The sequence below is a fragment of the Podarcis cretensis genome, assembly GCF_951804945.1.
Source record: "Podarcis cretensis genome assembly, chromosome: 7".
NCBI lineage: Eukaryota > Metazoa > Chordata > Lepidosauria > Squamata > Lacertidae > Podarcis > Podarcis cretensis.
This window is the reverse complement of record NC_137176.1, coordinates 1,025,521-1,097,609: the sequence shown is the minus strand read 5'-3', so window position 1 is coordinate 1,097,609 and position 72,089 is coordinate 1,025,521. Positions and strand designations below refer to the sequence as shown.

The 72,089-nt window shown below is 43.9% G+C and overlaps 1 protein-coding gene across 2 annotated transcripts; it reads right to left on the bottom strand.

The window, feature by feature from the left end:
- Positions 1 to 29,770: 29,770 nt before the first annotated feature.
- Positions 29,771 to 70,174, bottom strand: TENT4A (terminal nucleotidyltransferase 4A). Of its 2 annotated transcripts, none has more exons than XM_079983564.1 (12): positions 69,443 to 70,174; positions 63,417 to 63,540; positions 62,309 to 62,355; positions 60,501 to 60,621; positions 49,535 to 49,642; positions 38,004 to 38,132; positions 36,703 to 36,916; positions 34,990 to 35,116; positions 34,553 to 34,653; positions 34,176 to 34,342; positions 32,754 to 32,912; positions 29,771 to 32,473 (listed from the first exon to the last, which is right to left on the bottom strand). In XM_079983564.1, the coding sequence occupies exons 1-12, from the start codon at positions 70,123 to 70,125 to the stop codon at positions 32,291 to 32,293; spliced, it is 2,163 nt and encodes a 720-aa protein (XP_079839690.1). In that variant the 5' UTR covers positions 70,126 to 70,174; the 3' UTR covers positions 29,771 to 32,290. The 2 variants fall into 2 exon arrangements, with proteins under 2 accessions (XP_079839690.1, XP_079839689.1); XM_079983563.1 differs by having other exon boundaries at positions 29,771 to 32,476; positions 69,443 to 70,173.
- Between the last annotated feature and the right edge of the window lie 1,915 nt (positions 70,175 to 72,089).

The window sequence follows — 72,089 nt, the reverse complement described above, 5'->3', positions numbered from 1 at the left end:
CGCTAGAAGAGGGCAATGGCTGAGGGCGTCGGCATGGCCCATCGATTTCCCCGGGCGATGGACGAGCCGGTAGTGGTAGGCAGCCAGGAAAACAGTCCATTGCAGCATGCGCGGCGAGAGGAGTTGGTCGATCACCAGCGAGGAGGCCCAGGAGCGGCTTGTGGTCAGTGATGAGGTCGAAAGTCCTGCCGTATAGGTATTCATGGAACCTCTTCACTCCAGCCACAAGTGCCAGTGCCCCCTTGTCGAGCTGGCTGTAATTCTGTTCAGTCAGAGATAGCATCCTGGAAAAGTAGGCGAGAGGTGCTTCTCTTCCGTCTGGAAAATGGTGACTAAGGACAGCGCCGATGCCAAAAGGTGAGGCGTCGCAGGCAAGGACCAACAGCCTGGCTTCACTGTACTGTACCAGCACACTGTCTGATGAAAGGAGAGCCTTGACAGCGTTGAAGGCGGCCGTCTCCCGATGACCCCAGGACCAAGGTGTCTTCGTGCTGAGAAGTCAGTGAAGAGGCTCAGCCACCGTGGCTTTGTGGGGCAGGAACACGTTATAAAAGTTCAGCAGCCCGTCTTGTTCTTCGGGATGGGGGACTGCTGGATAGCGCGGATCTTGGATGTGGTCAGGTGAAGGCCGGAGGCATCGATAAATAGCCCAGGAACTCCACCTGTGGAATGGCGATCTGGCACTTCTCCCTCTTTACCTTGAGCCCGGCCTCCTGGAACCTGGTCAGCACGGCGCGGAGGCGCTCGAACAGCTGCTGGTATGAGTCTGCGGACACCAAGACGTCATCAAAATACGGTACCACACCCAGAAGCCCTTGCAGGAGATGCTCCATAAGGCTTTGGAAGATGCCAGGAGCCACACTCACCCCGAACTGCAACCGACGGCAACGGAATGCCCCTCGGTGGGTGACAATCGTCTGGGCTTCAGCAGTGGCATCATCGACGGGCAGTTGTTGATAGGCTTGGGCAAGGTCCAGCATAGCAAAGACCTTACCCTCACCCAAGGAATGCAGCAGGTGTTGGACAACAGGAACTGGATAAGTGTGCTGCTGAAGTGCCTTGTTGAACGTGCACTTGTAGTCAGCGCAGATTCTCACTGACCCGTCTGGCTTGACAGGCATGACGATGGGGGTTTCCCACTTGGCGTGGTCAACAGGCTCCAAAATTCCTTGGGCGATCAGCTTGTCCAGTTGTTCGTCCACCTTAGCCTTGAGAGCAAAGGGAACCCGGCGTAGCTTTAGCTTGATGGGGGCGACTTGTGGATCAAGGCTAAAGGAGATGGGCGTACCTATATATTGCCCCAAAGTGCCGTCAAAAACCTCGGCAAAGTCTTTGACCAGACCCTCAGTCTCTGCGTTAGAGATGCAGTTGATACCGGTGACTTCCAGGCCGAGGGCATCAAACCAGTCTAGCCCTAGGAGGCTTGGCCGCTGATCTTGGACCACCACCAGTCGGAGCAGGCCTGAAAAATCCTTGAAGGCGATCCAGAACCGGCCCACGCCTACCACGGGAATGTTGTTTCCCTGGTAGTCTCTCAGGTGTACATGGTGAGAGTCGAGTTGCCTTTTGGACACTCTGGGTGCCAGTCTTTTGATGGTGCTCCAAGACACGATGGACACTGCAGACCCGGTGTCGATCTCCATGTCACATGGAGCTCCTTCAATGAGCACCGTGACATTCAGCTTGCGTCGCGTAGGCGAGTCAGTTTGGCCAATCGTGGTTCCAGACGGGCAGCAGCAGTTGGTGAGAGCGAAACAGCTTTCCTTGGCAGACTGGAGTGAAGACTTGGACTTGTGAGTCGGTGAAGGGGGGGTGTCAGACGGAGCCGATCGGCAGACCTTAGCAATGTGGCCCCTTCTGGAACACGTCCGACAGATGGCGTCTCTGAATCAACACTTGGCACAGGAATGGTTGCCTCCGCAGCTGGCACATTCCGGTTGGCCCTGGGACTTCTGTTGGAACTTCCTGTGCTCCCGCTTTGTCTGGTGCACATCATCGTCTTCACTGGAGGATGCCTCATCACTGCTGGCCTCTTCGTGATGCACTGGAACTGGCTTCCTAGCAAGACATGGGCTGCTGGCCTTGCGGATCTCCTGGGCAGCTTCTCAGGCCACAGCCTCCTCAATGGCTTTCTGCAGCGTGAGGTCTGGCTTGGTGAGGAGACGCCATTGCAGATGGATGTCCCGGACCCCGCAGACAATTCGATCCATCAGGGCATCGTCTAAGTCTCGGAACTCGCAGTGCATTGCAGCCTGTCGCAGGGCGGTGGTGTAGTTGTTGATTGACTCCCCCTCTGCCTGGTTCCGGTGGTAGAACGCATGGCGGGCAGCAATCTTGGACGACTTTGGTGCATAGTGGTTGCGGAGCTTCTCTTGGATCGTGTCCCATGGTGTTGCCTGGACTGCTTCAGGAGCAACCAATGCTCAGGCCGTCTCAAACACCTCAGGCCCACAGAGGCTGAGGAATAGGCCCCGCTTCCATTCCTTTGATACTGCTGTCAGCTCGTTGGCTTGGAGGTAGCAGTCAAACCGAGCGAGGTAGGAGTCCCATGGTTCAGAGGCTGGCGCAAACGGCGGTAGAGGCACAAGTGAAGCCATGATTCCGATGCCGGCATGAAGGGCGATGGGTGGAACACTGTGCTCTAGCCAGAACAGTCAGCTCTGAATTGGTTCTGTTCAGTGATTTCGCTCTGTGATTCAGCTCAGTGATTCAGCTCCGTTCAGAGGATGGCCGCATGTGGCTGTGCTCTGATGTTCATCAATCCCACCTTCGTTGCCAGTGTTAAGTTGTGGGCGAACATATCAGACGACACAGCGATTCTTCCAAAGCAGCTCTTTATTTGTAAGCTGGAACAGAACTAACTGAGGAGCTCAGTGAGCCTGCTTATATAGAGCTCCAGAACAATGTAACTGTTGCCATTTTCTAAAACTATCCAATCACTGAACGTCACTTCCGATCCTTCATTTGCATACAAACTATCCAATCACTGAACGTCACTTTCGATCCTTCATTTGCATAACTATCTACAGTATCCCCCTGCTGGCCCAGGGTGAGAACTTCAGTACATAACAGTGGTGGTGATGATGGAAAATGGCATGGAAGAAGAGGATCCATATAGAGAGAGAAATTCCCTAGAGCCATGGTTCCAGACAAAGAGAGGGGAGAGAAAGAGAGAAAGCCCGGCTGGAGTCATACAGGAAGCTTCATAGATGTCTGGGGATTTGAACCTGGATTTCTCTGCTCTGAGACTTCCCACTGGAAGGTTTAAGTCTTCCCTCTCCAGCTATGTGAAAACATGCCCCACCCCTTGCTAGTGTAGCAGTTTGTATGAGGAACAACACCAATCTGCTAAGAGCTTCCCAGTTAAACTGTGAAGGGGTTAGGTAAGCCTCAAACTAAGTAAAAGGCACGGAAAAAAAGAAATGGCCTGTGTCTCTCACTGGCTGCTAGAGAGGCAACCCTTTCACACCCAGCAGGTGTGTCAATCAGGAACAGGCCTAGGCAAACTTGGCCCTCCAGATGTTTTGGGACTACAACTCTCATGATCCCTAGCTAACAGGACCAGTGGTCAGGGCTGATGGGAGTCATAGTCCCAAAACATCTGGAGGGCCGAGTTTGCCCAGGCCTGATCAGGATAAAAGGAACAAGGTCCAGGCCTCGCATCTCTCTCATGGGTATGCTGCCTTTACTAACAACCAGGCCCTAAAACATTAGAGAGCACTCAAGTAAAGGCAATCCATTAAAATGTATTTTCTTTGCATAAACCAGTAGCTGCTGACTCATGCCCTGAGGGAGGAGAAATTGTATTATTAATTTGTATTGTACCCCTTCTTCTCTAAATATGAATGACTAGCAATTCATGTTAAACCATGATCGCAGAAGAGACCTTTTGCCCTGTGTGTCACCTGGGCCTCAGAATGTGTGCATGGCAAAGCTGAGCTTTGTTTTTAAAATTATGAAGAAAGAAAGCAAGACATAACTGTGAAACTTGGGGGCGTACATGGTCTATGAAATAATAACTGTGCTATCATTTGTAGGCTATGTAGCATCCTAAGCTTGCTTACCAAAGCTCCAGTGGTACACAGTGGTCTGGGTTGCAACCTCATTTGTACAAGATGTTAGTGCAGCACCCTGCTTGTCGTTAACGCTTAGCTGGAATGAAATATTCAACGCAGCAATAGAGAAATTAAAATAATAATTTGTCAGACAAATAAATATGAGGCACAGTGGTATATGGTTACCAAGCTCTGGCCTGGCCTCCTGCCATTCTGGCCAGCACTTATATTTCCTTAATCCAGCCCCCTTGCTCCTCCTGTGGCTGCCTCTGTCCAATCAGCCTGGTTGAAATTCCTATTGGCTGTTTGCTAGAACCAATCACAAAAGATACACCCATTTCCTCATGCCCTTTTATGGGAAACAAAAAGATATATATTCTTCTATCTATAAATGACAAATAAGTAGTAATATATCTTACATGTGTCTCAACAAGGAACCTTAATTACCAGCTCACCTCGCCCTATTGCCCTCCAAAACAGATGGTTAATCTTAAATTTTTATCTTAAACAGATGTCAAGGATCATCATTGAAAGATCTCCTTCTCTTGAAGGTCTTTTAAACAAAGGCCTGACAACCAGTGCTCTAATGATGTTTCCTGCTTGGCAGGGGGGGCTAGGCTGGTGGCTGATGGCCCCTGTGATCTCTTCCAACTATATGAAATAAGAATCTAGCATAAGGATTTAACATTTCTTAGCTTCTAATTCCTTTGCATAATTACATTTAAGCCAATATATTTAATACATAACATAGATAGCTTTTCAGAAGAATAAACCTTTTCAAAGTAAGGAACAGTTTCCAGCCTCAAAAATAGAAAGAAAACCTCTCTTCTCCAGCCAAGCCAGTTGCCTTTTTCACTGCTCTTGACCTTTCAACCTTAGGAAAATATGGCTCAAGTTGAATGGGAGGCACATGGTTTTATTTTACTATTTACCCACTCTTAATTATGTTTTTCTCTGCTTTTTTATCTTCTGTAATATGTAGGGTCAGTGTAACCTTGGCTGTCAGCCTGTAATTCCCTTTGACTTTGAGAATTGTTTTCTGCTATAAATCAGGGGGCCCCCTTATCCAGGAGAATAAACATCTTGCCAAGGTTCTTAGGCAGCTGCTCTTCTGCCTGGCATGAAACATTTGAAGATCTTTAAGCTCATTTTAAAATACAGGCCCTGATCAAGCCTCAATAAAAATGCAGGCTTATGATTAGATGCCTCATTAGAAACGCAGAAAGTTTTCTACAATGATTGAAGAATTAATTTTGCATTCAGATCCTAAACTCAGCAACCTGGTTTCTTGGCAATTTTCTCCCCTGAAGTTTTCATCTTCAGGAGTCCGCTATCCTGCATTCTGGTGAACAGCCAGCTTTTCTTTGGGGCTCTTTGGAGAATTCTCTCACTTTCTGAGCAAGGTTAAGAAGAACAGGTTGAGAGCAAATAATAAAATGATTGAAGAAACCGCAATATGTATTAGCAGGTCTATTAATCCTTTAGTAAGAGGTGAAGCTCCAACTGCCCTTACATTTCCATGAGCCCCAAAATGGATGGAAATCTTCAGGATATCCACATTCATGCAAGAAACTAAGTAGCTTGGGAATTGCCTTTTATTCATACAGGCTGAAATGAAATATAAGCAGGAGCTCATTAATACAAATAGCCCAAGGAAACGTTTGAACCATTTAGAGAAACACTTTCTGTTTACACAGAAAGTTAGTTTACACCGCAGTTAGTTACTTAGAACTAACTGTAGAACACAGCAACAAATATGGAAAGTTCTACTGGGAATAGGTTTATGGAGGACCTAAAGACTATAATAACATCAATGCAACCAGTGGTGCCGCAACGGGGGTGCGGGGGGTGCGCTGCGCCCTGGGTGCCATGCTGCGGGGTGACAAGAAGGCACTCCGCAGGGGCTCGCCCCACCGCAATGGCGTGAGCAGCCATCGCGCCGCCACAGCTGCATGTGGAGGATCCTCCGTTCGTGCCTGCAGGCACAAGCAGAGGACCCCGGCACCATCTGTATGGCACTGGAGCAGCACCGCCAGCAAACCGCTATGTACAGCACATGTGTAGCGTCACTAAGTACGGCGCATGCATTGTACGTATCGACGCTGCACATGCACCCTACATAGTGACACCCCACCCCAGGTATCACGATGCCTTTGTTCGCCCCTGAATGCAACACGACAATTAAATCTGATCTACCAACCAAATCATGGTTAGCACATAAACTAATAAAAAGGGTATATCAAAATTAATTTGGGTATGTTTGTGGAGGACCCCTCACTGCTAGTGCTGGACTTATTTGGGTTCAGATTTATCTCACCAAGTTAGATGGTTCACAGCTGAATCCTTCATAGAATCACAGAATTGCAGAGTTGGAAGGGATCCTGAGGATCATCTAGTCCAACCCTCTCCAATGCAGGAACATGCAGTTGTCCCATACAAGGATTAAACCTGCAACCTTGGCATTATCTGCACCAAGCTCTAACCAACTGAGCTATTCATCTCTTTCCAAGGAGACCCCGGCAGAAGATAAAGGAAGATGCTTGGGGTGAGGATGATGCTGTGCCCCCCAGGCTCCAGCTCTAGTGCTGTTCTTGCTCCCAGATTGGCTGTCTTCTTTGAGGATGGGCAACTTGTTGCTGAGGAAAGCCACCTTGGCCCCTAGCACATCTACTAGCCAGAGAGCAGGTAACAATGAGCAGAAGAACACTCCTGATTCTACACCATCCTAACTAGGCCCAAACAGACCCTCCTAGTCGTCTTGAGGAGGATCTCAAGCCCCAGTTGCCTCTAACATTACCTCGGCTGTGCTGCAGGTTGACTATTCAGTTAAATGAACTCAGTCTTTAACAATAAAGAAAAATAAAGAACAGCAGCAGCAAAAGAGATGGTATTCATCTCAGGTAAACTGAAATATTCCTGTAAGAAGTCTTTTCATTTCCTCTTAAGGTTTTTATTATTGAAAACTCACACAATTTCTGGGGATGATAGTCAAATCAGTTGATACAGAACTTGACAAGGCAATGGGTAAGTGTTGTTCTGTGACAGCCTGCATTCTATCAGCTCCAGACCTTTTCACTTTCCTTTATGGTGACAATGACAGCACTGGCGGAGGAAGAGGAGGGCGGTTGGAGCGCACCTCCCCCACGCTGGGTGCCACAGCCCCGCAGGTGGTGTGCCACACCCCCAGGACGCACACCAGCTATACCCCCGCCTGCTCTCTGCCCCCCCCCCTGCTGCCGGAGCATGAAGCTCTGCTACTGAATGACAGCTGTGCAGGGGGAGCTGGGGGTGGAACCTTATTCACAGTGATTCAGGAGCCTATGAAGTAATTACGCAAGTGATATGATTTATTGGACACAGTAAATTAATAAAAGTGCACTCTGGAGCAAACTCAGATTCTTTTCTTATGGCATCAACACTGAAAAACAGTGATGCTCTGAAAATGAGGCTCATCATAAATCCTCTGGGGGAATTTAAACAATCGTTATGTCAAAGGGGATTCAAAACGTCTGCTCAGAAAACCTCACAAGGTGCAGCCCACCAATGGCAAATCACACTGAAATGAATGAGCTCAGCAGGCAAGACACTCCTTGGAGGGGGAAATCATTCTGGAGGTGGGGAGTTGCCACAGAAAAGCCTAATAAAGCTGGTTGCTAAAAGGACGACCCTCTGGCAAGATTTGCTGGAATTAGCATTTTTGGATGTAGCAGATCTCCAGTTCAGCCAGCTGATTACAGACTCAGCCAGACTCAGCTGGCATTAAGCTCCCCACTCTGGTTCAGCCAAGGATTGTTGTTGTTGTTTAGTCGTTTAGTCATGTCCGACTCTTTGTGACCCCATGGACCAGAGCACGCCAGGCACTTCTGTCTTCCACTGCTTCCCGCAGTTTGGTCAAACTCATGCTGGTAGCTTCGAGAACACTGTCCCACCATCTCGTCCTCTGTTGTCCCCTTCTCCTTTTGCCCTCAATCCTTCCCAACATCAGGGTCTTTTCCAGGTGGCCAAAGTCTTGGAGCCTCAGCTTCAGGATCTGTCCTTCCAGTGAGCACTCAGGGCTGATTTCCTTCAGAATGGATAGGTTTGATCTTCTTGCAGTCCATGGGACTCTCAAGAGTCTCCTCCAGCACCAGAATTCTAAAGCATCAATTCTTCAGCGATCAGCTCTCACTTCCATACATCACTACTGGGAAAACCATAGTTTTAACTATACGGACCTTTGTTGGCAAGGTGATGTCTCTGCTTTTTAAGATGCTGTCTAGGTTTGTCATTGCTTTTCTCCCCAGAAGCAGGCGTCTTTTAGTTTTGTGTCACCATCTGCAGTGGTCATGGAACCCAATTTTGTTAACAAAATCTGCCCTTTTTCCCTTAAGGGGTATCCAAGAGCCCATATAGAGTCCTTAAGTGGGTTCCCTATCGGTAGGAGAAAATAACAGAGGCTAACCATGGAATATTGAGAAGCAAAGCAGCTAGTAAGTCTGATCTTTATTAAAACTGTTGCAACAGGGTGCTCCCCCCACACGCAGGAGAGAGGAGAAAGACCCAGAACAAAGGTGTGCCAGCCCTTATATAGACTTTTGAAATTGCCCACCCTCAAACTCAGGACCACCCCCAGAAACATTATACATCACAGAAGGGGTGTAGCCCAGGACCACCCCCATCCCCCAAATACATCATACATACATCACAGAAAGAGGGGGCCTCCAGCAAAATCCTATCTGGTAGAAAATTTGTCAATGGTCACTGATTGGATCACCCAGGCAGCCTGGCCATTCTTTCGTAATGATAAATACTTAATTCCTTAATCCCTCATCCTATTCACACCTTAAATGTGCCCTTAAGGCAGGATTTGTGAGCACAGAGACAATGGGGAGGCTTTTACATTTCCTCCCTCCTTGCAGAGAAACATTTGGTCAGTTTGGGAGAGTCAAAATGGTTTCAGGACTGTCTTCCTGTACTGTTTCAGACATGTGGTTTATATATTTATGTACGTGTTTGCCTTGTACATTTAATTTATATATTTGAGACCTTAAATTCTTATAACACCAAGAAAGTAAAATCTCTCATTGCCTCCATTTCTTCACCTATTTGCCAGGAGGTGATGGGACCAGTGGCCATGATCTTCGTTTTTTTGATGTTGAGCTTCAGACCATATTTTGCACTCTCCTCTTTCACCCTCATTAAGAGGTTCTTTAATTCCTCCTCAATTTCTGCCATCAATGTTGTGTCATCTGCATACCTGAGGTTGTTGATATTTCTTCCGGCAATCTTAATTCCGGCTTGGGATTCATCCAGTCCAGCCTTTTGCATGATGAATTCTGCATATAATTTAAATCAATATGTCAAGACTACACTGGCATAAACTTGCTCATCCCAACTCAGCTGGGGCTCAGCCAATATTGGTGTAAGTCTCCCCAAAAGGGTGTTATGGGGACATGGCAGAAGTGGAGCCAGAAGTTGGAGGCTTGGTCAGGATCCTAAGTCTATTTAGGTCAGTTATCTGACCTGGCAACCCAGCACAGAACATTATCATAAAGCCTTGGATTCCCACTGCGAGACTTAGGTACAGCAGAAGCAGTAGCCCTACTGCTGAACAGAGTTTGGATCTGGTGTGAGTTTGCACCAGTCATGATCTAGCTGGCTCCCAGGCTTAATAAGCAGCAAGTAGACACTGTCAGTTTACAAGCAGATTTGTTAAATACAGTAATTGCACTCAGAGCAGCTCCCATGGGCTACTGTCTCTTTCAAGACATTGAGGCATCCGGGCTCCGACCAACACCAACAGGAAGCACGCCAGAACCCCGCCTCCCGCTTCCTTGATTGACGCCTTCCCCTGACCCTCGTTAACCTATGGGCACGGGGAGATTCTGGCTGGCCTCCTACCTAGAATTTATCTCCTCTTCTCCGGCTGAGGAGAAGAGGGGTTGCAGGTGACTGTCTTCAAACAGCTGAGAAGGAAGCAAACTACTCCTTGCCCCTCTGACTCCCTGTCCCCCTCATCACCCTCATCGTCACTTTGGGGAGCCCTGTCCCTGACAGCACCAGTTTAACTTACACAGGCTTGCTTGTTTTATACCAGTTTCTTGAGCATAAGATTGCCTCTTTAGTCTACAGAAATTGACAGTCCATCCTTCATTCAACAATTGGTGGAAATCCCATGCAGAATGGTTGTTACCTGTACAATGCAAAAGTCGCACTAAGAAGTGCTACATCCCTTAGCAACTGAGAAGGTTCAAAAATAATTGGTTCCAAGGGACAGATCACACTCTGCCCACATGTACTCTGCATGCAGTGGGGGAAAGGATGGGCTCACAGACTCCTCCCACTGCACTGTCATGAAGCAAGCAGGTCAGTGAATCACACAGTGCAAAGGTGGAGTCAACTCTTTATTAGAGAAACACGATTTGCACAAACTCAGCAGCTCATGCCCTGTAGGTCCTATTCCATGAAATAAGTTGCTGAGACTTAAAGCCCCCACCTCCCCACTGCCGTCTATGTCTCCTCCTCTCCAGAGCTTCTTTCAAGCCATCAGAAACTGCACATGCATGAAGCCGCCTGCTGCTCTGCCCATTTCATCCCTTCTTCTGGTTCTGGGAGTCAGCTTGTAGCAGCAGGAGGGGGAGACACCCATGACTTTCCACTAACTTGGTTCATCTCTGCCTCTTGACCTCCCTCCTTCCACCATCCTGCTTCAGCTTCAGCTTCTGCCTCTGATTCCTGACTTCTCTCTGCCACAGACTCTCCCAACTCTCTGAGCCCTGTTACCCCTTCAGCTTCCATTACCTCCTCTTCCCAGTCTTCTCCCTCTGACCACTCATCGTTGTCCCATCACGACTTCCCATGCTCTGAACCTTCTTCCCTTGGTGGCTCCACCCGGTTCCTCCTACCACTCACTCCTTTATGCCCAACCAGTCCATGCATGCATAACATTTCAGGTGAACTGATGTGCACTTGACCATGAGTATGACCCCAACCACATGGTCCGTCTGCTGCAAAAAGGGATAGATTGCATGTGTGAATGTGTATAGCTGCCAGCTCTATATGCATTGTGGGCCACAGGAAGCCTAACGGTTACTCCCATATCGCCAACACATGCTCCCCAGTAAAGGACATGTATTCTTATATGCTCAGATCTTCAGGGTGGGAGGTGCTGCTCTATATCCCACTACCATCAGAGGTGTGGGTGGCTGGGCAGCCTCTGGGGCAGCAATCACATTTATGGAACTTTGATTCCTGGGAAATGCACCTGGCCTCCTTCACAATATTCCTATTCCAAGTAAAAACATTTCCGCTCACAGAGGCCACTGTCCTGTGCATTTTTGAGCTGTTATTTTTGAGCTTATTAATATTCTGCTTGTGCAAATAGATTATTTCTCCTGCTGTTCTTGTTTCTGTTATATATATATATTTAGTATTATATGTTTTATATTTTGTCAGTGTTAGGTGCCTTGGGCATCTTGGAAACAAAACGAAAAGGTGGAATATAAATATTTTAACAAACATGTGAGGGGCTCTTGTTGGAACAAAATAAATAGGGTAGGAATGAAAATATAAACCAACCAGCCAATATAGAACACCCATTTCTAATTCCCAACATCCACAAATTCTCTCAAATATGATTTATCCCTTCAAAGTTAGAAGGATTGTTTTTGTAATGAAGTTTTTCACATACACACACCAAAACACACACACACTTAAAAAAACAAAACAACAACAACCAACAACCAAATATTGTCTGGAAACTTACCGAGTTAATATATTCCCATAGCTTCAAAGCTATCTCTGGGCAAAGAGTTCTACCTGTATCCTTCTAAGAGTAGACATCCAGAACAGATACATTGTGAAATACGGTATTTCCCATTTTACAAATGAGGCTGTACAATTTGGCATGAATGTCACACACCACAATGATATGTAGGCATGATTGGTTTAAATGACAACTATATGGCAAAGCAATTGCTAGCCTTGTCAAGATAAAAACATGAAATTCTCTGCTCCTCTTCATGAAATAAAAGGAAAACAACTGCTGTGTCTCTGGCAGGATAACAGAGGCAGTGCCTATGGTTGCACTGCGTATAAGCAGAGAAGGATGACAGCAAAGAGGTGTCCCTAGAGGTGGACCAGGAGTGGACCCCAGGAAATTGTGACTGTATTTGCTGGTGCCTGTGAAAGTTTTGCTCCTGGAACACAATTTGTTTGAATTTTCTCCACTTAAATGGGCTTGCAAAATACTACACTTATTACTCTGAGGATTTCACTTCTTGAAGTATGCTGCAGCAGAATGAAATCAATAAGGATATAACTTCTATACTCTAACCCTCTAGAACAGATTTTCAGATGGGGCACTGGGGCATGCAAGGAGGATTGGCAAAGATAATTTCTCTTCCTCCACTAATGGTGAATTCTTCCCACTGGAGCAGCAGTGCTGAGAGACCCATCTGGATTCTGCCTTGTTAAACAACTTATGTGCAGTTACAAATTCACCTTAGATTTCATCCAGAAGTTTCATTATGATAGTGACTGATTTTGCATCAAATGAGAGGGTTACTTCCATTTCTAGTAAAAACAAAAAGTAAAACTCTAGCTAAAAGGAAGCTTACCAAATGTGCTTCAACCTTGGGTCCCCAGACGTTGTGGGACTACAACTACAATCATCCATGACACTTGGCCAAGCTGGCCAGGGATGATGGGTGCTGTAGTCCCACAAGATCTAGGGACCCAAAATTGAAATTCACTGAGCTAACCTCTCTTTTCTCAAAACCCACCTGTGGATTAAAAGCAATTTTATGCCATTTTAACAGCCATGGTTCCCTCCAAGATCAAGAGAAGCAACCAGAACGCATTATGCAGCACATCACAGGGTTAATTTTGAAACATTTTTTGCTTCAGCAGAAACGTGAAGAGTTAATCGGATTCCATATCTGATTAGCCAAACCTTGACTCAGAAGCAAAACACAAATAACTTTTTGATGAGTGTTTACACAGTGTAACCCAAACCAGGCCAGTTTGTTGTTGTTGTTGTTGTTGTTGTTGTTGTTGTTGTGCATAGAATCATAGAATCATAGAGTTGGAAGAGACGACAAGGGCCATCGAGTCCAACCCCCTGCCAAGCAGGAAACACCATCAGAGCACTCCTGACATATGGTTGTCAAGCCTCTGCTTAAAGACCTCCAAAGAAGGAGACTCCACCACACTCCTTGGCAGCAAATTCCACTGTCAAACAGCTCTTACTGTCAGGAAGTTCTTCCTAATGTTTAGGTGGAATCTTCTTTCTTGTAGTTTGGATCCATTGCTCCGTGTCCGCTCCTCTGGAGCAGCAGAAAACAACCTTTCTCCCTCCTCTATGTGACATCCTTTTATATATTTGAACATGGCTATCATATCACCCCTTAACCACCTCTTCTCCAGGCTAAACATGCCCAGCTCCCTTAGCCGTTCCTCATAAGGCATCGTTTCCAGGCCTTTGACCATTTGGGTTGCCCTCCTCTGGACACGTTCCAGTTTGTCAGTGTCCTTCTTGAACTGTGGTGCCCAGAACTGGACACAGTACTCCAGGTGAGGTCTGACCAGAGCAGAATACAGTGGCACTATTACTTCCCTTGATCTAGATGCTATACTCCTATTGATGCAGCCCAGAATTGCATTGGCTTTTTTAGCTGCCGTGTCACACTGTTGGCTCATGTCAAGTTTGTGGTCAACCAAGACTCCTAGATCCTTTTCACATGTACTGCTCTCAAGCCAGGTGTCACCCATCTTGTATTTGTGCCTCTGATTTTTTTTGCCCAAGTGCAATACTTTACATTTCTCCCTGTTAAAATTCATCTTGTTTGTTTTGGCCCACTTCTCTAATCTGTCAAGGTCGTTTTGAAGTGTGATCCTGTCCTCTGGGGTGTTAGCCACCCCTCCCAGTTTGGTGTCATCTGCAAATTTGATCAGGATGCCCTTGAGTCCATCATCCAAGTCATTGATAAAGATGTTGAATAAGACCGGGCCCAAGACAGAACCCTGTGGCACCCCACTAGTCACTCTTCTCCAGGATGAAGAGGAACCATTGATGAGCACCCTTTGGGTTCGGTCAGTCAGCCAGTTACAAATCCACTGAGTGGTAGCATAGTCAAGACCGCATTTTACCAGCTTCTTTACAAGAATATCATGGGGCACCTTGTCAAATGCCTTGCTGAAATCAAGGTAGGCTACATCCACTGCGTTCCCTTCATCTACCAGGCTTGTAATTCTGTCAAAAAACGAGATCAGGTTAGTCTGACATGACTTATTTTTCAGAAATCCATGCTGACTATTGGTGATCACAGCATTCCTTTCTAGGTGCTCACAGACTGTTTGCTTAATGATCTGCTCCAGAATCTTCCCTGGTATTGATGTCAGACTGACTTTGCGGTAATTATTTGGGTCCTCTCTTTTCCCCTTTTTGAAAATAGGGACAACATTTGCCCTCCTCCAGTCTGCCGGGACTTCGCCTGTTCTCCAGGAATTCTCAAAGATGACTGCCAGTGGTTCTGAGATCACATCTGCCAGTTCTTTTAATACTCTTGGATGCAGTTCATCTGGCCCTGGAAACTTGAATACATCTAAACTAGCCAAGTATTCTTGTACTATCTCCTTAGTTATTCTGGGCTGTGTTTCCTCTGCTGAATCATTTGCTCCAAATTCTTCAGGTCGGGCATTGTTTTCTTTATCGGAGAAGACTGAGGCAAAGAAGGCATTGAGGAGTTCAGCCCTTTCTGTGTCCCCTGTTTGCATTTCACCATCTTCTCCTCTGAGTGACCCCACGGTTTCTTTGTTCTTCCTTTTGCTACGAACATACCCATAAAAGCCTTTTTTGTTGCTTTTAACCTCTCTAGCAAGCCTGAGTTCATTCTGTGCTTTAGCTTTTCTGACTTTGTGTCTACACGTGCTGGCTATTTGTTTGAATTCCTCTTTGGTGGTTTCCCCCCTTTTCCATTTTTTGTACACATCCATTTTTAATCTTAACTCAGTTAAAAGTTCTTTAGATAGCCACCATGGCTTCTTTAGGCACCTTCCATGTTTCCGTCTCATTGGTATTGCCTGAAGTTGTGCTTTTACTATCTCCCTCTTAACAAACTCCCAGCCATCATGAACTCCCTTTCCTTTTAGTATTACTGTCCATGGGATCTCACCCAGCACTTCCCTAAGTTTTATGAAGTCGGCTTTCTTAAAGTCAAGAAATTGAGTCCTGGTATGCTTGGCTGCTCCTTTCCGCTGTATAGTAAACTTCAGAAGAGCATGATCACTTGCGCCTAATGATCCTTCCACTTCTACCCCACTAACCAGGTCATCAACATTGGTTAGGACCAGATCTAAAATGGCTGTTCCTCTTGTTGCTTCTCCCACTTTCTGGACAATGAAGTTGTCTGCAAGGCCAGTGAGGAATCTGTTTGACCTTATGCTCTTGGCTGAGTTTGACATCCAACAAATATCCGGGTAATTGAAGTCCCCCATTACTACTATCTCCCTTCCTTTCGCATGCTTGGCCATCTGTTCCAGGAAGGCATCATCTATGTCCTCCGTTTGGCTTGGGGATCTATAGTAAACTCCCACAATGAGATCCCTGTTATTCTTCTCTCCCTTAATTTTGACCCAAATGCTCTCACTTTGGCTTTGAGGTTCTAAATCTTGGATCTCTTCACAGGTATGCACATCCCTGACATATAACGCCACTCCTCCTACTTTCTTGTCTGGTCTGTTTCTCTGAAATAGATTGTATCCCTCCATTATTACATTCCAGTCGTGGGACTTATCCCACCAGGTTTCAGTGATGCCTATTATGTCATATTTAGTTTGCTGTACCATGAGCTCAAGCTCATCTTGTTTATTTCCCATGCTTTGCGCATTAGTGTACAGACATTGAAGTCCATTAATCATTCCCCCGTGTCTCTTATTTAAGGATTTTTTCCTCCCACCACTAGGTCTGCGTGCTGTTTGCTCCATTCGGTCTATGACATTTGGATGATCATCTTCATCAATTGATAGACTCCTGCCTTCAGGAGCACTGTCTCCCTCCCCCACATTAGTCAGTTTAAAGCCCTCCTGATGAGGTTTCTGAGATTTTTGGCAAAAACATTCCTCCCAACCGTTGTGAGGTGCAGCCCATCGTTTGCTAGAAATCCATCTTCAAGAAACTGCAGTGATCTAAGAATCCAAACCGTTCCTGTTTACACCATTTGCGAAGCCAGCTGTTCACTTCCACTATTTTTCCCTCTCTCCCTGGGCCACGTCGTTCAACTGGGAGGACAGATGAGATGACAATTTGTGCCTTTAATTGCTTCAATTTCCTGCCCAGAGCCTCATAGTCTCTTTTGATCTTCTGGAGGCTATTGCTTGCAGTGTCATTGGTTCCCACATGAACCAAGAGGAAGGGGTATTTGTCAGCGGGTTTTATGATTCCTTGCAGTCGTTCAGTTACATCTTGGATCTTAGCCCCGGGGAGACAGCACACTTCCCGAGACATCTTGTCAGGCCCACAGATCACTGCTTCTGTTCCCCTCAGTAGGGAATCCCCTATCACCACTACACGCCTCTTCTTAGGTTTGGTCGGGGTTCTTCCGTGAGCTGTCCGTTCCAAGGTCGCCTGCACATTCCCTGAGGACTGACTTTGCTGCTCGTCTTCATATACCTGATCGACTGTAATGAGGGAGAGATCCTCAAATGGAGTCTGCTCTTCGTCTTCCATGCTAGGGGAGAGGACCTCAAAGCGATTGTGTATTTCTAAACAATCAGAGCGAACCCTGGGCCTCCTACTTCTTTGAGTCACGTTTCTCTGTATATCTGGCTCCTGTGTTGGTGAACTAGCCTCCTTCTCAGGGGAGTCCCCTGTCTCCTCTTTGGTGGAGACGGTGTGCTCTGTTGCTTCCAAAAAGAGTTCCTCCAGTTGCTGGACTTTGTCTTTTAAGAGGGCAACCTACATGCAATTGCTGCAGGTAAAGCTGCCTGCAACCTTTGGCAAGATGGCAAACATTGCGCAGGAACCACAGGCGACTGTTGTTGTTGTTGTTGTTGTTGTTGTGTGAGCCTTCACAAAAAAATTAAATGGTGCCTAGGATTTAAGAGATGATAATTTTTGCAGCCTGCATAGACTAGAAAGGACTAGAGAACGGACTTCCCAGAAGTCCGCTGAACATTTCAGCTGAACATTTTGACAACATTCATAGTCATTACTTCTGGTAAATTAGAGTTCTACACTTGGATAGCTTATTTCCTGGAATTTCCTGTTGCGAAACAGAATGTGAAGCACTGAAATATCGCAGGAGTAACTAAGCTCAAAAGCCTGGCCTTAGATGTATATGCTTCTAAAGGCATATGCATTCATACAGCTTCCTACCAGGCAGTTGCTGCCACTGCTGCTCTCCCAAGAGTAGTCTGCAAGCTGTGCTGGATCCTCAAGTCTTCAGAAAGCTAGGTCACAATTATGGCAGGCTCCATAAACAGGATTCTGGAGTGACTCGCTTCTGGGCTCATGGCTGAACAGTTACCATGTGGAAACAATTACTATGTGCCTCTGTGCCAGTTACATATAAAGTGAAGCTGCTGGGGTTGTGAGTCTTATTTTAAGATTTTGCCGAAGAGTGCTAAGCATACTCCCCTGCCTTTCTTTTCCAAGCGTTCTGCTTCTGACTATTCTAGGTGGCTCAGGACCTGTGACATCTTGGCTACAGAATGACATGAATGCATTGGATACCTACCATGACATGACTGCTAAGTGTTTCAAGGATAAAGTTGCTGTCACCCCCTTGACTTGGGTGTGATAGGGGCATGTCTGGAGCACGGGTTCAAATGGCTTCATGGAATGCCTTTCCGTTGCTGTGGACAAGGCGCTCGGAGGGGGACAGCCTACCAAATAGCTGCCTGGCCCTTTTCTAGCTTACAGCTTCCAAAGGAGGGAGGATGTAAGGTCCTGAAGGTCATGTATAAGGCCATACCTTAAAAAGGCCACTGACCAAAAATCTTACCCACCTGCATTTTGTTTCCCCCTCATTATTCCCCCACCCAGCAAACCATTAGTAAGAGCAGCATTTATAATTAGAGAGTTACACCCTGGGGATTCAGCTGGATGCAGCACCACACTTGGCTTAACATCTCTGTCTCTCAAAAATAGCATCTCCTCCCAGATGGGGGGAAATCATGTCCCAATGCCTGGTGTGTTTGTATCAAGGACTTATTGAGGGATTAACTGTTGGAGTAAGAAATATTATTCTGAAATGTTGGCACCAAGACCTCATTTAAAAATCATTATTCCTACACCCCCCACACTCAAAAACAGAAAAGTGGCCCTGCCCATTGAACTGTTATCTGAGCTCATGATGAGTCTTGAATCTCTGGCGGGTTACGCAGATTCTCTCAGTGACACTGCTTCCAGCAATTTCAGTTTCATTACTACATTGAATAAAATGGCTTTTATTTGCAAACATCAAGATCCAAAAGGAACACAACATTTTGTGCAACTTCTTAAAAATTGTGGGATGCAGCCCAGCTGCTGTGCATGTTTACTTAGAAGTAAGTTCTAGTAATTTACTGGGAATTACTCCAAGTCTTCTCACCTCTCTTGGTGGGGTGACATTGCTGGACAAAAGAGGCTTCTCTGGGGGCCCCGACGGTGGAATTCAAACGGCAGTGCCCTTCCTGATAGGCGGAGGGGGCATATGCCCCCGCTGGCTGTCAGGAGCCGGATCTTAGCCATGCCATGGGCAGAGCCAATGGAGAAAATGGTGGGCTTCCCTCGGATCCGCCCCTTGCCTATTTAAGCAGCCCACACCTGGGGCGCAGCCTGTTTGTACTCCAAGGTAATTGTGTGTAAGATTGTCACCTTAGGTGTTGCTGGTTTTAAACTCAATAAGGTAAAAACTAAAATGTTGGTGAAAAATATGAATGTACACTTAAAAGAAAAATTACAACAGATCAGAAGCAATATCTGAGTCAATTTAACTTGTACAGTGCTTTTTAATACACTTTTTACTTGCCCATGAGAACATGTAAAACCCCCCACAATAGTCAAGGTTATTATCTGGTCTCATATAAGGCAGCTTCTTAATCATGGATATGGATAACCTGCTCTAATATTGTGATCCCATTGGTCTCCCCTCCAGACAGTTGGCCAGATTCATGCCTCCTCCTTAGCACCTGAGGTTCTCACACTATTCATTTGATTTAATTTACAAACTCACAAATCATACATTTGCACAACTTATAATGCAATGTCTCTAAAACAGAACCATTTTAATAAAGGATTCCATTCCACAAATTTCTCTCAGAAGCAACCTGGTAAGATAGAAATGGCAAAGACTAGTGGAAATCTTAGACCAGGGGTTGACTCAGTGCCCATGGTATCAAGCCACCTATTAAAGCTTTCACTGGTACCCCCAACCAGCTGCCCCAAACTCTGAGCTTCCAGGGTTTTGTTTTGAAGTCTATAGCCCTCCTAGAAAGAAAGTTATGGGGTGAAATATGCAGGAGCCTTCTAAGTGATTTCTATGAAATGAGAAAGGTGTTGCTGTGGTCTATGTAACCAACATGCTTAACTCTAATTAATCCATGGAGGGGTTAAGACCATAGAGTAAGCTGTCCTGCCAGGCTTAACTACGGTAAGTCACTTAGAAGGTGGAAAAAAGTGGGCTGGATGAGATAACTGTTAGGTAGATTTGTAGCTGGTTGACTACCAAACCCAAAGAGTGCTCAGTAAGGCTCCTTGTCACCTTGGGGAAAAGTGAGAAGTGGGGTGCTGCAGGGTTCTGTCCTGGGTCCATTGTTGGTCAGTGTCTTTATAAATGACTTGAATGAAGGAATTGAGGGGATGCTCATCAAATCTGCAGATGACAGCAAGCTGGGAGCGGTAGCCAGTGCCAGTGAAGACAGAATCAGGATACAAGATGACCGTAAGAGATTGGAGAACTGGGCCCAAGTTAACAAAATGAATTTAAATAGGGAGGATATCTTAAACTGCAGTCTGACTTCTCCAAGTGGGGACCATCCCAACCATCTTACTGCTACCATCTTTAACTTTTTGGGTTACGCCATCTCCCAGATATGTAGCTGACAGGAACCCAAAGTTTTCTGCAAATGAGTTATGGGATCTGTATGTGCCTGACACTGGTCAACAACAAATTTGTTGTCTGCATTTTTTTTTCTTTTTTTACGTTTTTGTTCACATGTACACTTGTGTGGAGCACTTTAGAAGAAGTTGGTGGGGGTAAAATGCCATGTCGAATAATAATTTTGATTGGAAATGATTATTTTAATGACAAGAAGTATTCAGGTCCGATAGTTCTGGGTGATTATGTTGAAAAGGGATCAGTTTGAAGTGATAAAACCTCGAAATCTTCCATAAACTGGTGCACAAGTTTCATAAGGCGTGCTTACCATGCTTATTTTGGTATTAAACTTGGTGACCAGGATAAAGCTTGGGCGCCACAAGGCATGCACTGAGACTCTACATGGGTGGACCAATGGCAAGAGGAGTCTGAACTTTGGAATTCCCATGGTTTGGAGGGAGCCGACAAACCATGTCACTGACTGCTACTTCTGCGCTGTTGATGTGACTGGGATCAACAGAAAGAACCGGAGCAGCCTCAAGTATCCTGATCTTCAATCAGCACGTCGTCCTGTAGCTCATTGTGATGAAATTCCAGTGCCTATCTTCAGAGAACTTCCTGACATTAGTGACGAAGATGCCTCCAGTGTTGAAGGACATGAAGAAGAAGAAGTGCTTCTTGAAGATGATGCTCCACATCCATTTTCCCAAAAGGAGTTCAATTATCTAGTTCACGACCTCAGCTTGTCAAAAGACTCTGCCGAACTGTTGGCATCCAGATTGAAGGAAAAAAACCTCATCTCTGACAGTGCTCGCATCAGCTTCTTCAGCAACAGGCATCAAGAGTACCTCCATTTTTTCTAGGAAGAGAAGGACTTGGTGTACTGTGCAGATATTGCGCAGCTTCTGCTCAAGCTTGTAGTGCCATAGTACGAACCCAAAGATTGGAGACTGTTCATTGACAGCAGCAAGCGATCACTGAAATGTGTTCTGCTACGCAACGGCAACCAGTTTGCCTCTATACCCCTGGCTCACTCGAGTACACTGAAGGAGAACTATGAAGCGGTGAAGTATGTGCTGGAGAAAATTGGTTATGATCAGCATAAGTGGTTTATTTGTGTTGACCTGAAGATGGTGAACTTTTTGTTGGGACAACAGTCTGGCTTCACCAAGTACCCATGTTTTCTGTGCATGTAGGGACCGTGCTCAGGATTACACGAAACAAAAAATTTTTCCTTCCAGTAGCACCTTAAAGACCAACTAAGTTAGTTCTTGGTATGAGCTTTCGTGTGCATGCACACTTCTTCAAGTGTGCATGCACACGAAAGCTCATACCAAGAACTAACTTAGTTGGTCTTTAAGGTGCTACTGGAAGGAAAAATTTTTTGTTTTGAATATGGCAGACCAACACGGCTACCTATCTGTACCAGGATTACACGAAGAAGGAGTGGCCTGTCTGGGAGGAATTGGTGCCTTGCAGAAAAAGGAACGTCATCAACGACCCTCTGGTGGACAGAGACAGAATACTCTTCCCACCGCTGCACATCAAGCTCGGCTTAATCAAGCAGTTCACCAAGGCTCTGGACAAGGATGGTGACTGCTTCACTTACTTGTGCCAGGCTTTTCCAGGATTGACCATGGAGAAGTTGAAAGCTGGCATCTTTGACGGTCCTCAGATCTGTCAGCTCATCAGAGATCCAGAGTTCGGAAACTCAATGAACGAAGTGGAACTGGAAGCGTGGAAGGCATTTGTTCTGTTGGTGAAGAACTTTCTGGGCAACAACAAGGCCAGAAACTACGCAGAACTTGTCAACAACATGCTGACTGCTTTCAGAAACCTGGGCTGCAACATGAGCGTCAAGATGCACTACCTATTTTCACATAGGTAGAACCTATGTGAGAACCTGGGTTCAATGAGTGACGAGCAGGGGGAGAGATTCCATCAGGACATGAAAGAGATGGAGACCAGGTATCAGGGTCGCTGGGACGCAGTCATGATGGCTGACTACTGTTGGACTCTGAAGAGAGACCTCCCTGCCGCTGAGCATTCCAGGAGTTCCAAGGAACGGAAGTTCAAGCCCTGAAGTTTGAAAAATAGTGAAGCAACATGCAATTTACGTGTACTTACCTTTATCAATGGGAACGCGGGTGGTGCTGTGGGTAAAACCTCAGTGCCTAGGGCTTGCCGATCGCATGGTCGGCGATTCGAATCCCCACGGCGGGGTGAGCTCCCGTCTTTCTGTCCCAGCTCCTGCCCACCTAGCAGTTCGAAAGCACCCCTAAGTGCAAGTAGATAAATAGGTACCGCTTTATAGTGGGAAGGTAAACGGCGTTTCCGTGTGCTGCGCTGGTGCTGGCTCGCCAGAGCAGCTTCGTCACGCTGGCCATGTGACCCGGAAGTGTCTCCGGACAGCGCTGGCCCCAGCCTCTTAAGTGAGATGGGTGCACAACCCTAGAGTCGGACACGACTGGACCATACGGGCAGGGGTACCTTTACCTTTACCTTACCTTTATCAATGCCCACCATTCAGTTTACAGTAATCAATGTTTCTATCAGGTAATCAATATACCGTATGTTGTTGGAAAAACATTTTTTTCTCTTAAAAACATATTTAGGATGATATGTGTTGACAAAAATCAGCTGATAATGCCACAAAAATGTAATCGATTTTGTCACAAGATCTGTTTTTTTTCAAATCAATATAGCACAAAAACCTGACCTGATGGAGAGAAACAGATGCCATTTCCTGATTCAGCAGTGCAAAAATACTCTAAATCATTTGTAGAAATCTAGACAACATTCAAAAAGTAAAAAATTGTTGCCCAGTGATCATACTTCCACTCTGAAATCCTTATTTGAAAAAATCTCATCCATATAATAAAGTCTATAGATACCATTCTCCTACTGTTGGGCATACTTTCTGATCACAACAGCTGAAACTTGAAAATCATATCCTCCCCAATTCTTTCTCTTTTCTTAAGAACACACAACAGGGAAGCCAGTGTGGTAAGTGTTTGATCTGGGTCAGGTAGATCTGGCCTCAAATCCTTACTCAGCTGTAAACCTTGTTGGTGACTGTGGTGAATCATTTTCTCTTGAAGCTAAACTACACGTTTGTAATTCTGTGGTACTATTTCCTTGATTTTTCTCTTTTTTAAAAAATGGAAAGTATCCATAGGAGACAAACAATAAATAATAGCAGTTGGGTCTGAACATACAAAAGGGCTGGCAGAGATGAATGTGGGGAACCTCTGTCCCTTTGATGCTGCCCAGGGCACAATTCAGCCAATGCGTTCCCAGCCTCACACTGAAAAGCCGACATGCAAGTGAGGCTGCCCTGGTCAGAAAACTAGGCCTGGCATGCAGAGCCTCCTCAGTGGAGAGGAACTGGCCCCACCTGTTCCCACTTGCCCCTTGGTGCATGAAAACAGAAAAGGATTAAACTCAGGCCTGAAAAGAAAAGGTAACACAGTAGAAATATGGTGGGGGTGGGGGTGGAAGGGAAGTGTTGTACAATAATGTGCTTTGTTTGTTTTTAAGTTGTCAGTCCCTCATGATAACCAGCAGGTCTGACATCCCTTGCTTCGAGTGTTCAAGAGCAAGATTCAGTCACTTCAGATGATGGGATGTTCAGGCTGTGAAGATAATAAATCCTGGCTGCCTGCTAGCTGCAATGGCTTGGATGCAAACAGACCCATGCATGAGTGTTGGGAACATCTTCCTGGGGTGTGTGGAGAGCCATGGCAAGAAGTGGGAAGGATACAAAAGGTCAATTGTATGTCTATTTATACACATGCAGAGAGCAGTGGGGGTTTGCAGATGTGGTTACCATGTACTACTCAAAAGTCCTGGAGCAGAGATGCATTTCACATTAGATTGAAATAACCAGCCAAATCTTCAATTGAAGGTTAGTGGTTGAAATACATTTCCATTTCCATCAGCTTCAGAAAGAACAGAGCCTCTTCTGGTTAGAGAAATGTTTTATTCACAAGGGTGTCTCATAGAAAGAGAATAATCATCCCTGCATGCTGACATAATTAGGATCCTAAGCACCCAAATTGCATTTACGTAGTTAAGGGACTCAGAGACCTACAAGGAACAAGAAATGTTTTCTGGCCTGAAAATCTGAAATGTTATCTTTAGGAGCACTTTCAAAACCAGCACCAGGCTTTTATTGGAACATTAACTTTAATCACAAAGGTGGCTATTTTAAATAAAAGTATCAGACCCAGTGAAGTGTTCAGAGAAAGCATACAACCTGGAAGCAAAACTCCACCCATGATAAGTTGTTTTGGAGACAGGGAGTACTCCATTTCCCTCCTAAGTTGGGGATGGGGAGAGGAAACTGTCAGTTTGCATTTCTTAGTGCAGAAAGTATTGATCTGATGTGTAGAGATCTTTCCTATTCTGATTAATTCAAGAAGGTTCTGGAAGCTACTGGAAGCTTCTCTGTATGAAAGAAGCTTCATGATTGTTTGGGTTATACCTTCTGGGAAGCTGGTTTGAACTGGTTCTCTTATCTCTTCTAATTAAGTTCATGCTGACTATAAATATAGACCAGGAGCCTGGGTTTTACTTTCTCTCTTCCTTTTGGTGTGGTATTCTGTATTCTTATGCCTAGTGTTAAGGTTTAGTCTTGCTATAGGTTTATAAGTTTTTGTAAGTGCTGCAACTGGATTTTTATGGACTGTGCCAAGCCTGAATGTACTGGATTAGTGGCCATTATGCTCATCTGCCTTCAGTAGCAAGTAAAGCTCTGCTGCATGAAGTACAATTGCCTCTGGTCTATTTTTGGGGAATCTCTGCTACATGTTTAAGTTTTTCTTCCACACGTATGACAGAAACTACATTTGCCCTGAGGACAAGCACATTAGGGCTCAGAGAGTCCAGTTCCTCCCTAGTATCACCTCACAGTGGGCCTTCTGAAAGGAAAGAGCTTCATCTCCCATGGACTTGAAAGCAAGCTCTCTTTCCTCAGTTCTCCGTCCCCCACACCTGGCCAACTGCTCCTCCCTCAACCTCTCACCCACCTCACCTGTCCCAACACAGCTTGCCCCACCCTCCCCACACAATGCACTCCAAGCCCACTTTTAATGGAGGAAGCTCTTCACGGAATGCTTTGCTCAACTGCTTTGTGAAGCGTCTTCCCACACTGTTCAACTGCTCACCTGTGCCACCTGCCACCTTGTTGTCACACTGGTGTTGGCGTGGCCACCTTGTGAACTGCAGCATGACAACAGCCTGCCATTTTTATGTATATAGGAAGATATCCCACCTTTGCTCCAAGGAACTCAAGGTAGTATACATGGTTCATCCGCTCTCTCACTCTATCCTCACAATACCTGTCCAGACCTCGCATCTGTGTGCCACCTCCTGCCTCTATAGGCCCCCCATAGCTGGAGCAGGCTTTGAGAGAAACAAAGTGCCATTTGTCCCCTTCCCGCCAGTATTTTTCTGGAAGGCTCTCTAAGCATGTTTGCCCCATTCACTCAACTCAATTGGACTCAAAGCCAACTTTAGGTGTGGATGACTATATGTGTCTGTACATTTTTGAACATCTTTGTATTTCGAATTTTTGTTTTCACTCAAAAAAGCAGTTTTTGTGTTTTTTTTTTAAAAAAATTAATAAAATTTTTGTTAACACAATAGAGAAAAGACAGAATAAACAGAAAAAAGACATAAAAAAGAACAAACATAAAATTCAACCTCTTGTAATACCCATCTTTTCTTCATCTTTTGGGCTTCCTCACATCTCTTGCTCCTGCGTTCCAAATTTATAATACTTTAGCCAGCAACTTATCACCTTGTTTCAATTCTTATTATACACATTTCCAATGTTTTGTCCCTAACTTTGAATATTTTTATCTAGGTCTTAAATATCTAGTTTTAACAGAATGTTTATTCAAAAATTTATTTTTCTCATAAAGTTCACTCATTCTCGTAATCTTATCAACTAACTTTATGGGCCCTGTTAATTTCAAATCTCTCATCCTTCTTAACACTCATACAATTTACAATGTTTTTGTAGATTGTCCTTAAATTTCTTCCAGTCCTCTTCCACCGCTTCTTCTCCCAGGTCTCGGATTCTGCCAGTCATTTCTGCGAGCTCCATGTAGTCCATCAGTTGCATCTGCCATTCTTCCAGCGTGGGCAAATCTTGAGTTTTCCAATATTTGGCGACGAGTATCCTTGCTGCTGTTGTTGCATACATAAATAATGTTTGATCATTCTTTAACACCCTCTGGTCAACAATGCCCAAAAGGAAGGCCTCTGGTTTCTTAGGAAAGGTATACTTAAATACCTTTTCAGCTCATTATATATCATTTCCCAGAAGGCCTTAACCCTAGGGCAAGTCCACCAGAGGTGAAAGAATGTTCCTTCAGTTTCCTTACATTTCCAACACTTATTATCGGGCAGGTGATATATTTTAGCTAGCTTGACTGGGGTCATGTACCACCTATATATCATTTTCATAATGTTTTCTTTCAAGGCATTACATGCCGTAAACTTCATACCGGTGGTCCATAACTTTTCCCAGTCAGCAAACATGATATTATACCCAATATCCTGTGCCCATTTTATCATAGCTGATTTAACTGTTTCATCCTGTGTATTCCACCTCAGCAGCAAGTTATACATTCTTGAAAGTAGTTTGGTCTTAGGTTCTAACAGTTCTGTTTCCAATTTCGATTTTTCCACCTGGAATCCTAACTTTTTATCCAATTTAAAAGCCTCTTTAATCTGAGCATAATGTAACCAATCTCGCACTTTATCTTTTAGTTTCTCCATACTCTGCAATCTCCAATTGTCTCCATCTCTTTCTAATATTTCCCAATATTTCGGCCATTTGACCTCCATATTGGGTCTTTTCACAGCCTTAGCTTCCATAGGTGATAACCACCTCGGGGTCAAAAAAGCAGTTTTTGAAACCAAGGCAAAACACTTTGCAAAGCAACAGCCCAAGAGATCAGAGTATTTTGTACTGTATTTTATACAGTATTTTTAGTCAGAAAGGAAAACTAATGCAAGAGTGCCCCCTTCCTGTAAAAAAAGAAAATATTCCAGTATAATTCAGAATCTCATAATCCACCCAGAACAGAAGGGGTGAGTTTTTTTGTTTTTTAAAAACCATTTCTTCTTCTATTATTATTATTATCAACTCCCTTGGTAGCTCATTAGTTCAATGAATGTAAGCACCACAAGGAAGATCTCTATCTATAGCACAATCACATATAAGTTTTGGGGTTGTATCCAAAGTAACAGTCAATCAGTGCAAGGATTGTGCAGTGACGGGCTGTCCTCCCACCTCGTAGAAAAGCCCGCAAGAGCCGTGCTCCCTTTCACAAGCCTCACGGAGTGTGTGTGTGGCTCTTGGGGGCTTTTCTCCCTCCTCGGGGAGAAGCCTGCAAGCGCCGCACACACGCTCCACGCGGCTCATGAAAGGGAACGCTGAGCACAGCCTGGGATGCATACAGGCTCTGCTCAGCGCTCCCTTTAAAGAATTTTTTTTTTCTTGCATTCCCCCTCTAAAAACTAGGTGCGTCTTATGGTCAGGTGCAAAAAATATGGTATATGATAACAGCCTTTTTCAACCTTGGGTTCCTAGATATTGTTGGACAATTCCCATCATTCCTAGCCTGCATGGTCAGTGCTTGGGGATGGGAGCTGTAGTTCAAAAAACATCTGGGGCCCCACACTTGCATTAGAAGAGGCTGTGGCAGGAGTTGATAAAAAGATGGAGGAACACAGGATTGGGGCAAGTGGTACAGACATCATCCTGAATTAACCTCTGCCATCAAGAGAAATGAGGGAACTCCTACATTTAGGAGCAGACCCACCTAGAATTGCACTAATAGGCCAGCTCCATTTTAAATGAACTGTTTATAATTTGCAAGTCTGCGACTGCAATAATACTTTTCATAATGGGATTGCACTCTGTGGCTTAAGCTTTGGAAACAGTTTTAAGTTTAAGTGAAATCAAGCTCAGAGGAAGTATGCACTCTGAAACTGGTTCCCAGTGAGGAGATCCTATGCCATCATGGTGCCGGAAAAAAATTAAGTATACCTAATTTTTTGTTTATACAGTGGTACCTCGGGTTACATACACTTCAGGTTAAATACACTTCAGGTTACAGATGCCGCTAACCCAGAAATAGTACCTTGGGTTAAGAACTTTGCTTCAGGATGAGAACAGAAATCGTGTTCCGGCGGCCCGGCGGCAGCAGGAGGCCCCATTAGCTAAAGTGGTGCTTCAGGTTAAGAAGTTTCAGGTTAAGAACAGACCTCCAGAGCAAATTAAGTTCTTAACCCGAGGTACCACTGTACTTTATCTAAGGAAAGTAATATAAAAGGTAAAGGTAAAGGTACCCCTGCCCGTACGGGCCAGTCGCGTCCGACTCTAGGGTTGTGCACCCATCTCACTTAAGAGGCCGGGGGCCAGCGCTGTCCGGAGACACTTCCGGGTCATGTGGCCAGCGTGACGAAGCTGCTCTGGCGAGCCAGCACCAGCGCAGCACACGGAAACGCTGTTTACCTTCCCACTATAAAGCAGTACCTATTTATCTACTTGCACTTAAGGGTGCTTTCGAACTGCTAGGTGGGCAGGAGCTGGGACCGAAAGACGGGAGCTCACCCCGCCGCGGGGATTCGAACCGCCGACCATGCGATCGGCAAGCTCTAGGCACTGAGGTTTTACCCACAGCGCCACCCGCGTCCCAAGGAAAGTAATAAACTACTTCAATTATGAAGAGAACTATACATGCCACTTTGATTGAGCTCCTTGGAGGAAAGGTAGGATAAAAATGAAATAAATAAATGACAAACAAGAGAGCTTTATAAGATTAGCCAGCAGTTAAAAAAACCAGTTTCCACTAATCATTCCAAAATGGTAGGTTTTCAAAACAAAAATCGTAACTCTTCTTTATTTTATATTTATAAAAATATTTCTATACTGCTGTATTGTAAAAATGTACCACAGTGGCTTACAACATAAAAACATAAAACCAAACAGCATCACAGAAAAATTAAAGTTAAAAGCAGTAAGAAATTAAAAACAAACATCAATAGACTATCCTGGGGGGCGGGGTGTTCTCTTGCTTGCCTGCATAGGCCTGGCAGAATAGAAAAACTTTCAGCAAGTGTTTAAAAGCCGGCACAGAAGGCTCCCAGTAAAACTCTATATTAAGAAAGGAACAAAGTGTCCTCTTCTTTTTGTCCTTCAAGTTCTTTTCTCCTTTAGACAAATGATACAGCTGTTGGTCCTGTTGCATTGCTTAGAAGCATTTTCCACATTCCCCATATTAGTGTTGTGGGTTTCCTATTGACATTAAGCACTGAAAAATACAAATATATTCACAAAACATGCAGCCACTCACTTCGATGACTTTAAAGAAAAAGTACACCAATTATTAGAGGACAGGATTAGCAACAGCTATGAGCCATGCTAGCAAGATAAAACCTCCAGTTTCAGAGGCAGCATATTTCCTGTTTATTCCCAGCATCTGGGAATAAAGTATCTGCTACCCTCATGTCCTGCATGGGCATTTGTGAAACAGAATGCAGGATCAGGCAGGTTTTTGGCTTGATCGCAGTATTGTGATAACACAATGAACAGAAAAGGTCAGTGGCAAATGAAGAAAGTTGCACCACAGACACATCTGGCTTTGAAAATTTATTAAAAATCAAAGAATACAAAACTTCACATAAAAATATGTATTTTAGCTTCCCACATTGTTATACACACAAAAAGAAACTGAACATGATATTTTAATTAGCTATCCACAGCAGCATATAATATAACCAGAGTGGTAGCCAGTGCAATTTATTGGTTCACCATGACTGAAATGGAACATGATATCTGCTTCTCTTAAGCCTATTCTGCTTTTAAATGGACTCTGTTTAGGACACAGAGGTTTCCATAACATAGGTTCATATTCAATATTGCTAGCATGTAAAAGTGAGTACAGGTCTATAATCAGCCCTTGAATACTGGTTTATTCAAGTTTAGATCCCTTATTGTACCAGCATCTATTAAAAACCTTTCACAAGGTTCAAAAAACAGTCAAAGCAAAGATACACATCCAATATCAAAGCAGGACTGAGATTTTTGGCAATTCAAAATCCAATTGCTGTTTACATAGTTATCAGTTGTAAAATTATCATTCATCTGGAGCAGTATATACACCAGGACTGGGATCCTACAATTCTGCATGAGAAAAGGGGCACACAAACAACTTTCCCTTCTTTCTGCAACCCCTTGCACTGCATTAGATGCTGCTCTGAAGAGCTCCTCAAGTTCCAAGAGAAGCTTTTCATGAGGTCTGAGAGGCATTGTGAGACAGAAAAACCTTTTGTGTATGTGGAGATCTTGGCAACAATGTTCAAGAATTATTCTGAGAAAACTTAGTATCTTACAACCTATGACCGACTAGGAGAGACACTGATTGTTTACTTCTGGCTGCAGGCTGCCCAACTGCCAGTGTGCAGTTAAGCCTCTGCCTTAATCACATTTGCCTGATGAAGAGGTTTTATATTCATAAATGTGACATACCTTTCCCGAGAGATGCTGGTACAGTAAGTCATATACATTTTATGCCCATGAGAGTATCAAAACAGCAGCTACAACCACTACCAATGTGAATATTCATTAATAATAGGTAAATAATATTTAAAGTTTTATTTCTTGTTAAACTCTGAACTGCAGACAAAATGTGCTCCTCTACTTTGGAATGTTGCGCTCTCTTCTCTCACTACCCAAAGGCCTTGCATTAATTCGGACAATGTTTTCTTTAATATGTGCTGCACCACCTTTCAAGGCAAGCCTACAGATACTAAAGCTCACTATTAGAAAAATCATTCCATGTCAAACATTCAAATATCAGTTAAGAACATTCACTTCTGTATATCCTTCAGATGTCAAGATAGCAGAATTTTTTCTAAGCTCCTCCTCTAAGCAGAGCTACTTATACAGTGCTGTTGAGATTTAAGACTTCTTATCTTTAAAACAAGGAAAAGATGCAGCCAGTGACAATGAGAATATAGTGCTTTTTTAAAAACCCAGGGCTACACAAGATGTGTTTTCTTGCTTTAAAAAAGGTTAACAGAGGTTGCCATGGCAATGCACACTTGCATAGAACCCCTGTATGCATCTTTAAATCAAGTGACTGCCACAGACGATCGTGTCGCACGGGACTGTGCTCTTTTACAAGTTAACAGACTGATACTTTAAAAGCATAGAGAAGCCCAAAGGTACACTGCAGGTAGTTGCTTTTAACAGAACTAATGCACGCTGCTAATCAGATTCCTTAATGGAATCAATATATGTTCCTTTCTCCACATTCTTTAAGTTGGATATTTCATTCAGCAACAATGCTTGGAGCCAACCAGAGGGTAAATAAAACTAATTAAAAGCATTTGTAGATGAACATCTGGGACTTATTCACCTTTACCCTAAAAGACTGGAATTCTTTATGCTGATCTCTGTCCAGTTTTAAGGAATCAATTGAAGGTCCAAATTATCTTGCGTGATCCACATTGAAACAAGTATGACCTGTGCAAGAGCACTAGATTGTGCCCTCCCCATTAGCTAGAGTTAACGTAGTGAACCCCAACTTAAAAAATGCAGTCTGGGAAAGGATCTGTAAAGCAAGCAAATAATAAAATTACATTCTGTACACCCTTCATTCCTTAAATATAACTTAAATGAAAAACATTCAGAGTTATTGCACAAAAGTTATGTTTGATTTGAGTATGGTAACAAAAAGTTTAAACAAGAAATGGGAAGGCAACAAGCAAAGTCACAAAAATTTGCTACAAAGGAAAGGAAAGTCCAAACCATCTATACTTTTCTGACAAAACAAAAAAGCTATAATGAACAAATGCAGCTACAGCAGAAGGTGCCACCGCATTTATGGTCCTCACAGTGCTTCTGCTACAGCTGCTTCGGCACTGTAGTAATCATGGATAGGCAGAAGACAAACTTCCACATTTAATAAGGCTTCACAGATAAGCACAATTATTTCTTTTAAGATGGACTCCACCACCACACAAAGAAACATGCAAGGTTGGATGCAGATATTTGGCAACATCCACAAACTGAAATGCCCAGTGCTGTTCTCAAGTCCAGACTAGTGTCACACATACTGCGTAAGTCTTAAGTGGACACTCTGAGGTTGGCCATTATCTGCTAAGGCTAATAGGCAAACTGTCTCTGTATTTCTTTCTTCTCCAGATATTACGGTTATGTTGGTGGTGCCCTCGGTTGCTAACAGGCTGCCTCATGGCTCCATTACCAGAAGAACTGTATCCGTTGCCTTGAGTATGATTGTGAGCTGCTTTGACCGTCAGCTTCATTCCATTGTGCTGCTGGAAACAAGAGGAAGTGGTCACAATTAGTGCCAGCTAAATTGCAAATTTACCAAATTCTTTTACTAAGTTTTGTCTCCTAGCAATTCACCAAGGCCAGACTCATACAGCTGTTTCCACATGTGTGACCAGAAGAGATGCAAACTGCATTCAGACAGTAAGATATAAGCAAAATGCTTCAAGAAAATCCATTTTAGAATAGTATTGCAAGCCAACTGACTTTCTGCTCCACCATCACCACTATCCAATGGGACAACTTCCATCATATAGTCCATACCTGATTATTAGTAGTCATAATCAATGTTCTTGCAGGCACAGACTGAGTTTTACCACTTGGCACAGGCAATGCTGGTGGTAAACCAACTGTAAGCTGAGATGGTGCTTGGAGATTGAAGTGGTACACATTAGGAGTTGTGCAAGGTGGAGTATCTGAATCCTTGTGACAAAGAAAAGGGGGGAATAGGTTTGTTGTTCTTTTAATATGAAAGGAGCACATGCTTACTATTCATTTAAGCACCCACACAAGCAAATACCAATAGCACTGTAAGCACCAGAAGATGATAAATATGTCAGGAAGCTGATACTTAGTCCTCTTAAGATGTGGTTTTCACCAAGAATGGTGTAGAAATGTCCTGTACTAGTTTGTAATGCCACTGGAGATCAAGGAAGCCTTTGTAAGAAAGGCAACCATGTTTGGGGAAAGATCCAAAGGGGATTCAGGAACTGTGGACTTTCCCCCAGGACATGACACCATACGTATATCTACATATACTATACACCCTGTATGTTCTGGGACTTAAATAAGCAATTCCTGAGATTGCCTGATCACTATTTTTTATTATTTATTGCATTTCTGTCCCACCTCTTTCTCTAAGGAGCTCAAGGTGGCCTACATGGTTCTCCCCCTCCTCCTTTAATCCCCACAACAACCCAGAGAGGTAGGTGAGGCTGAGAGACTGTGACTGGCCGAGGGTCACCTAGTGATCTTCATGGCCGAGTAGGGTTTTGAACCCTGGTTTCCCAAGTTCTAGCATGACATTCTAACTGCTACACCACAGGTTTTACATGGCAAGTGTAAAACCTGCCATGCTCTGTCCATACTAATGAGGATGATATAGTTGTATAGGCAAGAAAGGTGCAATTCACATGAGCAACAACTTTTCTTTGTCTTATAACCTTTTTTAAATCTGTTATTTCATGTGCTTTAATACATTTACCTATTTAAATTCAATGGTGTTGTTCAGGACTTGGGAAACATTTTAAAGTTAAGAAGCATTTTAAGACATCAAATACATAAAATACAGAGCTAAAATGGCTGCAACAGAAAGGAAGCAAGGTTTTTAAGAACTAATTACTTTAATTGGTGCTATAATGCTCTTTCATTTAAGCGCTTCTGTGTGGTTTTCTTTTTAAAAAACTATAAAATTATCTTCTCTCTTATTAAGATTGATTTAACATTAAATGTCATTATGACAGTTAAGGTGACATAGGCATTTTATCTTTCTGAAAATACAGCATGATAAATCATCAAGTTTTAGAGAACAGCAATGTACCATAACTGGAAAAGTTTCAAGCTCAGTTAGTGTCAACAAAACTTACGGAAGTCCTACACAGATATACACAGATATACCAAATTACAGTCAGAAAAAAGGAATAAACAAATAGAAAACAGCTTCAAGGGGGGAGGAATGGGACTTACAATATCACTGCCAGAAAGAGAAGAAACGGAAGAGGCAGATGAGCCTGATGACAGCTGCTGAGTACCAGTAAATGACAAAGCCAAAGGCTGGCTGTATGCCGATTCAGCATCACCATTCTGGACTACATTACATGCAGATATTGGTTCTCTCCCTTTCATTGGAATACCTGTAAGCATACACATTTATCAGTTTTGTTTGAAAATAAATCACCTTTCACAGTCCCTTGCTGTAAACAAGCGATATTATGCAATTATCAGATTTACTGCAGGGTTTAGCCATGACCCACATGCTCACTTCAGATATCACATCAAACCAAGATGTGGTTGAAATTAATTGAAATTTTGATGTGAGTTTTTACTTCAAATCCTTTACTCACCAAGATCAGGTGACAAATTAGCTTTACTTCCCCATTTCTTCTTAATCCAAGCTCTGTAGTCAATCACTTCCTGTGTCACTTTGATGATTCTTCCTAAGGTACTGGAAGAAATAGTGACCTACATAAGAAATCTACACTGATTTACGAATAGAAGTTTGCAATCAAGAGCCCTTGTAGATAAAGGCTTGCATACACACAATCTTGCTTCATTTCGACAAAGAAAGTTTTAAACAGCTTGTTATGCAGAATGGAGGAAAGACAGCGAGAGGAGGAAGGGGGAAGGGAGAAAGAAACAAGTTTCACAGTTACATTAAACTAGTCATGCATTTCAGGATACAGTACTGTATGCTGACATCTCCAGTTATGAAGCCATTAAGACCAATAGTGCAAAGTTGGATTTTCAGAAGCCATGCAATTAACACACTCAAATTGGTTACCTTTCCGAATCTCTGTTGGGATACGATCTCGCAAGTGGTGATACTGCATGGCTTAGAACAATGTAGGCATAATCAAAAACTTGCTTTACTTGCATGGCACCATAACAACTTCTTCCAACATCGTTGCCTATAACGGTTAAATTAAAAATTTAAATAATGTTGACTTACAAGACCTGTTCATCATTTTTAAAGCTGGATAGTAATGGACACTTCTGATTCCATGTTGTCCTTGGAATGCCCATACATTTACCCCTTTAAATCTTGAAACAAGCAGTGATTGCTTGGAGGTTCTTAGTCCTTATACACAAACCACAAACCATATTGTGATCCATACTTCACCTAGGTACCCGATCTGCTATCGGACAGACTGTTCTGGTGACCAATGCACACACACTGTTATAAATTATTGCATTTTCCATATATTTTAAAACAGTCTGTTTTCCAGCTTCAATAAGAAATTCCATTCACATCGCTTTTCAGTTGGAAGCTCAGGGTTACAAAGTGATAGGGCGGTTTGTAACATTAAGGAAGGGTTACGGAACGGTTGTCGTAACATATTTAGACATACAGCAGTACCTCGGGTCAAGAACTTAATTCGTTCCGGAGGTCTGTTCTTAAACTGAAACTGTTCTTAACCTGAAGCACCACTTTAGCTAACCGCTGCATGATTTCTGTTTTCATCCTGAAGCAAAGTTCTTAACCCGCGGTAATATTTCTGGGTTAGCCCAAGGTACCACTGTGCAGACCCTTCAGGTTACAGACTCCGCTAACCTGAAAATAGTATCTCGGGTTAAGAACTTTGCTTCAGACTGAGAACAGAAAACGTGCAGCGGTGGCGCAGCAGCAGCTGGAGGCTCTGTTAGCTCCATGGTACCTCAGGTTAAGAACAGTTTCAGGTTAGGAATGGACCTCCAGAATGAATTAAGTTCTTAACCCAAGGTACCACTGTATTACGTTTTGATTGTAATGTTAATAATGTGTTATTAAAATGTGACACCAGAGTGCGGTGCAGAGCAACAAGGAACCAGCAGTAAGGGAAATTGCATTGTTACGCAAGAACGTTAAGGTAGGAAACTTCCAGTCATAGTCTACACTGCAGATCAAACCTGTGTGTCATTTACAAGGCTCATACTACCTTCATGCCTAGCAGCAACTGAAGGTGAAAGTGGTCAAATTAGGAGAACGCTCAATTTGCTCAGCAGAGGATTATTGCATTTTCAAATCTTGAGGACCCTAACTCCTTTCCTATTATTGTGGGATGCTTCACAAAACTTAGTATGCAGTGTTTAGGTCCATAATTTTGCCCCAGAAAAGTCAAATGCAACAGGATGAAAAGGAAAGGATATAAAAACTGATTTACTAAGCCCTTATATGGAAATTCTTGCAGCCATGGATACAGAAAATAGGGAAATTCTGGTCTCCGGCGTCTTAAAAAAAAAAGCAGCACCATTTAAAACATTAAAAATATACTACATTCTACTACTAATCTCTATGTATTATATGATAGTAAAAACAGTGGGGTAAGAAAACACACACAAAATTGATGGCGGAAAGAAATCACAAGATCAAGGCAAGGTTAAGGGCTTATTTCTGAATGATTATTTAAAACAAGTAACAGGAGCACCCATTTGAAGGATTTCCTCAGATAATCTTTAAACTCTGTGTTAAATCTGCATTCTTAATGGAAAAATATGAAGCAGTTTGCTATCTCACCAGGCAGAAGAGGATCTTCAATACATAACATGGAAGGTCGATATCCATTGGTCATGGCTTTCATGATTTCTTCTTTGGCAATATAAGCGCCTCCATTTTTTATTCTAATACCAGTTTTCAAGTAATTAAAATTCCTTCCATAGAGTTCAAAAAATTCTATTAGAAGCATTCCAAGATTTTCCTCCAATCTTCTAGCATCAATTCTTGGGTGCAACTACAAGAAGAAAAATAGCAGTTTTATTATGCTGGTGTATGTGATCATTTATACTTCTGTCATCTTTATGGTGAACCATTTAAAGTTGGGAATGAGCATTAACTATCAACAACCAAAAATAACCTCAACTTCTTTAATATCAGATAGTCTTCTCTCACTTTAAGATTTTAGGAGATAGACTTTCAAAGAATTGTATGCTACAAGAAGGTATCATAACTAGTCCAGTTCAAATTAATTACGTACATTTATTCATAAGAAGGGTCTAAACCACAGAGCCTAGGGCTTGCCGATCAGAAGGTTGGCAGTTCGAATCCCCGAACGGGGTGAGCTCCAGTTGCTCGGTCCCTGCTCCTGCCAACCTAGCAGTTCAAAAGCACATAAAAGTGCCAAGTATATAAATAGGTACCGCTTCAGCGGGAAGGTAGACGGCGTTTCTGTACGCTGCTCTGGTTCGCCAGAAGCGGCTTAGTCATGCTGGCCACATGAACCGGAAGCTGTACCTGGCTCCCTCAGCCAGTTAAGTGAGATGAGCACTCCCTCAGCCAGTTAAGTGAGATGAGCACCTAGAGTCATTCGCGACTGGACCTAACGGTCAGGGGTCCCTTTATTTTTTATTCATAAGAAACATGCCATGTGAAATACAAACCATTCAATTACTGCTATTTGAAAAGTTATGCAGTATGAGGCAGCACTGAAAAATGATTACACAACTACATGAACTCTATCCTTAACCCCAGGATAGCCCAAACAGCGTCCTCCAGCTATTGTTGGATTCCTGCTCCCATCATCCCTGACCACTAGCCATGCTGGCTGGGGTCAACATTTGCATTGGAGGAGTGAAAGTTTACAGTGGAACAGCATCATGTTTCTCAACCCACTTTATACAAAGATTCTACTGTCTTTATCCCATAGCCTTTTGTTGCTTTTTGGACAGAACTCTTGCAGGAATTACACACTAATAAAGTAAAATCTACAGCCAATACAAAAGGTTTTGAAGCGAAAAAATCATATAAAGGTAAATAAACATTAATTGCTAACCAAAAATTTGTAAAGAATTCTTCAAGACTGACAGTACCAAATCACATACCTGTAGGAAGCTAACTGCCATTAAAATTAGGCTGTAAGAGCTAATTCCACCAGTAAAAACTTCATTCAAATCCCTTTGAAGGAGGAACTGTTTTAATACTAAAATCAAGTAAGGCAGCAATGAGTATTTCTGCAAATGAAAAGAACAGTTAATTTTCTGTAAGACAAGTTCTAGGTGATACGTTTATCATTATTTACTATAAAATACAAAAGATGGTATATGACACCTGTAAAATTAGCAAAGATGTATAAGGTTGATAACAAATGTTGGAAGTGTAAAGATAAGGAAGGGATATTCTTTATGGTGGGAATGTAAGAAAGTGAAAAGTTTTTGGGAAATGATATATAATGAGTTGAAAAAAATGTTAAGATATACTTTTGTGAAAAAAACCGAAGCTTTTCTTTTAGGTATCGTAGGAAAGGACATTAGAAGAAAGGACTGTAAGCTTTTCCAGTATGCGGTAACGGCAGCCAGAATCCTGTTGGCCCAGAAGTGGAAACAAGAGGAGATACCGATGATAGAAGAATGGAGACTAAAATTGACAGACTATGCAGAACTGGATAAATTAACTGGGAAAATCAGATATACTAAAGACCAAAAGTTCATCGAAGACTGGGGGAAATTTGTGGATTATCTGAAAAACATATGTGGTGTGAATACAACGCTAGTGGGATTTAAAGAGGCACTGTAAAAAAAAGAAAATAAGTATTGTTTATTAGAAATAATGGGAGTAAGGATGAAAAATGGCAATACGAAAGAAGGGAATGTGTATTAAAGATATAATTACGGACGATTGTCAGAGACGCTGAAGGAAGTCAAAAAATAATTATGTTGTATGTGGGATTAAATGAATAATCGGATGGAAATTTATAAAATGTATAATAATAAAAATTATTCAAAAAAAAAAAAATACAAAAGATTTCTACAAAAAAAAAACCCCAAAAGAATAATGGGAGTAAAAAGCCTTTATACATTCTTGTGAATGAGCTACCGTATTTTCCTTAAATTCATATTTATTACCTACAAAAATATAAGTGTCACAAAGTAAGGCATCAAGAACTGCTGTTAACACCAAAAATACAAACTTTGACACAGTTAGCAAGAAAGTTGCACTTGTTAAGGGATGTGAAAGGATGTATTAAAAAAACTGAACTATGTATTTGTACTAAGCACATTCACCAAACCTTAAAAAGTATTCAGAGATTAGTGTTTTTTTAAATTAATATTCCATTTTACAGGGAATCAGAAAAATCAAGGCAGACCTTTGTGATGGTACATGCAGTGAACAAGTGATTCACCTGACAGTATCCATACAAAATCATTCAAGGGCAACAAACTTCTGTAAATATGTACTAGTTTATTCAGCCAATATTCCCGAGCCTAGTAGATAATCTGAAGGCACCTGAGCCAGAGTAGGTGAAACCCAAGGGTCCACTGGGAGCCCCATAGGACAGCAGGATAGAATCATAGAATCATAGAGTTGGAAGAGACGACAAGGGCCATCGAGTCCAACCCCCTGCCAAGCAGGAAACACCATCAGAGCACTCCTGACATATGGTTGTCAAGCCTCTGCTTAAAGACCTCCAAAGAAGGAGACTCCACCACACTCCTTGGCAGCAAATTCCACTGTCAAACAGCTCTTACTGTCAGGAAGTTCTTCCTAATGTTTAGGTGGAATCTTCTTTCTTGTAGTTTGGAACCATTGCTCCGTGTCCGCTTCTCTGGAGCAGCAGAAAACAACCTTTCTCCCTCCTCTATGTGACATCCTTTTATATATTTGAACATGGCTATCATATCACCCCTTAACCTCCTCTTCTCCAGGCTAAACATGCCCAGCTCCCTTAGCCGTTCTTCATAAGGCATCGTTTCCAGGCCTTTGACCATTTTGGTTGCCCTCCTCTGGACACGTTCCAGTTTGTCAGTGTCCTTCTTGAACTGTGGTGCCCAGAACTCGACACAGTACTCCAGGCGAGGTCTGACCAGAGCAGAATACAGTGGCACTATTACTTCCCTTGATCTAGATGCTATTCTCCTATTGATGCAGCCCAGAATTGCATTGGCTTTTTTAGCTGCCGTGTCACACTGTTGGCTCATGTCAAGTTTGTGGTCAACCAAGACTCCTAGATCCTTTTCACATGTACTGCTCTCAAGCCAGGTGTCACCCATCTTGTATTTGTGCCTCTCATTTTTTTGCCCAAGTGCAATACTTTACATTTCTCCCTGTTAAAATTCATCTTGTTTGTTTTGGCCCACTTCTCTAATCTGTCAAGGTCATTTTGAAGTGTGATCTTGTCCTCTGGGGTGTTAGCCACCCCTCCCAGTTTGGTGTCATCTGCATATTTGATCAGGATGCCCTTGAGTCCATCATCCAAGTCGTTGATAAAGATGTTGAATAAGACCGGGCCCAAGACAGAACCCTGTGGCACCCCACTAGTCACTCTTCTCCAGGATGAAGAGGAACCACTGATGAGCACCCTTTGGGTTCGGTCAGTCAGCCAGTTACAAATCCACTGAGTGGTAGCATAGTCAAGACCGCATTTTACCAGCTTCTTTACAAGAATATCATGGGGCACCTTGTCAAATGCCTTGCTGAAATCAAGGCTACATCCACTGCGTTCCCTTCATCTACCAGGCTTGTAATTCTGTCAAAAAAAGAGATCAGGTTAGTCTGACACGACTTATTTTTCAGAAATCCATGCTGACTATTGGTGATCACAGCATTCCTTTCTAGGTGCTCACAGACTGTTTGCTTAATGATCTGCTCCAGAATCTTCCCTGGTATTGATGTCAGACTGACTTTGCGGTAATTATTTGGGTCCTCTCTTTTCCCCTTTTTGAAAATAGGGACAACATTTGCCCTCCTCCAGTCTGCCGGGACTTCGCCTGTTCTCCAGGAATTCTCAAAGATGACTGCCAGTGGTTCTGAGATCACATCTGCCAGTTCTTTTAATACTCTTGGATGCAGTTCATCTGGCCCTGGAAACTTGAATACATCTAGACTAGCCAAGTACTCTTGTACTATCTCCTTAGTTATTCTGGGCTGTGTTTCCTCTGCTGAATCATTTGCTCCAAATTCTTCAGGTCGGGCATTGTTTTCTTTATCGGAGAAGACTGAGGCAAAGAAGACATTGAGGAGTTCAGCCCTTTCTGTGTCCCCTGTTTGCATTTCACCATCTTCTCCTCTGAGCGACCCCACTGTTTCTTTGTTCTTCCTTTTGCTACGAGCATACCCATAAAAGCCTTTTTTGTTGCTTTTAACCTCTCTAGCAAGCCTGAGTTCATTCTGTGCTTTAGCTTTTCTGACTTTGTGTCTACACGTGCTGGCTATTTGTTTGAATTCCTCTGGTGGTTTCCCCCCTTTTCCATTTTTTGTACCACATCCTTTTTTAATCTTAACTCAGTTAAAAGTTCTTTAGATAGCCACCCTGGCTTCTTTAGGCACCTTCCATGTTTCCGTCTCATTGGTATTGCCTGAAGTTGTGCTTTTACTATCTCTCTCTTAACAAACTCCCAGCCATCATGAACTCCCTTTCCTTTCAGTATTACTGTCCATGGGATCTCACCCAGCACTTCCCTAAGTTTTATGAAGTCGGCTTTCTTAAAGTCAAGAAATTGAGTCCTAGTATGCTTGGCTGCTCCTTTCCGCTGTATAGTAAACTTCAGAAGAGCATGATCCCTCGCGCCTAATGATCCTTCCACTTCTACCCCACTAACTAGGTCATCAACATTGGTTAGGACCAGATCTAAAATGGCTGTTCCTCATGTTGCTTCTCCCACTTTCTGGACAATGAAGTTGTCTGCAAGGCCAGTGAGGAATCTGTTTGACCTTATGCTCTTGACTGAGTTTGACATCCAACAAATATCCGGGTAATTGAAGTCCCCCATTACTACTATCTCCCTTCCTTTTGCATGCTTGGCCATCTGTTCCAGGAAGGCATCATCTATGTCCTCCGTTTGGCTTGGGGATCTATAGTAAACTCCCACAATGAGGTCACTGTTATTCTTCTCTCCCTTAATTTTGACCCAAATGCTCTCACTTTGGCTTTGAGGTTCTAAATCTTGGATCTCTTCACAGGTATACCCATCCCTGACATATAACGCCACTCCTCCTCCTTTCTTGTCTGGTCTGTTTCTCTGAAATAGATGTATCCCTCCATTATTACATTCCAATCGTGGACTTATCCCACCAGGTTTCAGTGATGCCTATTATGTCAGATTTAGTTTGCTGTACCAAGAGCTCGGGGGACGCAGGTGGCGCTGTGGGTTAAAGTCTCAGCGCCTAGGACTTGCCGATCGAAAGGTCAGCGGTTCGAATCCCTGCGGCGGGGTGCGCTCCCGCTGCTCGGTCCCAGCGCCTGCCAACCTAGCAGTTCAAAAGCACCTCCGGGTGCAAGTAGATAAATAGGGACCGCTTACCAGCGGGAAGGTAAACGGCGTTTCCGTGTGCGGCTCTGGCTCGCCAGAGCAGCGATGTCACGCTGGCCACGTGACCCGGAAGTGTCTCCGGACAGCGCTGGCCCCTGGCCTCTTAAGTGAGATGGGCGCACAACCCCAGAGTCTGTCAAGACTGGCCCGTACGGGCAGGGGTACCTTTACCTTTACCTTACCAAGAGCTCAAGCTCATCTTGTTTAGATATAGATAGAACTTTTTTTTTTTACATTAAAAAACCAGATTACTAATTTGTTTCATCCCAAAGAAAAATGCTGTATGAACTTGCCATTTTTTCAGAACAGCAGTAGAAGTTCACAGAGTACTTACACTGTATAGTTCATTCATTGTTCTCAGTATCAGGGGCTCAAGGTTTGAGTGAACATGTAGTGCCAACTCTTGATATGCTTACCTCCAACTTATGAACTGGCACTCATAAAACTGTTCACTTGAAGATAACCCATAAGAACATAATTAAGAAATATGCCTCCGGCAGTAAATGCAAGATGCTGGTTCAATATTTATTCTGTCCTGAAGTGCACAGAAAGCCTTTGTTAAATGACTGCAGTTTAGCCTATCTACTTCACAGGGCTGTAGAGAATAAAACTGAATGCCTCTATGTATAAGCCCAGAGCTTCTTGGAGGGGAAAATAACAGAACTGAATGGGATGGCAATATACAGATATTGCCCAGTTGTGGAAGGAAGCCTCAGGAAGAACTAGTGGGCTAAGAGGATTGGGATGTGTAATTAGGCCTGAATGAGGTCAATTGCTCTCTCTCAAGAAATCACCTGGGTGGAGGACTTGGCTATTTTTCAGTCCAAAATTATCCATTTTATTGACCAGAGATTTTCAGGAAGTCCAATCACCTTTTCCCCGGTGGGCGGCATTGCAGTTGTAGCCTTCGCCAACCCGTCCCCTGTAAAGGTATGCTAAAGGGATCCAGGGTGTGAATCCTGTCCAAAGCTGGATGGGGGCTCGGGCCATATCACAACCCCTACGGGGACCCCTTGATTTGATTTGATTAGATTTATTGCGGCCATTGGCCCATAACGAAAACAATACATCCAAATTTATCCATAAACAATACAATTTAAACAGTTCCAAGTTAAAACACCCGTGTAAAACCAATTTTACTTCAGTTAAGTAAACACTATACACAATAAGCTCCCTCTATGTAAACCGCAATTCAAATCCACCTAATTTAAGGGGGTAAGCGTCTTGGTTCTGGCACTTATTAATGGTTCTTAAGTTTAGCTAAGCTGTCAGAGTCATACAGTGCTCCATTTCTCCTCTTTTGAAATAAAACATTAATCAGGTATCTAGCGACTGCAAGGGATCTACTTGTATCTTCGTCGTTTAATATATTATTTGGGCTTCCTGAGGTCCGTCAGCAATTCTCGATAAATATGGGGCCAGAAACTTGGACCGTGCAGTCAAATGTAATGGACAACAGAAGATTATATGATATAACGATTCTATAGATCCACTTTTACAGTCGCAGAGGAGTGAGATCTGTCCGTTGGAGAGTCTGTTACCCAACACATTTGATGGGAAAACATTGAATCTAGCCTTTATAAAGGCATACCTGTGCGTCACCACAGATAAGGTAGTTAAATAAGATGGAAGTTTCGTTGGTGGTGTTAAGCCAAGGTTTATCGGCGAACAAGTGCCACCACCTGTCGCAATATTAAATTGTAAATCCATCTCCTCTAATTTGTGAGTTATAATTCTCTTGGCAGAGATTAAATCCAATTTTAATAGATCAGATGGAGATAGTCCAAGGGACACAAGTTTCCCATGTATTATTTTTGCCCAGGGGCTGGGGAAGTCATCTCTCCAGAGACACTGTATCAAGTAGAGATTTGGAAGTTTATGCCATAATGCCAACCAGTAACAGAGGATGCATTTCCATAATGTGGTTTCTAAAGATGTAACATTTACTTCCAGCCGTATAGTAGTATTGCTTACACACCTGGGTAATTTTAGCAAACTTCTTAGAAGCTGGTTTTGGATTACCTCCAAATGGGTTAGATTAACAAAGGACCCCCATATTGGGATTGCATATGCTATTGTTGCAATCACCTTTGCCTTGAAAACTTTTAACACTGATGGAATATGGAAAGCCCCATCTGAAAAGAAAAAATGCAGTAGTGCAAAGGAAAGGGCTCCATGTTGTGTTGGAGAAGGGCTCCCAAGTACTGAAATTTAAAGACATGGTCAATAGCTTTTCCATCTATTCTCCAATTATAGATTTTTCGACTCTTGGTAAAAATTAGGACTTTGGACTTAACATGATTAATTGTAAGAAAATTTGATTTACAGTAAACATCGAAAATTTTTAATGCCCTCCTGAGGCCAACTCTTGAGAAGGATAGGATCACTGTGTCGTCTGCGTAGAGTAGAAGGGGGCAACGGTATTGGGCAAGACGGGGGGCGTGGATTGTTTCTTGAGAATCTATCAGAGGCGCCCTCATATCACTTATAAATAGATTAAAAAGGGTTGGAGCAAGGATACATCCTTGACGAACACCTCTATTGATAGTTACTGAATTTGAGAGGTCGCCGGCCGGAGTGATTCTCACCCTAGCGGCCGATCCGTCATGCGATTTAGTTATGAGCCACAGAAGTCTTTTGTCTATTCCCCATCGGGCTAATTTTCCCCAAAGTAATCCTCTAGGGATGCTGTCAAAAGCGGCCTTTAAATCAATAAAGGCTGCACAAAGTTGGCCTCTATTTGGGGAAGAATATTTCCGGGCAAGGTGGTATAAAACTAAGACATGATCAACCGCTGACTGATTCGGTCTAAAACCAGCCTCTTCAGGCCCAATCAAGTTGTTCACTTCGGCCCACTTAGTAAGCTTAGTTAACAAGAACCGTGCATATATTTTCCCAATTAATGACAATAATCTGATATTCCTGTAGTTTCCCGGGTCATCTGTTGAGCCCTTTTTATGAACTGGGACAATAATCGCATCCTTCCATATTCTTGGTACCTTCCCACTGTTGTTTACGGCATCAAAAGTAGTGGCCAGGATTTTCGCCCACCAGTCTGCATGAAGTTTTATAGCTTCTGCCGGGACTAGGTCCGGACCGGGGGCTTTTCCTATTTTAAGATTAGAAATGAGTCCGTGGATTTCTTCCGGGTCAGTGGGTGGCCAGAGAGGGAGCTGCTCATAGAATCCATCGATTGTATTAGTATTAAGGTCTGGTTCCTAAGTTCCTTAGAAAGGATTCCCAAACTGGGGCAGGAATAACTGTTGGGGGATATTTTTTAGATTTTCTGTTAACCAAGAGCCAGAATTTTCGGGAATTACGGGTACTTGAGGCAGCTATAAGTGCTTGCCAGCGGTTCAGTTGCCATTCCTGTTTGGCCTTTTTTTGCACATATTTGTAAGCTGATTTTGCCTGATAGTACCCCTTGGGAAGCGTAGTCGCCCCTGAGGATTTGTAATCATTATAAATAGCACAGAGATGTTGTTTGGCTTGTTTGCAATTACGGTTAAACCACGGTGCACCTGTCTTGGAGTGGGCCCTATTTGTCTGGTGGGTTGGAACAGTAAAGAATGACGTAAGGTCATTCAACAGATTGGCAAATAGATTAATAGTTTGATCGTGTGCATATGAGGTTATGCCAAGGGCTGAATAGGTTTGTATAATCTCCTGCTGAAAAAATTCAGAATATTTTTGAGCCTGCGTGACAGACCACTTTATACCCTTCACTCGTAATGCCGTATTAGTACCCTCTACCGGGTTTTCTGCGTTAATATCTAATTGAGTTGGATGACTGTGCTCATCCCCATGCCAGTCTAGGTCAAACGTAGCAGCAAGTGGGAGGTGGTCACTGAACTGAATATTGCCAATCTTAAAAGAGAGAGCTTTCGAAATCAGGTCACTCGAGGCTAAAAGGTAATCTGGTACGCTGTTTGATTTTATGCCTTGGTGGGTATACTCCCCCGGTATGTCAGGAGGGCAGCAACCATTCAGAGGTACTAGGTTTAAGTGAATAGCCGTTTGGTAAAGAAGTACTCCAGCCTCGTTTACTTTAGAGTCTTTTGAGGCTCTCCCTAAGGCATGTCTCAAATCATAATTGTCGAGGCATGGAGTAGTCCACCATTTAGCTTTAGTTAAATCGACCCAATTTGCTGCTATACGTGCGTTAAAGTCACCACCAATTAGGGATTGGCTGTTGGGATATTTCACTCTGCATGATACTAAATGATCTTCTAATATTTCCCATCTATCATGCAGTTCAAGGGATGAACCCCCTGGCGGGAGGTAGACATTGGAAATTAGCAGTGATACTTCCCCCCCCCCCCCGACATCAACCCGGATAAAGCATAAGGGGGAGCAGTCAAAACTAATGAAAATTTGAAATGCAGCTTCAGTGAGATACCAATAACTAGACCACCTTTCAGCCGTCCTCCTTTCTGGGAGGGGCAAGCTGGAAGGGATAGTAGGTCGAATCCGTTTATGACAATTTCACCCTCCTCCCAAGTTTCTTGCAATAGAATGATATGAAACGAGTTGATATACGACTGGAATTCTGGATCACATTTTTTCCTACACCAGCCAGCGATGTTCCAACAGAGGATCGATATTGGTGGTTTTCTGGGTTGTCCGGCTAACCGTCATTTAACTTCTTGTGGGGGGCTCTTATGCGGCAAGGACACTCCCTTAAAGAAGTCCATTATTTTCCTTTGCTGGGAGTTGTCGTCCTGGTGTGGTGAGTCTTTTGCTCTGGTGCGCGCCAGTTGTGGTGAATCTTTTGCTTTAGTGTGAGCCGGTTGTGGCACGATCGAATCGCGAGGGCCAGAATTTTTGGGGGGGCAGAAGAGAGTTAGCATCCTGGTGAGTAGAGATAATATTTAGCATTTTTAGCTGTCGGGCCCAACTAGGCTCTGAAGAGGCTCCTGCCAAGTCCGCTGGAGCCGTCCTCTTTAGGGATCTAACCGATCCACTTGTGATCATTTGATTTATGTGTCCTGCTGGGTCTTCAGTCCACTCTGTGGTGACTCTCGACACTGTGGTGTCTTCCTCACATGATTGTTGGATTTTTGGTGGAGAAGCCTGACTTGAAGTGGCCACTACCGTCTCAGGACGAGGATGGTCTTCGATGTATGTTGATTCCAAGTCCGGCATGGAGGGGTGAAGGGACAACGATTTATCCAGGGGGGTGTTATCCTGAGTTCCATTCTTTGATCAACTCCTCCTTCGGATAGGGACCATCCCCATTTGTGTTACCATTAGCGTTTCCAATTTGTAACGTCTCAGGTGCCTCATCTTCTGATGTTGTTTCAAGGGCAGTTAGAGGATTGAAATGATTTTGAGTTGCTATTGAGTAGGTACAATCCTCGGGGCCTCTCCCTCCTTTAGGTGAACCCTTCCTTAATTGCTTAGGCCTCGGAGAGGGTAATGCCTCATCAAGGTCTCTTGGGCGTTTTCCATGGCCCATAAATCAATTTTGCAGGATAACCGTTGTGGGCACTGTGCTGGGGAGCTCCTTAAATCCTTTAGTCTTCCTCACAAGAATACTACCACTTCCAGGAGAGTGGTGCCATAAATTTCTCACAGTAAGGCAGCCAGTTCAAGCCTCTTCCTTCCCCTCTTCCTTATTCCTAGGATTTTCGAGACAGCCCGGTTCCAGCAATCGGGCAAAATTCACTTCGCAATATGCAGTAAACTAAAAGCTAAAGGAAAGAGCTGGTCGACAGGGCAGAGGATTTATGCCCAGGAGAACCTTTCACTTATTTCTCCCAGTTAGGGAGGCGGCGGCAGCCGTGGCGGCGAGTCCGGGGCGTCGGAGCAACCCAGATAAAAGAAACAAAGATAACACAAGTGGCGGGATATTAAAAGACAGCCAGCACAGCCAGCAGATCATTAAAACTCACGAATAAAAACAAGGGAGGATAAAAACCGCTTAAAACCATTTAAAACTTTGATAAGGGTAAGCGAAATTACTTAGTAACTACCTTCGCCGCCATGTTGGCTCCCTCGGGGTGCCCCTCTTTGATGTAAGTCATAGCACACCTCCTATTAGTGGTTTATCCTTAAGGGGACTCCCTGCAGACGGGCAGAAGTCAAGGTAGTCTGTAACCAATAAAGTTGTGGCCTATTTGAACCCATAAACCAAAATACTTTTTGTCAGCGTGTTTTATTGTTCTCCTGGGAACTTTGTGGCTCAGGTGCCTCGGCACGCAACTTGAGGTCCAGAAGTAGTTGCAAAAAAGTTATTTTATTTTTGCACCATGAAACAAGAGAAAATACCAAACAATATTTTGGACAACTAATCTGGTTCTATGATTGATGGGTATGGCAGGTGCTTGAGGTTGACCAAGATTCAGTATGTCCGGATTTCAGACAAGGGAGAGAAGAGGAACCTGCCCCTAGTAATGGCACTCAGTTTGAAAGAAAAGGTGATAAATTGTTTCCAGCATCCACCAATCCAGTTATAGAATCTCAGAGGGCCTGGAATGTCCGCGGTCACCTTACTCCTAGCGCAATAGGCGCGGCATCTTGAACAAAGTCTGATGAAGAGCTGTCACCCTCTCCATAAAAAGACATGGTGGAAAGCTCAGTCTTTATGTCCCAATGCTTGAATGAAAAGCTCCTGCAGACAACAACCTGAGGCTATAGGTCTGCCACAGATTAGCAGGCAATCCATATAGAAGCCTGCCATAAACTTTGTCATTTTTCTCCATGTGTTAGATGTTCCCTAGGATGCTTGGAACTTCAGAGGACTGCCCATGCCTACAATGTAAAAGCTTTTGTCAGGATGGATTTGGCAGCAACTGCTTTGAGGGAAAGCAATGAAGTCTTGTGCATTCTGCACAATGCTACTTCATTATTTCTAGGGAGCACATGCCTATAATGGGAGTCACAGAGTTGAGGAAAAGTGCAACCAAGAGGTGAACTTTAATGAGCCCATGATGGGTGGAGGCAGGGTGTAAAATGGTTTAATTGTGTACTCTGAGCCTGGCTGGATTGTTCTGCTTTGAATGACATAGTTAAAAAATGCTGGTAACCATATGAATTGTTGCATTTCGAAAAGCAATAGAAATATCAGGGAATATCAAAATTTGTTTATCTTCTATTGACTGTACCTTCATGTAGTCTTGGATAAGTTGAGCTGCCTTGACACCAGTTTCCATATTAAAACTAATGTCAACTTTCACTTCGGTTTCCTGGTCAGTAAGCTTTATTATTGGTACCTGTAAAGATATTCAAACCAGTCATTCAACCAACTCCAACAAGTAGACCAACAGTTTTTATTTTAAATTAAAATATCCAAGCATGACTTACAAGGACAATTTAACTTTGCATCAATGCAGATGATGTGCAGTGAATAAAATTAATTTCACAATGATCTAGAGAAATCCTTCAAAGAACTGCTTTGAGGTAGCTACCCAGTATCTGTTCAACCCATAAGCACTGCTTCTTTTACCATGCCAATGTTGCTACTGTCAACACAAAGGTAAAGAAACCCCTGACCATTAGGTCCAGTCGTGACAGACTCTGGGGTTGCGGTGCTCATCTCACTTTACTGGCCGAGGGAGCCGGCGTACAGCTTCCGGGTCATGTGGCCAGCATGACTAAGCTGCTTCTGGCGAACCAGAGCAGCGCACGGAAACGCCGTTTACCTTCCCGCCGGAGCGGTACCTATTTATCTCCTTGCACTTTGACGTGCTTTCGAACTGCTAGGTTGGCAGGAGCAGGGACTGAGCAACGGGAGCTCACCCCGTAGTGGGGATTCGAACCGCCGACCTTCTGATCGGCAAGTCCTAGGCTCTGTGGTTTAACCCACAGTACCACCTGCGTCCCTACTATCAACACATGCTCCTGCTAACTCAAGTTCTTCTTTTGACACTGAACTGGCACCAATGTATGCAGCCTTTATGGCACTTTAAAGGAGCTTCAGCATCCTTTGCAAAGTGTTACCATCAGAACAGTACATTTGTACAGATTCAGGTGCTCACCTTGGGATGGAGATTTAAATTGTATTTATTTAATAGTTGTGAGGAAGCAATTTTGAATAGTGTTTCTGCTCTGTTTAGGCTGGTGAGCTCATTCTTTGAGAAGGGAGACCTAGTCATGATCACATATTAAGATCATGATTAACACACGCAACATGGGGCTGCCTTAAAAAAAGTAACTGGAAATTTCAGCTGGCCAAAGAAATGCAGCAGCTAGATCTCTAATCAATCAGAGTTCCATAATTTTCTTTTGTCCTTCTCTCTCTCAAACTTTTTCCCCTTTTGTGTTAAGTCTTTTTAATTAGATTATAAGCCTGAGAGCAGGGACTGCCTTAGTACTGATATTTGTGTGCTGTTCTCATAGCCTTTTTTTGCTGAAGAAAGGGATAAAAATACTTTCAATAAATCAGTCCCAGTTTTGTAAACCATGCAACACCAGCACAATTCAATTTGTATTGGCTTCCAGTTCATTTCCGAGCCCAATTCAAAGTGCTGGTTGTTGTTTTTAAAGCTCTAAGCTTTAAGAACCATCACTTAGTGTAGGAATATGTTTATTTAACTCAAAGTTTTGGGGAGGCATCGTTTTGTGTCCCACCACCAGATACAGTTGGTAGGTATTTGGTAGAGCTATCTCTGCTGGGTCACCCTGACCTGAGTGATCAGACTGGTCGTTTCCCACATAGTCTTCAAATGTCAGACCAAAAAGTTTTTATTCTAGCAGGAAAATGGGTTGGCTTGCCCCTGAAACTTGCTGCTAAATATTATGCTTCAGTCTTGTATTTTTATATTTATTTTTATATATTTATTTTATATTTTATATATTTATTATATTTATTTTTGTATATTTTTTCTTGCAAGTCACTTTGCTACTTTTTTTAAAGTGATGAACAACTTTAACAAAAAATAAATATGATGCTGATTCCCTACTTTGTTATTTGGCCCAGTTTGCATGTAATGCTAAGTCAAAACATGGCTTAGCACAGTGGTCCAAGGCTAAGTCATGGCTTGGCTCTGTGTTGTGTCCCCCAAACAAACTATAAGAAGTAATCAAAGTTGGTTTCAGTTTATGGTCTCTCTAGAGCAGGAGTCCTCAAACTTTTTAAACAGGGGGCCGATTCAGTGTCCCTCAGACACTGTCGGGGGCCAAACTATAGTTTGAAAAAAATATGAACAAATTCCTATGCACACTGCACCTATTTTAGTAGTGCACAGATGCCTAATAAAGGATTTTGAATTTGAATTTAGTAGTGCACAAAAAACAAGAAAAACAATACAATCTGGGGTGGGGTTGTTGTTTTTTACAGAGGCAAGAAAGAATTGCCCGCCTCCTACCGCTGTTTCCAAAAGTCCTGCTATCCACACTATGGAGTTATGGAAAGGTTGGAGGGGAAAGAGGAGGCCACTTGCGCCTGAGAGGAAAGTTTCCTGCGGCAAGATTTGGGGCGGGGGGAGACGACCAGGAAGAACAGAAATGAGATGCGGGGAACAGATGATTAGTAAGGCCCAAAAGACTCTAAAAGACTATTTTGAACTAAATATGAACACAGAGGTTGAAACGAGTCATTTGGGATGCAAGTAAGGCAGTAATGAGAGGTTTCCTCATACAACAGAACTCAATAAGGAGAAAGATACAGAATGAGAAAAAAGAGAAAATTCTGTCTCAAATAAAAGACAAAGAGAAAAGTTTAAGATTAATGCCAAAGAGTCAACAGATTCCAAAAGAAATTAAAGCATTGCAGATTTAATTTTCTCAAATTATTAACCAGGAAATAGAATGGAAAATTAAAATGATGAACAGATAAATTTTGAATCTGCAAATAAATGTGGGAAATTGTTGGCTTGGCAATTAAAAAAGAGACAGAAGCAAAGTACTATTACAAACATTGTATCTGATGGAAAATCTATGGAAAACCCTGCAGATATAAGAAAATGTTTTCAGAAATACTTTAAACAGCTGTATAAAAAAGGTAAAGAAGATAAGGATAAAATTGAGCAATTCCTTGTGGCGAATGAAATGCAGAAAATTCCCGAGGATAAAAGGTTCCTACTAAATGGCATGATTACGAGACAGGAGGTTGAGATGGCAATAAATAAGATGCAGTTAGGCAAAGCCCCGGGACTGGATGGTCTTTCTACAAAATATTATAAAATATTGATAGATTGGCTAATTCAACCGTTGGCAGATGTGTGTAATAAGATTCTAAGAGGGGACAAAGCTCCCGAAACCTGGAAAGATGCATTTATCACTCTGATTCCAAAAACAGATCAAGATAGATCCGATGTAAAAAATTATAGACCAATCTCATTACTTAATGTGGACTATAAAATCTTCGCAAACATTTTGGCCAATAGATTAAAAAAGGTTCTATCAAATTATATACATAAGGACCAGGCCGGATTTCTGCCTGGGAGACATATGAAAGATAACATAAGAAATATAATTGATATAATAGAAAGGTTGGAAGCGAAAAGAAATTGTAAAGCAATGTTCATGTTTATTGACGCTGAAAAGGCCTTTGATAGTGTTTCTTGGTTATTTATGATGAAAAATCTAGAAAGAATTGAGGTTGGCCAGGAATTTATAAATGGTATTAATGCGATCTATTTTGAACAAAAAGCAAAAATCATAGTTAATAATGTGGTCTCAGAGGAAATCAGAATTGAGAAAGGAACCAGGCAAGGGTGCCCGCTTTCCCCTCTGCTATTTATTTCTGTTCTGGAGGTTTTGTTAAACATGTTGAGGAAAGAGGAGGAGGTTAAAGGCATTGTAGTAGGATCCAAGCAATATAAATTAAAAGCCTTTGCTAATGATTTGGTTTTAACTTTACAAGATCCAGAAACCAGTGCAGTGAAAGCACTGGAGCTGATTCAAGAGTTTGGGCAGGTAGCAGGATTTAAACTAAACAAGAGCAAAGCCAAAGTTTTAGAAAAAAAATTAGATAATGAGGAAAGAAAAAACCTTTTTGAAAGGACAGGCCTTGTTTCGGTGAAAAAAGTTAAGTATGTGGGTGTGAATTTATCGGTAAAGAACTTGAATCTTTACGGACTTCCGGGTTAGCGCCTCCGGCAATGGCGGAGCTCCTCTGATTGGGAGGAACCGGCTCCGTGAAAAACAGGGTCTGACCGCCACAGCGAAGGCGGAGACCCTCAGAAATCACAGATGGAAGAAGTCTGTGAACCTGGGATTCGGCTGGCACCTTCTGCGCCCCCCTACTCGCGGGGAGACCTGGTATCGGGAATCCGGAGCGACGTGGGGTGAGAGGCGCGGTGCTTTGAATCGACCGCCTATTTCACGGAGCGAAGCTGCATTGCTGCTGTCGGAGAGCGCTGACTTTTTTCCTGTGGACAATTGGATTTTAAACAACAACCCGTGAGTAGAACGGGAAATTGAGCTTTTAAATAATTTAATTTGGCACCGAACGGGGAAAGTTCAAACAGGAAGTCCACCTTCCCTTTCTGTAAATAGACTGAAGCGAAGTAGTTGTTAACTAAGGTTTTGGATTAAAATTCCACTGATTGAAACTATTAATCTTGACCAAGTGAACTTGAGGGGAAGGTGAAAATTTAAAAATCGAAGCATCACATCTCTGAACCTGGGAACGGCTTGCAAAAAGTCCATCGATGGTAAACAGGACAAATTTGACAGCTAGCTTTTAAAGAAAGACATTGTTTCTATTGTCCACTTCTGCACTTAAAAAGAAGAAAAGGTAACTGGAAACTGTTACTAATTTACTTTTGGAACTGTGCTGTAAAGGATTGATACAAATGGAGACTGTCTTCCTCTAGAGGGAGTTTTGGGACATTGTTACAAGAGCGCAGCTGGGAAATTGGCCTTAAGATAAAGACTGTGAGAAATTAGTTCTGACCTTGAACATCTTAAGAATGTTGGCAAAGGAAGAAGTAGCGTCTGTACTGAATAGGACATTCTATTTGTTGGGAAAGCTGCATAAACAGATAGATGTCATGGCTACTAAGATTGACATTTTGGCAACAAAAGTGGGTATCAGCATAGAAGTCGACAAGAACCCGGCACAGGAATCTTTCTTAACTGAACAAATTGATGAATTAGAGAAGGAGAAAGTTGCTGTTGTTGAGTACAAAGCAAAACAAGGGGGAGCCTTAACCCTAAAGAGGCAAATGGAGGATTACAACTTGAGGCCTTATATGACTGTAATTAGGAGAAGCCAGTTTTTGAAGATGGGTGCCTGGCCTGATTTGGAAAAGGAAAGGTGGAGAGATCCCCTTATGCAGGGATCAAATGACTTTTGGAATATGAATTTGAGCCAGGAGGAGATGGGAGCTTTTGGGGCCTTTGGACTTGGAAGAATTGTGAAACAAGATTCGGAATACTTTATGGGCCCTAGCTTTAACTATGGAAATCTGGCAGACCTGTCAAGAAGGAATATAAGCATCGTTGGGTTGGAGTTCCCCCGAGATCTGCTTTTAAGCACCAAAGATTATCAAGAAGATCGGCAAAAGGGAAGTGAAGAAGAGTTAAGAGCCTCGGATATAAGATCTCCAGGTTGATGGACGCTGGGAGGTTGATGGAACTGATGGCAGGGGCCGAGACCGGGGAGGGGAGACGGTGGAAGAAAATTGGGAATTTAAAGTGTATATATGGAGATTTTTAAAAAAAATAAAATTTTTTAATGAGAGATGGAAAAATCGTGGAATGAAATTTTTATGACCCTAGGGAAAATGTCTTAACAGATTAAGTTCAAATATATTACTTTTAAGGAGAAATAAGATTAAACAAAGAAAAAATGGATGATTAATTTGTGAAAGAAGAGAATGTTAAATTACAGTATATTAAGATAAATTATTAGGATAAAAACAAAGATGAAGGATTTGCTGAAATATCTAACTGAACCAGAATACAAAGAGGGGAGGTGAGAGGAGGTCAAGGAAATAAGCTAAAGAAAGAAAGTTATGTAAAGGTTTGATTTGTTCTTTTGTTTTTGATTGTATGCATTTTTTTTCTTTTTTGTCTGTTTTCCTTTTTTATCTTTTTTCTTTGATGGGACTTGTTTTTATGTATTGTTTTGCTTTCTTTTTTTGGTCTAATTGGGTGTTTTTCTGCTGTTATTGTTTTATTACTCATGTAACCTTTAAAATTTTAATAAAAATCTATTAAAAAACAAACAAACAAAAAAAGAACTTGAATCTTTACAAAGATAACTATGAAAAATTATGGAATGAAATCAAGAGAGATCTTGCGGTATGGTCAAATCTAAAACTCTCATTGATGGGCCGAATATCGGTGGTTAAGATGAATGTATTGCCTAAGATTTTGTTCTTATTTCAAGTTTTACCAATCATTGACAATGTCAAATGTTTTAAAGAATGGCAGAAGGTATTGTCTAAATTTATCTGGCAGGGGAAAAAACCTAGAATTAAATATAAATTACTTACAGATATAAAAGAAAGGGGGCTTTGCCCTGCCATATTTGAAGATATACTTTGAAGCTGCTGCATTCTGCTGGATCAAGGATTGGATTCAATTAGAGAATGATGATGTGTTAGACTTAGAGGGACTGGATAATCGATTTGGATGGCATGCATATCTATGGTATGACAAGGTAAAGGCCCACAGGGGTTTTAAGAACCATGTAATTAGAAAGGCATTATACAATGTATGGACTAGATACAAAGATCTCTTAGTAAGAAAAACACTAAAATGGATTTCACCAATGGAAGCACAGGCTCAAAAAAAGTTAAATATGGAAAACAAATGGTTGAGGTATTCAGATTTGTTGTTAGAGAATCAGGAAGGTTTTAAATTAAAACCATTTGAACAAATTAAAGATAAAGTGAATTGGTTGCAATATTACCAAATTAACGAATTATATAAGATGGATAAGAGAAAAGGTTTTGCAACAGAAAAAACCAAATTGGAAACGGAGTTGTTAGATACTAATGATAAGAATATGTCTAAAATGTATAGTTTGTTGTTGGAGTGGCATACAAAGGATGAACAAGTTAAATCGGTCATGATTGATTGGGCAAGGGATGTGGGACATAATATAATGATGGAGGACTGGGAGAGGCTATGGAGGAAAGGGGTTAAGTTCACTGCATGTACGATGTTAAAGGAAAACATTATGAAGATGATGTATAGATGGTACTCGACCCCTGTAAAATTAGCAAAGATTTATCACAAAAGGGGTAATCTTTGTTGGAAATGTAAAGAAAAAGAAGGTACTTTTTTCCATATGTGGTGGACTTGTCCCAAGGTGAAAGACTTCTGGGAGAAGATTTATAATGAACTGAAAAAAATGTTGAAATATACATTTATTAAGAAACCAGAGGCCTTTCTTCTTGGAATAAAAGGTGTAGAATTGCCCAAGAAAGATGTTAAATTATTTTTGTATGCCACAACGGCCGCTCGAATATTACTTGCTAAAAATTGGAAAACACAAGAACTACCAACAGTGGAAGATTGGCAGATGAAGATGATGGACTTTTCAGAGCTAGCTGACCTGACTGGAAGAATCCGCGACCAGAAAGAAGAGGAGGTTCAAGAGGACTGGAGGAAATTCAAGGACTATTTGAACAAATATTGCAGTATAAAAAATTAGAAATTACTTGAAAGAAACAAATAGGCCTAGGACAAATTAAGTTATAATTAAATAAATGGGATTCAGAATGTCAAGAAAAGTGAATAAGATGACTATAATTGGAAATTGTTTTAGTTTAATAATGATATTGGAAAGCTGTTACTTTTAAATTACAAGGAAACTCAGAAGGGAGGGATTTGAGGAAGTCAATCAAGATGTTTAAAAAGTTGGATTTGTGAAGAATTAAGTTTGTTATTATTGTCTATTTGTTTATTGTTCCCCCCTTTTTTCCTTTTCTTTTTTCTCTCTCTTCTTCTCTTTTTTCTTTTCTGTTTTTGTGTATTAATCTGCTTTGTGGTTTGTGTTACTATGGTGGAAAAATCTAATAAAAAATTATTTTTTAAAAAAAGAAATGACCTGATTGTGGATGGAGGATTTGACCTGGCATGTGTGACAGAGACCTGGTTGGAGGAAGCAGATGGGCCTGTATTTGCCGCTGCTTGCCCTCCAGGTTTCTCTTACGCAACCCAGGTCATGTGGGCGGGGAGGGGGGGTTGCAGTGATTTTTAGGAAGTCATTAGCTTGCATCAGGCGTCCTACTGGGAAGACCCAGTTTTCTGAGTGCATATTCTGGAAGTTGGGCAATAGGGACAGTACAGGATTCCTTTTGGTGTATCGACCTCCCCGCTGCACCAAGGATTCCCTGTCCGAGCTGCTTCAGGTCGTGGCGGATGTTCTCCTGGAGACACCTAGTTTGGTTGTCCTAGGGGATTTTAACATCCATGCCGGCACGACCTTACAAGGGGCCACTCGGGACTTCGTGGAAAGCATGGCCTCCATGGGGCTGTCCCTGAATCAGTTTGGCCCAACTCATAGTCATGGACATGCCTTAGACCTGGTGTTCACCTCTAGTGACGTGGATGATCTGACACTAAGTAAAAGTGAAACAAAAGAAGTGCCATGGTCAGATCACTTCCTGGTGCAACTGGACTTCTCCGTGACCCTTCCCCTCTTCAGGGAGGTGGGACCAATTCGGATGGTCCACCCCCGCCACTTAATGGATCCAAATGGTTTCCAGAGAGTGGTAGGGGATGCTTTATCCCATGTTGGTGGCCTTTCAGCTGATTCCCTGGTGGCCCGCTGGAATGCGGAGTTAACCAGGGCTATCAACTGTCTGGCTCCGAAGCGCCCTCTCCGATTGCATGGAGCCCGGACAGCCCCTTGGTTTTCTTCGGAGCTGAGGGCGATGAAACAATCGCTGAGACGGCTAGAGCGTCGGTGGCAGAAAACTCACTCCGAATCTGACCAGACACAGGTTAGAGCTCAACGTCGAGCCTACCAAGTGGCGATAGCGACGGCGAAGAAGACTTTCTTCACCGCCTCTATTGCATCTGCAGAAAATAGTAGCAGGAGACTCTTTCAGGTGGTCCGCAATTTAACGGAACCACCTTTACCACCAGGGACTTGTAAAGACCCCAAGATCTCCCGCAACAATTTTGCAAAGTTTTTTGCAGATAAAATCACTCATATTCGGAAGGAGCTAGACACCACCGTGGGAGCAGGGCTGGGTTGGGAGAGTGTTAGAGTCCTGTCTGGTCAAGTTGCATGGAATCAATTTCAATCCGTTACCCCCGAGGATGTGGACAGGCTGCTTGGACGTGAGAAACCAACCACCTGTCTCCTTGATCCTTGCCCATCCTGGCTAATAAAAGCAAGCCGGGAAGGGCTGGGCAATGGGCTCTGCGGGGTGGTGAATTCTTTCCTCTGTGAGGGAACATTCCCAGATCTGCTGAAAGAGGCAGTCATTAAACCGCTTCTTAAAAAACCATCTTTAGACCTGGCCAGTATGGCCAACTATCGCCCAGTCTCAAATCTTCCATTCTTGGGCAAGGTGACTGAGCGAGTGGTTGCTGAACAACTCCAGGAACACATGGAGGATGCAGACCAATTGGATCCCTTCCAATCGGGATTCAGGCCTCATCATGGGACTGAATGCCTTGGTCGTGCTGGTTGATGATCTCCGGCGAGCTAGGGACAAAGGTGAGAGTTGTTTCCTAGTTCTGCTGGATCTCTCAGTGGCCTTTGATACAATCGACCATAACATCCTCCTGGACCGTCTAGAGGGGCTGGGAGCTGGGGGCACTGTTATACAGTGGTTTCGCTCCTTCCTCCTGGGCCGTGTTCAGAAAGTGCTGTTGGGGGATGAGTGTTCAGACCCCTGGGCCTCTCACTTGTGGGGTGCCTCAGGGTTCCGTCCTCTTCCCCATGCTTTTTAACATCTATATGAAGCCACTGGGAGAGATCATCAGGGGGTTTGGGCTGGGTGTCCATCAATATGCAGATGATACCCAGCTCTACCTCTCTTTCAAATCAGAACCAGTGAAGGTGGTGAAGGTCCTGTGTGAGTGCCTGGAGGTGGTTGGAGGATGGATGGTGGCTAAATGGATTGAAGTTGAATCCTAACAAGAAAGAAGTACTGTTTTTGGGGGACAGGGGGCGGGCTGGTGTGGAGGACTCCCTGGTCCTGAATGGGGTAACTGTGCAGCCTGGGAGTCATTTTGGACTCACAGCTGTCCACGGAGGCGCAGGTCAATTCTGTATCCAGGGCAGCTGTCTACCAACTCCACCTGGTACGCAGGCTAAGACCCTACCTGCCCGCGGACTGTCTCACCAGAGTGGTGCATGCTCTAGTTATCTCCCGCTTGGACTACTGCAATGCGCTCTACGTGGGGCTACCTTTGAAGGTGACCTGGAAACTAGAACTAATCCAGAATGCGGCATCTAGACTGGTGACTGGGGGCAGCCGCCAAGACCACATAACACCGGTCTTGAAAGACCTACATTGGCTCCCAGTACGTTTCCGAGCAGAATTCAAAGTGCTGATGTTGACCTTTAAAGCCCTAAACGGCCTCGGCCCAGTATACCTGAAGGAGCGTCTCCACCCCCATCGTTCTGCCCGGACACTGAGGTCCAGCGCCGAGAGCCTTCTGGCAGTTCCTTCATTGCGAGAAGCAAAGCTACAGGGAACCAGGCAGAAGGCCTTCTCAGTAGTGGCGCCCGCCCTGTGGAACGCCCTCCCATCAGATGTCAAAGCGATAAACAACTACCTGACATTCAGAAGCAATCTTAAGGCAGCCCTGTTCAGGGAAGTTTTTAATAGGTGATATTTTAGTGTATTTTTGGTTTCTGTGGAAGCCGCCCAGAGTGGCTGGGGAAACCCAGCCAGATGGGCGGGGTACAAATAATAAATTGTTGTTGTTGTTGTTTAGATAATCTTATTATCCTACTTACTCCTTTTATAAACAGTTTTGAGGTTTTTATGATCAAGCAGAATATACATTTTGTGAAATAAAAAATAAGTTTAGGATTCAAATACTACTATTACAAACTCAGATAAAGCCGTTGAGTCAGAAACCTGCATCTTCAGAAGCAGAAGTATTGAGATTCAACACAGCATAAAAATAGCTGCATTAAAAAAAAAAATTATACTAAATAGCTTGACTTTCTAAAATGGAATATAGCTTGTTCCTGTTACTTACCGTAGCTTTGTCAAGTACTTTAATTGAATATGGCTCAGCCACATTGTGTTTCCTTAGTGCTTGTTCCAGAAGCTGCAGAGGGGGGCTCTCCCATTTCCCAAAAACGACTAAATCAATATCACTATAGATAATACAACATACATAAAGGTTCATTAGAGGATTACACATTAATATTCCTTTGAAGATTGTTAAATTCAGTCTTCAGTAGACTAACCTTACTACTAATCCCCTCAAACAGAATAGGAGGGCTTCTAAAAGTAGGAATCATAGAATCATAGAATCAGAGTTGGAAGAGACCACAAGGGCCATCGAGTCCAACCCCCTGCCAAGCAGGAAACACCAACCCCTGCCAAGTAGGAAAATGAATACAGTCCAACCCCCCTGCCAAGCAGGAAAATGAATACAGGATAACAGACTGTGAAGTTATTACATTACAGCCTCAACCAAGAGCACCACACACAGGTATAAGTGTGTTTTGTGTATTTTGTCACATAATGTTGGCAATCTGGTTAAATTTTAAAAAGGCCCAGATTACTGCCTACATGTGTACATACTTTCCTTTCTGCATTTATAGAAATATTTAAACTCTGGAAAACAATTGCTAAGGTCAGTTATTATTCATAATCATTACTCTGTATCTGCCAGAATATTACAGAGTAGAAGTCTAAAATCCTAGTATACATAGTTGTCAGAGCTGCCCCTAGGTCCCAGCTCACAGAGGACCAACGCCAAGCTGTCGTTGTGTACAAAAGTCTTTATTGAGGTTCAGTTTCCATTTCAAAGCCGCAGCGCGCAGCTCTACGTCTTAAACCCTAGACCGGCGAAGTCCCGTCTGAATCTCCTCCCCTCTGACACCAGTTTAAGATCCTAGCCCTGCTCCACCTTTTCCGCTGCTCTCTTCTCCTCTGGGTCCTCCTGCCCGCTGGGGCATTCCCCTTTCTGGACTCCTCTGACGCTGAGTCGCTTAGCTCCTCCCCCTGCCTCCGGCGGGCTTTAGAACCCGGTTCCCAATCCTCATTCTCTGCTGTCCCACGCTCCTGTACATTTGAACTTGCCTCTCGCGCCAACCCAGTGACCTTCCTCCTGACCGTTACACTACTTCTGTCACTGCTTCCCTCTTCCAGGATACTGGCCGGATCTGACCTCCCCTCCGTTGTCTGACTCTCCGATGGAGGCGTGGTCAGCCCTGACTCCTCTCCTCTCCCTGCTGGGGGAGACGCTACTCCCGATACCTGTGACTCTCCCCCCCCCCCACTATGCTCTGGTGGGGAAGCTGGTCCTGATTTCCAACTGCTGCTCTGGGAGTCCCCGCTGGCCCCTTGCTTCTGGAGAGGCTCATGGAATCTCTCGGGCCACTGTCATCTTCTCCTACGCTGCCCTCAGATTCTTCCCCTTCGCTCTCCATCTCCCCTCTTCCCTGTGCTTCTGCTCCTGAACCCCTGACAATAGTGATGTGATATGTTGAATGCTATGAAACACCTCAGTGAAAAGTCAGTATCACACAAACAATTCTGCTAAATAAGACTTAGTTTAAAAAGTTATGCCAAATTCAAGGGCGGATATAATGAAGATATATTAACATATTCCCATTACATACCATACTATGTAAACCTACATTTTACATAGTACATACTAAACCTAAGTTCATGTTAACGGAAATAATTGCATGTTTATCCCCAATTTCCTTCCCCTTCCTTTGGTGTCTTCCCTGTATTGATTTTAAGACTGGGAAGAACAAAAAATCCCTTTTGTATGATAGCATTATTAACAAAATACACTGAGAGCTGGAAATGTTAGTCAAGGCTTACCTAGTTGGCAGATAGAGCCCTGTACTAAAACTTCCAAATATCTGAACCTGCAAAAGAAAAACAAAGTTAATGCAGATCTCACAATTCTGAACGCTGAACTGAAAAATCCCTCACGGAAATCCACATGCCTTTATCTTCAGAAACAGTTCCTTTTACTGTTGTTTGCTTCTTCCACTCAAAAACTAACTGGCTTGCTTAAAAGGTCATGCTACTCAATTGCTAGTCAAATGATTTGGTAATCAGAAGTGATTTATTTCTTTACTGGTTTACTCTAACCAGAGTTTGTTTGATTCAGTTGCCATGGAAAACTGTAGGTTACAGAAAACCAGGAGGTCAGAAACCCTACATGGGGATGAGGGAGCCCTCAACACATTCCTATTACTTGAATGAAACCAATTTATAAAACTGAATTAACAGGGAAAGACAAATATTTATGCTTTGTAATATTTATTACCAAGACTGTGATTTTTCTGGCAGGTGTCTCATCAGTAACGAAGATCAAAAACAAAACAGATTCTGAAAAGGAGGCATACCACAATAAAGGTTTCAATGTTTCCTAATAAGAATGCGCCCAGATTGGGAAGGGACAGTGCAAAGCAGCATTTTCATAGATGGCAAATCACAGTGGAACACTCTGACTACTGTCTCTCTGCACCTATCCCCATATCCAGCTTTAAGGCTAAGAGACATGAATGTGGTCACAATATCTGAAGCAGTGCACAGCTGTCCCTCCAGTGTCATAAATATAAATAGTTTTATTGGGATGGTTTTTATGACAAAAAGCCTACTGATGTGTTTTCATGGGGGGGGGGATAAATTTAGTATAATAAGGGAAGTTTCCACAACACTTTGGATCTACTGAATGCTAGCCGAGAGCATTGTATACATCATTTTAAATAAACAGAGACAAAAGGTATTAAGGATCCTATGGAAGCCATCAATGTGGCACAGCGCTTAGAAAGAAACCTTATTTACCCCAAGGCTTTTGATTTGGGTCAGAAGACATAAGGAAGTCAAACCTATGTTGTGCCCAGTCCACCCACGTTATGGTGAGAATGGAGTTGAGAAGAGCTTGGGGACCTAAAATACCAGTCTGAGATGTACTCACATCTGCTGTAGGCCAAAGATCTTTGATGACCATTTTTATTCTTTTCACTACTTCTCTTCTCATCACTTCTTCTTCAGGACGAGGGGACATGAAGGCATAAAAGTCAATTATTTCTTCATGAAGCCTATGGGGAAGAATAAAAAAAAAATTAAATTATTTATACCTAAGATCCAAGTCTGGGTTTCTAAAGTGAAACTTCCATCCATTAGTATGAAAAAGTACATTAAATTACAGTGGTACCTCGGGTTAAGAACTTAATTCGTTCTGGAGGTCTTTTCTTAACCTGAAACTGTTCTTAACCTGAAGCACCACTTTAGTTAATGGGGCCTCCTGCTGCCGCTGCGCTGCCGGAGCACAATTTCTGTTCCCATCCTGAAGCAAAGTTCTTAACCTGAGGTAATATTTATGGGTTAGAGGAGTCTGTAACCTGAAGTGTCTGTAACCCGAGGTACCACTGTAGTCTGAAAATTCATCCATTGGTATGAAAAAGTACACAAATTTGAATTTAGAACAGTGTGAACTAGAATATTCTATAAAAAGCAAAATTTCCAATAATTATTATGTAATTTGGAGGAAATTACATTCCTAGAAAGCAGTTTGTGTGCAGGAAGCAAAATATGCAACCTGAAAAGACAAAAGAGTTTTGGTGAACTGCAGTACAGCTGTATACCTTGGTTGTTGAATGCCTTGGTACTTGGATGTTTTGACTCCCGAACGCCACAAACCCGGAAGTGAATGTTCCGGTTTGTGAATGTTTTTTGGAGGCCGAATGTCCGACGCAGCTTCCAAATGGGTGCAGGAAGTTTCTGCAGCCAATCGGAAGCTGCGCCTTGGTTTTCGAACTGTTTCGGGAGTCAAACGGATTAAGTTTGACAACCAAGGTACGACTGTAATTATAAAGAATAATTTAACAAATATTAACACCTTGGCACTAAATACATTTATAAAGTTTTTTCAACTAGGGTTGTCTGTATACTCTAAGGGTATGTTTCTGGTGTGTACAGAGACAGCAAACATATTGTCAGGGGTTCAGGAGCAGAGGCACAGGGAGGAGAGGAGATGGAGAGCGAGGGGGAGGAATCCAAGGGGAGCGTAGGAGAAGAGGACAGTGGACCGAGGGATTCCATGAGCCTCTCCAGCGAATCGGAAGATTCACAGAAGGGGGCGCCAGTGGCCAGGGGTAGGGGGTTCCCAAGGGGAACGCCCCAGGAGCAAGGGGGCAGCGGGGACTCCCAGAGCAGTAGTTGGAAATCAGGACCAGCTTCCCCACCAGAGCAGAGTGGGGGGGGGAAGAGTCCCAAGGATCGGGGCCAGTGCATTCCCCACCAGGGAGAGAAGATAAGGCAGGGCTGACCACACCTCCATCGGAGGGTCAGACAACGGAGGGGAGGTCAGATCCGGCCAGTATCCCAGAAGAGGGAAGCAGTGACAGAAGTAGTGTAACGGTCAGGAGGAAGGTCACTGGGTTGGCGCGAGAGGCAAGTTCAAATGTACAGGAGCGCGGGACAGCAGAGAGTGAGGATTGGGAACCGGGTCCTAAAGCCCGCCGGAGGGAGGGGGAGGAGCTAAGCGACTCAGCGTCGGAAGAGTCCAGAAAGGGCAATGCCCCAGCGGGCAGGAGGACCCAGAGGAGGAGAGAGCAGCGTAAAAGGTGGAGCAGGGCTAGGATCTTAAACTGGTGTCATAGGGGAGGAGACTCAGACGGTACTTCGCCGGTCTAGGCTTTAAGACGTAGAGCTGCGCGCTACGGCTTTGAAATGGAAACTAATCCTCAATAAAGACTTTTGTACATAACGACAGCCTAGCGTTGGTCCTCTGTGAGCTGGGACCTAGAGGCAGCTCTGACACATATGAATATGTTTTATTCATAGACCAGAGTACTGTTCTGAATCCTAACAGTATACCTGAAGGAACGTCTCCACCCCCATCGTTAGGCCTCGTTCAGCCAAGGGCCTTCTGGCAGTTCCCTCACTGCAAGAAGTGAGGTTACAGGGAAGCAGGCAGAGGGCCTTCTCAGTAGTGGTGCCCACCCTGTGGAACACTCTCCCATCAGATGTCAAGGAAATAAACACTATCTGACTTTTATAAGACATCTGAACGCAGCTCTGTTTAAGGAAGTTTTTAATGTTTGATGTTTTATCATGTTTTAATATTTTGTTGGGAGCAAACCAGAGTGGCTGGGGAAACCCAGTCAGATGGGTGGGGTATAAATAAATTATTATTATTATTATTATTATTATTATTATTATTATTAACACTCAGAACTGATTTGCAGTAGAAATCATTAATTCAACTAGGCCTCAGAGGATCAGATATTTAAGGATGATAGGCACAACAGCTACCACAGGAAACAAATTATAGATTCTGGGTATTGATATTAGAGTTAAGGAACTGATCACAGGTCACAGTAAACTGTCAATGGATTTTTATTTCATGGCATAACCTTGGCCATACATTATGTCTTTCTCATGTGACATGTAGGACAGTGTACAAACCACATGGAATAATCCAATATAAACTCTCTCACACATACAACTGAATGACAATGGCTTCCCAATACATGTACACACATTAAAACATGTGGGACAACCACAATTTTAATATTACACAAGTCCCATCAAAGTATCAAAAGTATGCTTAATAATAGAGCACATGAGAGAGACTGGGACAACTAGCTTTAAGGGAAGTTGTAGCTTTCTAAGCTCCATTTTAGGGTCATTCCACATTATGAGATGGAAGAGCAATCCCAGTTCTGCCATTGTGTATATTTGACAGCTGCAGCTAATTATGGCTCCTTGTTTAGTGCTTTAGGTGTGATACAAGTTTTCCTAATATACACATTTAGGTGTGCAACATCGCTTCACATAATTAGTTTGACAGCAAATCAAGGCCATTCCAAAATAGGATCAAAAATCTACATTCTTAGGCATCTTCTAGGACGCAGGTTGTATTGTATGTACACATAACGTTTGTAAATTTTCAAAAATAAAAAATAAATTTAAAAAACATCCTGTAAGATATGAAAATGTTTACAAAATGTTTAGCACAGTTCAGGAGAGAAGGTCTGCTCAAGCCACTAACATGTTACAGTATCCTGGAATATTGAGGATTAGAACCAGGCCACGGTGTGTGTGTGTGTGTGTGTGTGTGTGAATGAATGTGTGTCATGAGGTTAAAAGACTGATCTTTGCAATACAGGGGATGCTTCAGGAAAAAGAAAATAAAAAGGACATATTTCCCTTTCCCACTCTTCAGACCCTCCTCATTACATAAAGTGGTAACATGTTCAGGCCCTGTGCCCTCAATCACTGTATAGCATAAAGCAGTTGCCAACATTTTTGGACTAGTGAGCACATTTCAAATTTTGAGAGTGTGCTGGGGGCACCAGTCGCAACATAGCAGCCATGGAGAAGGCATGGCATAACACAAAATGGCTGCCATGTGAGTGTGGCATAAGATAAAAATAGAGAGACAACCACTTCTGACAACCTTATGCTTACAATGGGTAACAAACTATTTCCTGCTGGTCCAGATTATGGAGATCACATGTATACACAAACAGATGCTGTTGCTGTCTAATAAAAGAGAGCATTCCTCAGTACTAGAAAAAATATACAAGGGTGCAACCCCTTTCACATAAAACTCCCCTCCACAAACTCCTAATGCTTCCGCTGATAGATGGCTACGCCTTTAACAGGTTCACACCTCAAAGTTTATAGATACAATGCAAAAATTTGTTAAGAGGTTCCACTCTGGCATGTGTGACAAACCGCCTTCATCCCAACCTAGCAGCTGGAGAAAGCCTGCTAGACCAGGCCAACTGCCCATCTAGACCAGCATCCTCTTCTGACAGTGGCCAACCAAATGCCTGTAGGAAACCAGCAAGCAGATTTAAAGCACAAGAGCACTCTCCCTTCCTGTGATTTCTAGCAACTGGTATTATTCAGAATTTTACTGCCTCCAATTGTTTTCCCCTCTTCAGCTGCAAGGCAGAGAGAAAGGTGAGGGGGAGATTTGTACTTGGAGAACCTCAGGAGCGCAGTAGCAGAACAAACCCCTTCACCTTTTTAGCTTTAAGTGGTGGGTGGTAGGTCTCTGATTTCTTTACTATGGACAACATCTTACATCTACAGGAGTAGTCCTGGCAACTATTTTATCTCACTACCAAGGCCAGCCAAAATTCGTGCAACTTTGCCTGCAATCTGCAATCCAAACTACAAGAAAAAAGATTCCACCTCAACATTAGGAAGAACTTCCTGACAGTAAGAGCTGTTCGACAGTGGAATTTGCTGCCAAGGTGTGTGGTGGAGTCTCCTTCTTTGGAGGTCTTTAAGCAGAGGCTTGGGGACGCAGGTGGCGCTGTGGGTTAAAGCCTCAGCGCCTAGGGCTTGCCGATCGAAAGGTCGGCGGTTCGAATCCCTGCGGCGGGGTGCGCTCCCGCTGCTCGGTCCCAGCGCCTGCCAACCTAGCAGTTCAAAAGCACCTCCGGGTGCAAGTAGATAAATAGGGACCGCTTACCAGCGGGAAGGTAAACGGCGTTTCCGTGTGCGGCTCTGGCTCGCCAGAGCAGCGATGTCACGCTGGCCACGTGACCCAGAAGTGTCTCCGGACAGCGCTGGCCCCTGGCCTCTTAAGTGAGATGGGCGCACAACCCCAGAGTCTGTCAAGACTGGCCCGTACGGGCAGGGGTACCTTTACCTTTACCTTTAAGCAGAGGCTTGACAACCATATGTCAGGAGTGCTCTGATGGTGTTTCCTGCTTGGCAGGGGGTTGGACTCGATGGCCCTTGTGGTCTCTTCCAACTCTATGATTCTATGATTCTATGATCTATATAACAGCCCTTTTGGGGATGCTAAGATTGTCAGAGGAGCTGCTATTGGTTTGTTCCTCTGTCCTCAGAAGCTCACAGTTGCGTGGGAGAAGGCATTCTCTGTGGCAGCCCCTAAGATATGGAACTCCTTCCCCACAGGGATCTGTTTAGCATTTTCACTGTACAACTTTCAGGGAATGTTGAAGACAAACCTCTTACAACCTGGGCTTTGACAGTTGATGTTTATATTTTTAAGACTCCCTTCATTTCTGGAATTGTAAGCCGTTTCTAACATTGTTTTAATTGTTGTAACCCACCTTGGGACCTTAGGATGAAGGGCAGGTAATAAACAATCACAACCGCAATGTAAGTCAGCGCTATACTAATATTGCAGATATACCGGGGCAGGGATGAGAGCGGTTCTCCAAAGGTTACCTACGGAGTTCATTGTTAGTGTACTAGGGAATTCCTCCTTTGAAGCTCAGTCTCATAGCTATAATACTAAACCAGGTGAAAAATAATTTTGAACTGTTACACCTAAAACACATGGGCAGAACAGCCATTCCTAACTACAGGCTTCACGGAAAGTGGACACCTTTCAGCCACAACCTCATTTTACTCTGAAGTATGACCACTGATCACAAAGTGACTTAAACCCCAATTTAAGTGTATATAGAAAGGAAAGTTTCACATGTGTTCTGCAAAGACGACCCTGCATTAAGACACAGGTCACCTTGAAAAATCCCACAATCATCCTCCCTGTCTCATTCCGTTAATAGCTCAGCCAATAGAACATAAGACTCTTAATCCTGGGTTTGAGCCCCATGTTGGGCAAGATTCCTGCACTGCAAGGGGTTGGACTAGATGACCCTTGTGGACCCTCCCAAATCTACAATTCTATTATTCTAAATGGAGGTCCTAAGCCAATTTACTGGATTTCTCAGTCAGTCCAATCGAGAATGTCTTACTGTTAGGATTCATTTCTTGTCTTAAAATCATCCAAGCACTTTCAGCCTACAAAAATCAGCCACCAGGCAGCCTTAGTAGAAACCCCCTCTTAGGGGTCCAGACTTAGCACGGCTACAACGTATCTATGAATAGGACCCCCCCCCCCCCAGTCTAAAAGCATTCACTGGGGAGGGGAATTTCAGGCGAGGGGTCTTGGCCCCGCACAGCTGAGGAGCCCGTCGCAAGCAAGCGCCCAGAACGGCTCACCCTTGGATGCCGGGGCTGTAGCGCTGCCTGCTTTTCCACGGGGTGCCCGGAGCGGGGCCGAGCGCGGGCTGGGCTTCGGGACAAGGCCCGCCGCCGCCGCCTCCGGAGAGCAGGTAGTTCATCCCATACGTGCTGGCCTTGTTCTCCCGTTTCCTTCGGCTCGGGTGGTACTGGTGCTGGTGGAGGTGGCGGGCGGGCAGGGGCGGGGGCGAGGCGTCCGCCGGCCTCGGGCTCTGCGCCGCCGCCGCCGCCGCTTCCCCGCTCCGCTTCGCCGGCTTCCCCCCGGGCGAGGCCTGGCGAGACCCCGAGGGCGGCGGCGGCGGGAACGAAGGCGGCCCGCCGGGGCTGTCAGCGCCGGACTCCGCGGAGGAGGAGGAGGAGGAGGGCGGAGGCCCCGGAGGAGGCTTGTGCAGCAGCAGCAGCGGCGGCCTCTCGGTCAGGAGCAGCGGCGGCGGCTTGGCAGCGGGCGTCGTCGTCGTCGTCGTCGTCAAGCGGCACAGGGAGTGGCGGGCCTGGGCTGCCTGAGGGAAGGGCGGCGGCGAGGAGGGCGTAGACGGCGAGGAGGAGGAGGAGGAGCCGGAGCCGCCTCCGCCGCGGCCCTGCGAGGTTTCCCAGATCTGCATCCAGAGCGCATTGGCGGGGCCTTTCTGCTCGGGCTGGATCCAGGCCACGCGGGGATCCATGCATCCATCCGCCCGCCCCGGCGCCTCCCTCCCCCCGCCCGTTCGCTCCCTCGCCGGCTCCGGCGGCCTGTCAGGCGCGCGCGCAAGGCCCGACTTGTGAGGCGGCGCGAGGGGGCGGGGAAGGGGCGGCGCCAACCGCCTCAGGCCCCGAGGCCGCGCGCCTGCGCCCTGCTTCGCCCCGCCCCGAGCGCCTAGAGCTAGGAGAGGGGAGAGCGCAGAGGCAGCCGAGGCAGCAGCTGGGCTCGGCACGCGGAAGAGGCCTGACCGAAGGCGGAAGGCAGCCGCTTCAGGAGCCTCAAAGCCGCGGCAGCCCGTGTGCTGAGCAGCCGGCCTTCTCGGGGACCCCGGGAGCGTGGGCTGCCAGCATCTCGGGGCGCAGAGGATGCATGCGCATTCAACTGCCGAATAGCATCCGGCGAGATTCAGTGGTCCACAGGCTTGGAGGAAGCCACCTGATAAAGGAAGGCATTTTTTTTTTACCTGCTGGCTCTCTAACTCCTTCCCCGCTTGCCATAAAGTGGTCGTTTATGCATAGCAAAAAAGAGAGGACAAACGCATCAAAACAGAGGATAAAAGATGACAGGGATTTGCATAAGAAATGCCCCTGCAAATTTATACATATAGATGGAGATTTAGAAAAAAATACTGTCACTTAAATACAAATACATCTGAATAATAATAATTTTACCCCACCCATCCCCAGCCACTCAAGGTGCTAACTATTGATGGGCAACTTCAAGACCCCTCCTGCTGTCCCTTCTTGTGGAAGGGGGTATTGGGTGTTGCTCCCCAGAGGCGTTTCATCCGCCAAGCTCGGCACGCTCCCTCAGTTGTTCATCCTTTGGGAAAGCATTTGGCTGGGAGCTTGCCCTGAGAAGAAAAGGATTAAAACTACAATTTTTGCCTTGGCAAGACCAGCCAAAAATGATAGATGCCTACCAATGGCTCTTGATGAACCTGTCATGTTCTATTGTACAGCAAGTGGTCATCAGAACACCTTGTGGCAGTAAACTCCATAAGGTAATTAAATGTGTAAAATATCCACTTCCAACCACATGTCCTGTAGCTGCTGCTAATCATCTTCAACAAAGGCCAAACTTTGTTCTTAACAGTCACTTTTAAAAAGGAAAAGAAAGCGATAGCAGCCACAGGGGGCACTAAGGATTTTTAGGATTATGTATAGCAGGTAGGAATGGGGAAGTTAACCCTTTCCTTCCTTGACACCATCCTGACAAACATAACTCCTCTGAAGCCGCTGTGTGCATTGGGAGGTAAGCTCCCATTGGCACCCAAGAAAATTAACAATTTTGGAGGAATGTGCCTTTTGTTGTTGTTGTTGTTAGAACCACAGCAGGGGAGGAAAGGATTATATTGCTCCTCTTTGCCAGGTTTGATCCTTAGTCCTACCCAACCAGTGGCTGTTGTTTGCATGATTTTTCAAAAAAAAAAGGGACAGCTCTGTTGGTTTGTTGCAGCAGAAACAGAGACTCTTGTGACTGATTTACTATAGTATGCTTTACAGGACAATCCTAGGCACAGGAAGGTGGTACAGAGTAAGCTGGTGCAAATGAGGTGTGCGTAAACCTATCCTGAGCCCATTCAAAAGTCCCAGGGAGGGGGACATGCTGGCCAGTGTTGTTATCAGGGGTGGCTCAGAGTTTTCCTCCCCCCCCCCCCCCGGAGGGATCTGCATGTTGGTACCTGGGAGCAAACCACAAGGCTCTGGGAGTGTGGAGGCCTGGGGCACCCATGTGGGGGTGCAAGGGATATTTGTGGCAACCACCAGCCCTCCACATTAGGAAGAGGGTGTAGCTGAGGCTCCCCTCTCCTTCCAGAGTGACCAATTTCTGGGAATCAGGCTCTCCCCAATGACTTCCATGATGCAATTTGAGTTAGAGAACCCTTTATGCTGATTCACCTCCCACTGAGTTCCTGGCTGAGCTGAATGGGCTTAGGGTGCAGTA

Bases quoted from the DNA above. Each gene is read 5' to 3' on its own strand.
- TENT4A (XM_079983563.1), bottom strand. From the start codon at position 70,125: ATGGATCCCCGCGTGGCCTGGATCCAGCCCGAGCAGAAAGGCCCCGCC. The intron at 38,133-49,534 runs GTACAGTCAATA...TTTCATTTGCAG, and splicing joins TTATCCAAGACTACATGAAG to AAATACTCATTGCTGCCTTA. The intron at 35,117-36,702 runs GTGAGATAGCAA...TAACCGTTATAG, and splicing joins TGAAGATCCTCTTCTGCCTG to GCAACGATGTTGGAAGAAGT.